Source organism: Trichomycterus rosablanca, chromosome 15, assembly GCF_030014385.1.
Source record: "Trichomycterus rosablanca isolate fTriRos1 chromosome 15, fTriRos1.hap1, whole genome shotgun sequence".
In the NCBI taxonomy this organism is placed as follows: Eukaryota; Metazoa; Chordata; class Actinopteri; order Siluriformes; family Trichomycteridae; genus Trichomycterus; species Trichomycterus rosablanca.
In genome coordinates, this window is record NC_086002.1 from 28,922,881 (window position 1) to 28,994,969 (window position 72,089).

Below are 72,089 nucleotides of genomic sequence, written 5' to 3' on the forward strand. Positions count from 1 at the left end.
GTACGGTGGCCGAGAAGTGCAAAACAAATTAACATTTTAGAAAACAAAATTACAAAAAAACTAATTTACAAGAGCTGAAACACTTTTACCAATGCCGAGAAAAATTTACAAATGGCCGATCTGACGGAAATGGTAAGTACAATACACAGGAAGTTACCTGCTGGCAATCAAATTGTTTCTCGGGGGTAAAGTGAACGGAGTTTGTGATGGTAACGCTAAACAATGTTTTGTCTATTTTGTGGAAATAATTTTATCCAGTTGACCCACTTTTGTTTTTCTTGTAGGAAGATTGTTTGTGCAGACGTTTAGACATGGCCTGTGCATCTCTATCTACCGTCCGCTTCTCTAAACATCTAAGGAATTCACACAAGAAAAACAAAAGTGGCCAACTGGCTGAAATAATTAACACAAAATAGACAGAACATTGTTTATTAGGGATGGAACATTTGATACCGAGGCTTTGAAGCTTGTTTCACTTTTGTAACACTCGACTCAGTGTATCGGAGCTTGTATTAAACCAGCAGGAATGTGAGGGGACTAATTCAAAGCTTTGGTGCTTTTATCTCACTGACTATATAAGAGACAGTCAAACAGTGGCGGCTCCTGCCAAATCTCTCAGGGGGGGCAATTGTTGCGATGATGGCCAAGGTGACCTGTTGAAGGGGTAAATTAATGCTTAAATAATTAACATCTTAAGTCATCTGTCAGTTTGCCCTCACAAATAACTTTGAACATGGAGAGAGACCAGCTTTACCATTAATCATAAAATTAAGTAAAGCCTTCACACTAGCAATTTAATTCAGTCTTCATCAGCATTTTATTTTAGGTGCTAGCTGCTCCAACTAGAGTTGCCAACTTTCAGAACTGTGCAACCCAAAATATAACGGGTCATACACAGTTTTATTTAGGCTGTTTAACATTTATTATTTTCATTCTTTATAATAATAAATCAAAACCATATTTTAGGTAAAACAACATGCATAAAGAACATCATGTAACATTTTTTCTCAATAGTGTAAACAACGTTTTTACATGATCCATCACACAGACATGCAGCCCTGTTCTGGACTGCGTTGCTTAGGGGGGCAGTGAGAAAAGTACTGACCCTGTTACTTTACTTTCGCCCTACACACGGCATTACTATAACTAAAAGTGAACACTACTTACAATAATAACCGAACCCCTTTTAATTCCCGCGGTAGCAGCTGTTTTCTTCTGTTTCATACATATCACCTCGTCTCAGTCTAATCTGCAGCGTTTCTCTCCCATTGATAAAAATGCGGAACATCATCTTTAGTTTCCAAATAAGGAACGATTACGTGTGATGCAGGCACGTATGTGCGAGCCCCTCCGGAGATCATTCAAAATGCATTATAGCTCCTGTAATACGAAAAAAAAGAGCTTTAACATGAGTCTATGAGAGCATTCTGGGGCGATTCTGCCCCTGCAGTCAAACTAGGGTTACCAACCACCCCGTAAAATACAGAATCGTTCTTTATTTGGAGACAAAACGCCGCGTTCAGTATTGAAATGATACAGGACAAGCTTCGTTCCGTATTTTTATCAATGGGAGACAAAGCGATATGTATTAACAGAAGGATACTGCTGCTATCGTGGGAATTAGAAAGTGTTCTTAGTAACGGTGTGTGCGCGCAGGTTTATCAGCATAACAACCTGTTTAATACACCGCTGTATGAGTAGCACAGTGGGCAGAGTGCGTTGTTTTGTCTAAAATATGGTTCTGACTTATTATTATAAAGAATTAAAATAATATATGTTAAACACCCTAAATAAAACATTTTGATAATGTTCTCATGACTGTGTAAGACACCTTATATTTTTTATAGGTGCAACCCTAACCACCCTCCTCCTCCCCCACTCAGCTCTTTTCAGCACAATCAGGAAAAGCTTCAAAAGCTTTAATGAGGCTTCATCTGCACATCACTATTGTTTAGTGTTACCATCACAAACTCTGTTCACTTCATCCTTGCAAAACAGTTTGACTGGCAGCAGGTAAGCAACGAGCACTTCCTGTGAATTGTACTTACCCTTTCCATCAGATCGGCCGTTTGTAAATTTGTTTCGGCATTGGTAAAAGTGTTTCAGCTCTTGTAAATTTGTTTTTGTTTTTGTAATTTTGTTTTCTAAATTGTTAATTTGTTTTGCAATTCTTAGCCACTGTAGTTTTGCCTCAGTAAATTAATCCACAATCGATTTGATGTATTACACATATTTTCTGTAACTAAAGTTTAATTTTAATAATTTTGCAGTTTTAAACATGCTAAAAAAAGAAATTCAACAGGGCTTCCATGCAACCCTAAACCCTATTACAATGTACTAAAATCGCCATATTTGTCGCATTTTTTAATATTGTACAATTAGGTGGGACAAATAGCCATTAGAGACATGACAATGTTGCCCAAAAAATAACCCATACTAGGATATGAGACAGAGTGGGAGAATAGAGCAGTGTATGATAAAAAAAATTCATATTAGGTCAAATCAGTCAAATTGTAGTGAAATTGAAATAAAACAAACAAATAGCTTTAGAAACCTTTTAGTGCTTGTGAAAGTAGCATTAGAGACACGTTAGGATAAAAAAATACATCTAAAACACCTGCAGCGGTGTAGGACGAGGTGTAGGGTGAATAAAACATGAGAGTAAAATTGTGTTTAGGAATGTGTAATATATAAATGGACAACGCTTGTGTTTGTTGCTAGCTTTTGTGTGTGTGTGTGTGTGTGTGTGTGAGTGAGAGAGAGAGAGAGAGAGAGAGAGAGAGAGAGAGAGAGAGAGAGAGAGAGAGAGAGAGAGAGAGAGAGAGAGTAAAAAATGTAAGTAAAATAGGTGGATATGTCTCACCTGGACTGTAAGAGCCATTAATGTTTTGTTAAATTGGGTGTTAGGGTCATGAATGAGTGATTAACTAAATAAACAATGAATACATTAAACAAATAAATACATAAAAATTGAGTAAATATCACGGCAGTGATAGCTCAGTGGTTAAGGTACTGGACTAGTAAACAGAAGGTTGCTGGTTCAAGCCCTGCCACCACCAAGTTGCCACTGTTGGGTCCCTGAGTAAGGCCCTTAACCCTCAATTGCTCATTGTGTTCTGCTCACTGTGTAAGTCGCTTTGGATAAAAGCGTCTGCTGTAAATGTAAATGAGTTTTCAGATTCTTCGGTGCTGAACAATACTGACTTATAAAGTCTTTATAAGTGACATCTGTGTTAAAAATGTGTTTGTATATTTCACTATATTGTGAGAAATGGGACGTTATAAGTCATATTCTGCTAAAGCATAACGTTTCATAAACATATTTCAAAGTCAGACACATCTTGGTTAAAGTGAAAGTGATCTCAGCTGTGTATCAATAAAAGCCAAATAAGTGAAATAAGACATTGTATGTGTCGGTGTTAGCTGTGTTAAAGCTATTTCTGAGTTAAACATTAAAAAGTGCATCTTTATAAAAGAGATGTATCAGATAAATAACTAAAATAGACTTGAATCTGTTTTGTGAGTGTTAGAAACATCAGTAGAATGTGAATGTTGGAGCCATGTGTTGTTTTAGAAATGTGTCAGTATATGTGAACTTAAAGCTGACACGGGGATGTTCTGTAGATCTTACAGCACAAATATGTAGGAATAACTGAAATGAATGTTAGTGTATTAAAATATTCTTATTATTATTATCATTATTATTCTAAATTGTTATATTTACTTTTTTCTTCCATTTGTTCTTTCAGCTACATGACAGTTAAGCACCCTGGACTCGACCTAGTCCTGCTTGGTAACTGTGTTTTACTTCGCACTAAACAGCCTATTTTTCTAGTAGAAAAGGAAGCTCACATCCGCTTATAAATGCATGTAGAAAACACCAAGGCTTTGTTTATCCTTTTCAGCCTGTGTCTACAAGAAGATCGGGTTTCCTCAGCATATTTTTACGTGTAATAAGATGTGAAATGTGCGCTGCGTCGCTTTACGCATCAGGAGCGGTGTGCTGTTTTAGCAGAACACAAGGAAACAGAGCATCGTTAGGTTCCCTTTGCGGGCTTTTACATGAACGAGAGAGCTTATGTTCGGCCGACGTGCACTTTATTACCTCGTATTTTATATCAGGACTTGTATTTTAATCATTATTTGCCATGAGAAAACACAAGTGCGCATGTGTCACGGAAGCACACAGACGCTGCGCTGGTCGAGTTGAGTCTACACAGTTCTCATGTGTGCTATAAAGCCCCGCCCCCTCTCGTAAGAGGGAGGAATCTCTGTACAACAGAGCACAGCGCTTCACTCGCTCTTTCTTAGCGCCGTTTTAGCTCCAACAACGATGGTAGAAGAAGCTCCAGCACCGGCCAGCTCGGCCCCCGCCAAGGCTCCTAAAAAGAAGACCACGGCCAAACCCAAGAAAGCGGGTCCCAGCGTCGGCGAGCTGATCGTCAAAGCTGTTTCCGCTTCCAAGGAGAGGAGCGGCGTGTCCCTGGCCGCCCTGAAGAAAGCTCTGTCTGCAGGTGGATACGACGTGGAGAAGAACAACTCCCGCGTCAAACTCGCCGTCAAAAGCCTGGTGACCAAGGGCACCCTGGTGCAGACCAAGGGCACCGGCGCCTCAGGCTCTTTCAAGCTCAACAAGAAGCAGACCGAGGCGAAGAAGCCCGCGGCCAAAAAAGCCGCCGCTCCTAAAGTGAAAAAGGCCGCAAAGAAGCCCAAGAAGGTAACAGCCAAGAAGCCCGCCGCTAAGAAGTCCCCCAAGAAGGTCAAGAAACCCGCTGCTGCCGCTAAGAAAGTCACCAAGAGCCCCAAGAAGGCTAAGAAGCCGGCGACCCCCAAGAAGGCAGCCAAGAGTCCTAAAAAAGCCAAGGCAGCCAAACCCAAGACCGCTAAGCCCAAAGCGGCCAAGGCCAAAAAAGCTGCCCCCAAGAAGAAGTAAACATGTTTATGTTTTATTACTTTTGTTTTCTTAAAACGGCTCTTTTAAGAGCCACCTAAATCTTCCCATAAAGAGTCGTTTCCTTAACACATACATACATATAAGCATGCATGCAAACATACAACTATTCATACATGCATCCATACATATTTTGTGGAGAGTGTAATAAGCAAGGAGTTAAAAACACTAAGTATGACTGGTCCTGTTTTATGTGTAATAATGATTTTGTCACACATCCTCATAAAACTGTCCGTATAAATGTGTATATGTATGTGCACTCACGTATATGAGCTCCTTACATAATGTAATTGTTAGTGTAAATGTTATTGTGACATAATATAATGTAATTGTTGCTTAAGAGAAGCTTTTCTGTATCATACATTACACGGGCGGGAGAACGGAGGAGAAGAGAGGGGAGGAGGAGGGGGGGGGGCAGTATGTGAGGGGGCGTGTATGTGTTTCCCTGAGACATGACGGCGCGTTTAGGATTGGCTCAGCTGAGCCTTCGCTCTAAGCCAATAGGAGAGAGGCCAGTTTGCCTATATCATACCGCTTCGAGCTCTCTCCGGTTTACTTCAGTTTTGTTCCGCTAACGCATCTGATCATCAAAATTTTGTTCCACGAACACATCTGATTATCAAAATGAGTGGACGAGGGAAGACCGGTGGTACCTGGTAACTGAGTTATTAAACAACTTGCCCTATGTCTCCCAGTGTTGCCTCCTCACCTCCGGTGGGGAGGCACTGGGCTCGGCTTAGATATGTGGGCGACGAGGAAGCTCCAAACCGCTCGGAAGTGGGTTTTCACCTTCTCCAAAGCGAATGGATTAACGCCACAGACATCTACTCCTTTATTGCTCTCCCAAACAGAAAGGACTTTGAAATATGTTTTTTCCGCTCACAGACTTTGGCAAAATTCACCAATATATTTAGTAATGGTGCAGGAAGTGGTTTCTGGAAACACTGGGAACTGGTTTCTTCAATTCCAAATGACGTAAAGTTCATCGTTGTAAAGTTCTGGACTGGAAGAGTTGCGGATGAGGATGTCGATCAGTACATTATGAGGTTTGCACATATACTACAACCTGTTCAAAAACCAGTAGACCAGTTTGGAATATGGTATGGTGTACGGAGGTACAAAATAAAAGTCAAGAGGGACGATGGTGGAAACCTAATGCAAATCCCAAACTCCATCTCGATGGGGCCGTACAACGGGAACATCACCTTTCCTGGACAACAACAACGGTGCTACATTTGTACATCTTCAAGTCATCAAGCTAAAGAATGCGACACGATTAAATGCTGGAAATGCGGTCAACTGGGACACAAAGCCAAACTATGTGACAATTCTGAGATCTGCAATTTATGCAGACAAGAAGGACATTCATACTTTTCCTGCCCACAATCGTATAGTAATAGAACTAAAATTCTGCAAAGTCCTTGTACAGTATCCGTCGTAAATGTTGCAAACACGCAGCTGCCTGCACAGACGCCTTCAACTCAACAGCAAATAGAAGAGGTACTTCCGACTCAAGAGCAAAAGAAAGATCAACAAGAAGAGAGTTCAGATTCTGATGGATCCACCACTACCTCCTCCGATACAGACAGCGACACCGAGGACTCAACATCTTCAAACGCTACATCTGATGAAGAACCTCCCCCGATACCCAAAGTTGATTCAGGTGAAAGACAAACTGACACCACAACAATGAATGATGAAAATTCTGTTCAAACAGTAATAAAAAAAGCTAACTCACCTAACACAGTTAACATAGTGGCTGAAAAAAAAGGCATCTCAAAAAAGAGACGTAAAAAAATTTCATCTATAGCGGACACGAGTAAACGAGTAAAAGATGCAGACTAAATATTGTTAGTTGACATCTTACCTGAATGATCTCATTAGGTATTAAACGTAACACTTAAATTATTTTAAAATGACATTGAATATAATATCAATAAATGTAAGAGGGATGAAATCTGATAAAAATATGAATATAAAAATAGCTAAATTTATGAATAAACGCTGTGATATAATATGTTCCCAAGAATTAAGATTGACAACTTTAGAAGATGTAAAAAAAATGTCTTCACTATGGACAATAGGTGAATGTATTATATCAATAGGTAAAGATAGAGCCGACGGAATTGGAATCTTTTTAAAAAAAAAAACAGTAAGAATAATTAAGACTAGACATCTTGTGCCGGGTCGTCTACTTTTGGTCGACTGTTTTTTTAATAATAAAAAAATAAGAATCATAAATGTTTATGCACCCACAGATCGTTCAGGTAAGATGAAAATACTACATAAACTTCTCGAGATACTATATGTTGGTTTCCCCGTAATAATGTGTGGAGATTTTAATATAATTTCTGACTTAAAAGATAGAATACCGTATAGGGATATACCTTTATCTAGGGATGGTAAATTTTTAAACAAAATATGTGAAATGTCAGAGCTAAAAGACGCGTTTAGACAGATTTACCCGATCGATATTGGCTTTACTAGAATGGACAAATCAGTTAAAACAAGGATTGATAAAATATATGTATCACAAAATATACATGTCAAATCGTATAAAACTGAGCTGTTAGTTGATTCTGATCACCTAGCTTTAAATGTAAAACTATTATTATATAGATATGAACAAAAAGGTTATTGGAAATTAAATACTCGTTGTTTAAAAGAAGAAATAATTATCTCAGACACTAAAAATGAAATTAATAGGATAAAACAACTAAAAGTATTAACAAGATCAAATATTGAATTATGGCAAGTTTTAAAAGAACAAATTAGAATGTTTTTTAAACGAAAATGTAGGGAATTGCATCAACAAAATAACGACATTTATGATAAACTGTTGGATGAATATATTGAATTATTTACAAAATCTGGGTTGACCTCTGAAGAAGAGAATAGATTAAATGACATTAAAATAAAATTAACTGAAATTAATGATGAACTAACTATAAGCCCTCAAATGCAAGCAGGTCATGACATAAATCAACCAGCAAATATTACAAATATAATTAAACAATTAAGAGAAGGAAAATCAAATAAATATATTGCCGGGATACGAAATGATAAGGGAAAAATAATTGAGGATGAAAGTGAAAAATGTATATTAATAAGAAATATCTGTGAAAAGATGTATAAAAAAATAGAAGTAGACATTACAAAAGTGCGGTCCTTTTTGAGTACATGCACAAAAGATACTGTTTATTGTTCAGAAGACCTAGGAAGACCTATATCATGTGATGAAACTCTTATTGCCATTAAACAACTAAATAAAGGTAAATCTCCCGGCACAGATGGCATACCCACCGAATTCTATCAGTTATTTAAACAAGATGTGGGGGAATTATTGGCATCCGCTTTTAATGATGGAATAAATAACTGCAAAATGCATGAATCTTTTTATCAAAGTGTAATTAACTTAATTTTTAAAAAAGGAGATTCACATGATTTTGATAATTGGCGACAAATTACAATAATGAACGTAGATTATAAAATATTTGCTAAGATTTTAATGAATAGAATAAATGAACATTTAGACAATTTGATAGAATTGGAACAGACATGTGCAATAAAAGGCAGATATATGTGGGACAACTTGAATTCTTTAAGAGAGATAATGACAAATAAAAACATTAACGATTATTTTATTATTGCTCTTGACCAAAAGAAGGCTTTTGATTTAATATCTAGAGAGTATCTTTGGTTGGTGTTGGAACACTATGGGTTTCCTCCTGAATTTATACATATGGTTAAGCTATTATATAAAACATCTGTGACACAAGTAAAAGTAAACAGTGTTTTGACAGATTCCTTCTTAGTGGAACGGGGAGTTAAACAAGGCTGCCCCTTAAGTGCAGCCCTTTATGTACTAGCTATTAGCCCTCTTCTAAATAAAATCAAGAATGACCCAAGAATACAAGGTATAAAACTTTCTAAGAACAACATAATTAAAATCTCAGCTTACGCTGATGATATAACAGTTTTTATTAAAAATCAATTCGAATACAATATATTAAAAGACTATTTTAATGAATATGAAATAATAGCAGGTGCAAAACTTAACCAAATGAAAACAGAAGGTATTTGGATAGGAGGAAATACACAACCCTATCTAGAAGTTAATATAAAAGAAGAAATAAAAGTACTGGGTATATATGTATCTAAAGACAGAGCACGTGAACTAAACTGGGAAAAGAAAGAAGAGTCAGTGAAACATGAACTGGACAAATTCAAAGGCTCTAACTATAAAACTCGCATACATATTATTAAAACCTTTATTTTATCTAAATTATTATTTCTTGCTACTGTTTTTCCACCAGATGAAAAATGTATTAATCGCCTGAACAAATTGTGTATTAAATTTATATGGAATACAAATAGGGAGGTAACAAAACGAACCCTTCTGTTTAAACCAAAGTTACAAGGAGGGTTAGGAGTAATCGACTTAGGCATTAAATTAAAAATTGCATTTTGTAAAAACATAGCACAAGCAATGGAAAGGAAGGCTAAGTGGATACTAAAGGAATCTGAATGGTTGAAACAAAAAGGAAAGAAAAGAAAAGATGTATTTTATTATAAACTTATTTATGGTGATTTCACATTTAAGCATACAAACTTAAATATTGACTGGATTAACTTATCAAATAAAGAAATTTATAAATTAATTAATACATTTTATCATGGAGAAACCTTACAGTATAGACAGACAGATTTAAATGAAAGTAAGATAATAATAAAGAACATACTCTCTAAAAATATTTCTGAAAATATAAGAGACACAATGTGGCTAATAATAAATTATAGACTACCTGTTAGAACAATTGTGAAATGGAGTTGCTATGTCACCACCACTAAATGTCCTATACATGGTTGTCTGGAAGAAGAAACAATTGAACATCTTTTGTTGAACTGTACAAGAACCACCAACATTTGGAATAAAGTAAAAACATTAAATTTGGATTTTGATATAAATATGAGAACAATAATGTATGGTATTTTTGATAATGTACATACAAATATTGAAGAATTTTACTGGCTAATTATTTGTGTGGTGAATACAAAGATTTGGAAAACAAGATGCAAAATAATTATAGACCAAATTAATATAAGTGCTGACATTGTTTTTAAACAGATTGTTTGTCACTTAAGACGGTTGCGAACTGAAGATCTTAAAGCTAAGAAAAAATTTCCATGGTCGATACTTAAGTTGTAAAAATTTGTATGTAATAGATTTTATGTTTTGTATGTGTTATTGCTGTGTTCTTTATCTGGTTCGGATTGTAATGTAATGATAATAACTTTGTTCTGAAAATCATGTCTTAATAAAGATCATATTTAAAAAGGAAGACCGGTGGTAAGGTTAGAGCTAAGGCCAAGACTCGTTCATCTCGTGCCGGACTTCAGTTCCCCGTGGGCCGTGTTCACAGATTGCTACGTAAGGGTAATTACGCCGACCGTGTGGGAGCTGGAGCTCCTGTCTACTTGGCTGCCGTGCTGGAGTATCTGACCGCTGAGATCCTCGAGTTGGCTGGTAACGCCGCCAGAGATAACAAGAAGTCTCGTATCATCCCTCGTCATCTGCAGTTGGCCGTGCGTAACGACGAGGAGCTGAACAGACTGCTTGGAGGTGTAACCATCGCTCAGGGCGGTGTGCTGCCTAACATCCAGGCTGTTCTGTTGCCCAAGAAGACCGAGAAACCATCCAAGGCCAAGTAAAGTCGCTCTCGTGTTATAACCAAAAGGCTCTTTTAAGAGCCACCCATTTCCACAGAAAAAGTGCAATTTCTTCAGCTAATGTGTAAACAAAACAAATGTAATATCGTTTCATAGACTCACACGGCATAAAACACGTGATTTATCACGTTAAAATTAACAAATCAATATGTACGATTTATTTTTTCCCTATCTATCTTATCTTTACATATATCCCTATATATGTATACATTAGCCAAGTTATAGGTCACTTGCAGTAACAAAACCAACAATATAGACGATTAAAAGTGGTGCAACAAACGTGTTTGTGTAATACACATGAAACAAAAATAATAATAATGCTAATAATAACTAACAACAAGCAAAATGAACGAAATATTCAATAATATATTTTTTAAAAAGGTATATACTTTAAATGCGATTGTAAGCTGTGTTCTAAAAGCACAAAGAAAGAAAGGAAAGTATTATAAATCCCGCCAACAGCATAGAGGAAATATTATGTTTTTTGAAACGAGGCAGCGGCAGAACGCCGACCAGTAAGCGACATTTAACGTAAGCACGATCGTCCAATGAGAAAAGAGCGTAATCAAGACGCCCAATGAGCGCGGAGCGGCTCTGGTACTTAAATAGAGCGTGTTGGGCGAGCTAACATATTCTGTCCTACAGTTCGTGAAGTACGGAGTTCCAGACTCGATGGCAAGAACCAAGCAGACCGCTCGTAAATCCACCGGTGGTAAAGCGCCGAGGAAGCAGCTCGCCACTAAGGCTGCCCGCAAGAGCGCCCCGGCTACTGGCGGTGTGAAGAAACCTCACCGTTACAGGCCAGGTACCGTGGCTCTGCGTGAAATCCGCCGTTATCAGAAGTCCACTGAGCTGCTCATCCGCAAGCTGCCCTTCCAGCGCCTGGTTAGAGAGATCGCTCAGGACTTTAAGACCGATCTGCGCTTCCAGAGTTCTGCCGTCATGGCTCTGCAGGAGGCCAGTGAGGCTTACCTGGTCGGTCTGTTCGAGGACACCAACCTGTGCGCCATCCATGCCAAGAGGGTGACCATCATGCCTAAGGACATCCAGCTGGCCCGCCGTATTCGCGGAGAGCGAGCTTAAACGAACCCACTCCATCCAGTTATCCACAAAGGCTCTTTTAAGAGCCACTTACATGCTTCCACTGAAATGGGCACTTTTCATAACATTTTTTTATTTATTTTTTATTCCATCGTGTGTGCGTGTTCCGAGTTATAATGTAGTTATATTTATCAGTTATAAATATTAGGAAAAACTGTTTAATATGTTTTGGTGTGTGTAGAGATGTACTTTACATGTTCTTACAACAATTATAAACAAGGTTACATAAGTACAGCTGATTAAAGATTGACAGGTGTCTTATAACACATGATTAATAATGTTTATAGTGGTGTATGTTTATGGGGTTCTATAAAGCATATAGAATATTATATTATATTTTATGTAATATAAAAAATTGTTAGGAGGATTTAGTGGCGTTGGTGTTGCACGGTGTACACAGTCTGTATTTTACACAGAGATGGTATTAACTGATTGTAGTGTAATCTACAGTATGGCTGTACATTGGTAGAATGCAAACACGCTGGATGAAGGCATAAGGAATGAGCAGAATATTGAATGTAGGGCAGTGGTAGCTCAGTGGTTAAGGCACTGGACTAGTAAACAGAAGGTTGCCGGTTCAAGTTGCCACTGTTGGGTCCCTGAGCAAGGCCCTTAACCCTCAATTGCTCATCGTGTTCAGCTCATTGTGTAAGTCGCTTTGGAAAAAAGCGCATGCTGAAAATGTAAATGAATGTTAACCATAAGACTGGTTATTGTAATAATGGTAATAAAACAACCGTATTCACAATTATGCCTTTTCTAATTTGGTAATTCATGTGTTTCAGTCGCCACTGTGTGTGTGTGTGTGTGTGTAACTTTAACCTTTGCCCCCTGAGTCCCGCAGCACCGACTCCCATTTCTGACGGGTTTTTGTCTCCGTTTGCAGGTTCTCCGGCTGGTACTCACACTCAGGCTGGAACTCATTGTTCTCGCTACCTGATCTGAAGGCATGAGGACCCAGGTGTGGTTCATCACCTCCAGGTGCGCCTTGTGTTCCTAGGCAGCACAGATGATATCTGTTGAGCTCAATTTAAGCCCAACCTCCTTCTAACCCAAACTAATATAACCCCATGTTTCACTTCAGTAAAAAAATAGACGCCCATGGCAGTTTTTATCTATTGCACTCACAGTTCTATTCGCGAACACATTACGGTGAAGCTGGATACACTCACACACACCTAAATCATAACTCATGTGAACTGAGAGGGAAATAAAAAAAAACCAGTCCAACCCCCCCATAAAAAAATAAAAGAAATAAATTAATTAATTAATTTGAGTTCACATACACTGACACATTTCTAAAACAACACATGGCTCCTACACTTACACAACAGATTCAAATCTATTTTTTTTTTTTTATAATTCTTTTTAAAACTCAGAAATGGCTTTAACACAGCTAACACTGAAACATAAAATATCTTCTTTCACTTATTTGGATTTTATTGATACACAGCTTTGACCACTTTCACTTTAATCAAGATGTGTCTGACTTTGAAATATGTTTATGAAACGTTATGCTTTAGCAGAATATGACTTATAACGTCCCATTTCTCACAATACAGTGAAATATACAAACACATTTTTAACACAGATGTCACTTATAAAGACTTTAATCAGTATTGTTCAGCACAGACAAATCCAAACACTGCTTTACACATTTTTTATGTGTTTAATGTATTCATTGTTTATGTATTTTTTTAGTTATTCACTCATTTATGACCCTAACACCCACTTTAACAAAACATCTATGGCTCTAGCAGTCCAGGTGACACATATTCAGGGCCAGCTGTAGCCTAGTGGTTAAGGTACTAGGCCAGTAACCAGAGGGTCACTGGTTCAAGCCCCACCACTGCTAGGTTATCACTGTTGGGCCCTTGAGCAAGGCTCTTAACCCTCAACTGCTCAGACTGTACACTGTAATATTAGTCGCTTTGGATAAAGGCGTCTGCTGAAAATGTAAATATTCACCTATTTTACTTTTTTCTTAAACTCTCTCTCTCTCTCTCTCTCTCTCTCTCACACACACACACACACACACACACACACACACACACACACACACACACATCCGCAAAAGCTAGCAACAAACACTGGTGTTGTCAATTTATATATTACACATTCCAACACAATTTTACCCCCATGTTTTATTTACCCTACACCTCCTCCTACACTGCTGCAATTGTTTTAGATCTTTGTTTTTATCATAACGTGTCTCTAATGCTACTTTTACAAGCACTGAAAGGTTTTTAAAGCTATTTGTTTGTTTCAAATTCAATATTCACTACAACTGTACTGATTTGAACTAAAATGAATTTTTGATTATACACTGCTGTATTCTCCCACACTGTCTTTCCATATTCCTAATATGTTTTTTTGCTACACTGTCATGTCTCTAATGGCTGTTTGTCCCACCTAATTGTACAATTTTTAAAAAAATGCGACAAACATGGCGATTATAGTAAATTGTAATAGGGTTTAGGATTGTTTCTTTGTTTGTCTTTCTTTGTTCTGGCACAACATGTTTAAAAAAAAATTCTTAACATTAAACATTAGTTACATATTAGTTCTTTTATATTCGGTTTTTAAAACATGTATCGACCTCAGATTAAGCGGGAACAGACATCAAAGAACAGATTCTAGTGAATGGGGCAGAAGGGGGCGTGGAACGGTATGTCTCCTGTCCAATAGAAACCCAGGACCTTGGACCAATCAGAGTTACGTGTTCCAACTTGGCTTACTCAGCATGCAGGGTTAATAAAGCGGGCGTGTAGAGCGTCTACATTCACTTGCAGTTTGTTCTAGAAGAAACAGCAGCATCATGCCCGAACCAGCGAAGGCCGCGCCCAAGAAGGGCTCCAAGAAAACCGTCACCAAGACCGCCGGCAAAGGAGGCAAGAAGCGCAGAAAGGCCAGGAAGGAGAGCTACGCTATCTACGTGTACAAGGTCCTGAAACAGGTCCACCCTGATACCGGGATCTCCTCCAAGGCTATGGGCATCATGAACTCCTTCGTCAACGACATTTTCGAGCGTATCGCTGGTGAGTCCTCTCGTCTGGCTCACTACAACAAGCGCTCCACCATTACCTCCAGGGAGATCCAGACCGCCGTGCGCCTGCTGCTTCCCGGTGAGCTGGCCAAGCACGCCGTGTCCGAGGGTACCAAGGCCGTCACCAAGTACACCAGCTCCAAGTAAAGCGCCTTAGTCGCTCTGGCAAACCAACGGCTCTTTTAAGAGCCACCCATCTTATCAAGTTAAGAGAATTTTCCTCTTTTTAAATATTAGATCTGAATATATCATACACACTATCTAGATAGCCTCACATGTTTATAATACTTGATTTTTATTTATTTATTAATATATTACTATTTTTGGTCACTGTTGTTTTTCACGGTTTGTCCACGACTGTCACTATGTGGTGAGTTTAGGAGCTTACACACTAAAATATCACTACTCTTAAAAAAGATATTATAATACACTCAGAGCCGTAGAGAGAGAGTTGCTACACTCCTTGATCTCGCCAAACAAACCCGGTGCTGTTAAAATAAAATAAAAAAACGATAACTAACTGTAACTGTATTAGGCGTTTACAAAACTAACGAGAACGTACTAAAATTATAGATAGAATAGCCTTCGTTTTCGTGTTCATCATTTTATTTATGAGCATTGTGAACTGATATGAAATCGATGTTTTCCACTCGAGCAGTTTTAGGTGAGCTGCCGGCACCGTACGGTACCTCATGCGGTCTTTCCCAATCCGCTCCCTCCTCACTAACACTCCACTACAGAGGGACCCTCCACGTGAACGCGCAAACGGAGGCGGAGTGGAGAGGGGGAGTGAGTAGGGAGCGGATTGAGATTGGGGGGATTGGGCTCCCTGACGGCACTTCATGTTTACATTCCGTTTCTGCTCACCACGCTAGCCTGCAAAATGACCACAGCAAAAGTTAAGTTGATGTTTTTCTGATGTGTCATGAATTAGTTTATATTATTATTAGGGCTGTCGTTAATCGCGGAGATTTTTTTAATCAAACTATTTTTATTGAGCTGTTGGTGTCACGTAAATTTGCGTCTCTGTGGTAATTTTTGTTTCTTAAAAGTGCATGAAGCAGAACTCTGATGAACAGAACTTCTGATAGCTTCCCTACACACTCGCTCCCTGCGCCCCTATAGTACACTTAACATTCTTAAAGGGCCAGACACTAGATGTGTAATTCACATTACATGACAGGTGAGAGGAAACATTTTTAAGGAAAAATAGTTCTTGTGTGAATTACAAGGGCAGGAAAAACTACCGCCGATACAGAAGGTGCACCGGGGCCCATGGCAGGTGGGCCTCCACAACATTAACCTCTCACCTCACTACCACTGGCTGCACTCGCCATGGTCCTTATTATTATATTACAATATTTTTGTTAAGTAAAATTAAAATAACTAAAACTGTGCATTAAAAATACCAGAGGCAGAAATTTGGACTTGAATTGTAACTTCTGAGTGACTTTTAATTCATTCTGATCAGCTATCAGCAGATGCAATTTGTTGAGGGGGCCCAACATTTTTTTTTTTTGCACTGGGGCCCATGAGCTCCTAGTTACACCACTGGTGTTGCATCTAGATATGGTTCATATTATGAACACCTGTTTTCAGTGGCAGAGAAAAAAGTCACAACGAAATAAAACTAAACTATAATGAAAAATCCAAAACTGTTATAACCTTGATTCCTACATGTAATACATTAATGAATTCATTGTGAATATGCACAAGTTCATTTTGTCTAATGTAAGTGCTGGAGAAGGTACAGAATGTAGTCGAGTTAAAGTAGAGATATCCAAAGTAAAATATTACTCCAGTAAAATTAGTAAAAAAAAAACCATTACAACGGTTCTCTACAGGAGTGTCGTCACTCTGTTCTCTCTACCGCTCTGGATACACTTAAAATATCGTCTCGTTATTATTGTTAGGATTGAAGTTTTGTTTAAGCTGAGAGTGTAATGGTCAACTATTATCATTAAACAGCATTAAGTGGCTCCATTTATATGCATTCTGACACACACACACACCCACCACACACCACACACACACAAAATTCAACAGGGCTTCTATGCAACCCTAAACCCTATTACAATGTACTATAATCGCCATATTTGTCGCATTTTTTAATATTGTACAATTAGGTGTGACAAATAGCCATTAGAGACATGACAATGTAGCCAAAAAATAACCCATACTAGGATATGAGACAGAGTGGGAGAATAGAGCAGTGTATAATAAAGAATTCATATTAGGTAAAAGTAGTGAAATTGAAATAAAACAAACAAATAGCTTTAAAAACCTGTCAGTGCTTGTGAAAGTAGCATTAGAGACACGTTAGGATAAAAAAAACAAAAAACATCTAAAACACCTGCAGTGGTGTAGGAGGAGGTGTAGGGTGAATAAAACATGAGGGTAAAATTGTGTTTAGGAATGTGTAATATATAAATTGACAACGCTTGTGTTTGTTGCTAGCTTTTGCAGAAGTGTGTTTGTGAGAGAGAGAAGTTGTGAAAAAATGTGTTTGTATATTTCACTGTATTGTGAGAAATGGGAAGTTATAAGTCATATTCTGCTAAAGCATAACGTTTCATGAACACACTTCAAAGTCAGACACATCTTGGTTAAAGTGAAAGTGATCTCAGCTGTGTATCAATAAAAGCCAAATAAGTGAAATAAGACATTGTATGATCTATTAATTAATCTATATGACCAATTAGCCATTACTTATTCAGGAAAGTTTAGCTTTACTTAAAAATATTGTCCTACACAGGTTCAGTATTTATATTGTAGAATTAATCATGTTTTAATAAAATAAAGACATGAAGCACAAAAGATCCTCTGTACTTTGTATAGTTTATTAAACAATTCAAATTCAAATTAGTCTGTGACCGTGTTTGATATTAAACTTCCTCTTGAGACTGTAAACCTTCTTGTACAGCTTTTCCTCCATCAAGTTCCAGATTAAGTTTCTGGAATCTTTCAAATGTATATTTCAGCTTCACAGGAAACTCAAGGTTCAAGGTACTCGAGGCCATTGATCAATCCCATTACCAGCATGCATGCCCGGGCTTGGTTTCCACATCCGGGTTGTCCTCTATCAGAATAGACACGTCTACCAACTCATTCTCAGCAATGGGATTATGGATCACAAGCACCTTCATGGTTTGGTCCACGTGGAGCTCACATTCATTCTTCATGTTGAAAAGTAAAAAAGCAAAGGAATTTTAAATATAAAACAAGTATGTGTGTAATCCTGTAAGTATCTTCTTGAAAAAGCTCTTCTTGATGTTTCCCAAGGTACTCGATAAGGTAACAGATAACTGCATCCCTTTTCACTCAACACACTGCAATGGTAAAGGAGACGTTAATAATTCAGCCTTTATTCATCACATCTACATTACAGCATAGTGAAATTTGTCTTTGCACTCTGTCTTTGTTGGAAAGTTGGGTTCAGAGCATGAGGGCAGTTATAGCACAGCTCCCCTCTCAAGATCAGGAACTCAGGGTGTTACAGGATACTCGATGTGATGGAAAAACTGAGTCAGAATCAGGATCTTAGGATGCAGTTGTGTTGATTTATTTCTCCCAATCCCAAAAAAAAAAAACAGGTGCAAAATATTAAACATAAACATTTATTTCACCAAGATATTCATACACTCAAACCTGGCCTAAACTAATAACAAACTTTAAACTAAACTTCAGTGCATCTCAATTATTACACCACCATTACATCTCCCACATGCCCAACCACACAAACTCCTTTTTTCCCCTTAAATACTCATGAGGGATTGGACCAAACCAACTATAGGTAACATAGCATTTCCTAAGTTCACCACTATCAAAAAGTCATTGGTCTATGACAAACAAAGACATGGTATCATTATACCGTTACAACAATTTATATTAATTACATTGAGACAATCACAATTATATAAATCCCATCAACAATCAGTGCTCGGGTCCTTTGACTCCCAGCACAGCTGCCTGCATGCCTGGTGCAAACCTGTAAGTACACCAAACCTTTTTTGGTTAAAAATTAACACTACTAACCCTACAAACATTTATCCCACGTTTTACCCTTATTCCCCTTCAATTAAATAATCAGTAAATGATTTAATAAGTAAATTATTGTGGTGTTTGTACATTACAGTCCATATAACCCTTGAAACAACATTAGCTTTGTTACACAGGGACTTAACACCTCGAGCTAATTACACCCATTGTAAAAAAAAGTCAAATTAAAAAGTACCTCATTTACAGTGGATAGGAGAGGACGCATCTCAGCACCAGCAGCTCCTCCTCTGGCACGCATTAGCTGCAGAAGACGTGATGTGTACCCATCTAGATTAAGCATGAACGTCTCTTCCAGGGCAATTGTCGTAATACGACGGAACTCCTCTTTGATCTAGTAAATAAGTTTGATTTGATAGGAGTTGACAAGGAAAGCAGCAGCAGTTTACCTACCAGTCCTGCAGGTCGTGTTCTAATATCACAAAGAAAGCCTACTATAATAAATCAGATATTGATTTATGACATTTTGCATCACACTGGAGTCACTCATACATCAATCCTAAATCAGGTTAAGTTCTGTATATACAATACAACATTTAAAATGATTTAAAAAAGCCATTCAAGCAGATAACTAGGACACAAACAGGTTTCTTTTTACTTAAAGAACTTCGAGTCCAGAATACAACTGAATAAGAATATGACATGGTCATGGTCATATTCATGTAAAAAAGGGACTGTGCCAGTTTAAAACATTATTGCGCTGTAATATGAACTGCTCATTTAAACATGGAAAAAGACTATATTATTCAACACTGCTGTAGGCTATTTCACTTGGTGAACAACTATTACACAGTTAAACTTCACAGATATGTATAATTACTACAGCCTGGTTTTACCTGCACCTGAAAGTAAAACTTGCTGATAAACACAAGTGAATAATTGGTGTGATCATGCAAGCTCACTTTGTCTAGTCAAATACACCAAGCAACATGTACGTAATTCCACTGCAAACACACCTATTAGCTGTTCTGATTATTATTAATTAATTATTGTGAAATTAATTGCCTTCTCTGAAGTTCTTCCTAGTTTTACTCATTATGCTTTAACAGTGAAAATGGCGCCCTTCGCGTTCCTTCCACTTACTGCTGTCGGCAGGTTAAACTTGAGCTGAACACAACCATTAGTGCATAGAGCATCTTGGCATCTGTGTGCATTTGTTGCTTTCTTAAGCTGAGCTTAGTAAACCCTGTTTTACGGTACTGGTCATATTGTGTACACAAACCTGTTTAGCTCATCGGTAGGGAGGCACTGTTGGATGAAGAGGTTTGATGGGGTGGCCAATAACTTGTGAGAGTTTGGATGCCCTTCCACATATGCCGGGGGTCAGAGTTGTGGAAGTTTTCCTCAACAGACGGTTTGTAGGTGTGTTTGGCTGTTCTGGTGCTCTGTTTCAGATTTGCCCTGGCTAAGCTGTAGGCCTCAGTGTCACCCGATCTGAACGCAGCGTCTCGTGCTTTCAGCAGGGGACAAACCTCTGCATTCATCCAGGGCTTCTGATTGGGGAAGGTTTTCACATGCTTCACAGAGGTGACATCTAGTTTATATAGTATATTACAAATGAAGTGTACATGTCCAAGTCTTTGTCCATGGAAGCTTGAGACAAAAACATGCTCCAATCAGTGTTATGAAACTGATGCTGTAGGGAGGAGATGGCTCAGTCTGGCCAGACTTTAACTGTCCTTGTTTTTACAAGTTTGATTAGACACATACTTGGGGAGCAGGAACAGTGAAAGGTGATCAGACTGTCCCAGATGAGGGAGGCTTTGTATGCCTCTGCAGTGTTTGAATACACATGGTCCAAGGTCTTCTTTCCTCTAGTAGAAAAAGAGACATTTCTATGAAATTTGGTGCAATCTGGGTGCACAGTTTGTTGCTTGCTGACTGCTGTACTCAGCTCTTCCAAAGCTAACTTGGAATTAGCATCAGGAGGAATGTAAACCGCAGTAACAACAACAGCTGAAAACTCTCTCGGTAAATAAAAGCATCAGCACTTAATCATCAGATACTCCACATTCTCAGAGCAATGACTTTCAGTTACAGTGGACCTTCTCCTTTACTCTTACTAAAGTTAACTGCCACTCTGAACGTGCTTCGTCCGTCCAGCTTATATATTAAATATAGTATGTTATATTTTCCTCCAACATGGTCACAAGATATTTTGATCCAGACTCAAATTTTCTGTTCTATTGTTAAATCTTTGTGGCACTCTTGAAGCAAAGTAATATGATATGGAAATATAAAATCTTGTGCCCATGTTAAAAGTGCTTGTGATGTCGCCCTCTTGTGGCACTTTTGGAGAATTGTAAAATATCAATATGAAATGATAATATAAAATCTTGGTAAAAAAAAAAGAATCTTTGTGCACGTATGGGTTTATTTTATTGTTAAATGTTTATGCTCCATGGTGATTAACACTCTCTCTGTCCAAATGCATGAGCCGCTTTTAGAGATTGTCATGCCTGATGATCCGCAAAGCAGGACAACGCTGAGGCGGGAACTGATAAATTGTTTGTCATATAAGCGACGTGAGGATTAGTCGAAAAAGATTTTCAGTCGAAAACAAATACTCATCCTGGTAGCAATCTCCATTGACGTGGTGACAATCAAGTCACTTGTTTTGTTGTATATTGTGCGAGTGCCGATTATCACCGGTGGTGAGAATTTTCAGGTTTTTTTTTTTACTTTGTGTTAATTTAGCTGAAGTACATTTGGATTGTTTTGTGTTTCCCCATGCCGTCACTAGAAATTGTAAAGAAAGTCTAACCCTTGTATTTGTGTGTGTATGTGTTTATGCCTCCTGCTCAGTGTTTCAGCTAAATTAAATGTACCGTCACTATGTACAGTCAGGTGGCTGTATTTCAGGGTCTGGGCAGGTAAGTAAGGGCGCGCCCATATATATTGCTACAGGTAGGAAGCCATCTGTCTAAATACATTAAGTTGTACATGTATTTTTGTTAAGACAGGTAATCCTAGTGTAGCTAGGTTTTGTTTTGTCTTTTGTTTGTTAGGGAATTTGTTATGTTTTATTATTTTCTTTGCTTTAGCACCACCTAAGCCCAGAGCCTCATGTTTTTCTTTTCTTTATTATGTAAATTTATATTGTATATATTTTATTTATAGATTGTACCATAAATATCTGTTTTGTGAATTGTTTTTCTCATTTTTTCCAGTAAAAAGTCAGTACAATCCAGAGTTTGTGTCTGGGTCTGTTCGCTCTCTGCTACTCTGGTACTTCACAAAAGGTTATTTTTTTAGATACTGACCCCATCAATACCCCTATACCATCAAAAGGAATCGTAACAGGGCCGGCGCTAGGAGGGGGCTGAGGGGGGCATTGCCCCCCCAAATTGTGTCTTTGCCCCCCCAAGCAAAGCAGTCCAGAACCGGGGCTAGGGGGGGCTGAGGGGGGCATTGCCCCCCCAAATTGTGTCTTTGCCCCCCCAAGCAAAGCAGTCCAGAACCGGGGCTGAATCGTAACATTATAGTAAAATGAGATCTTGTAACCTATGTTTAAATTTTTTTTGTGTTGCCGCCCTCTGGTGGCACTTTTGAAGAATTGTAAAAAATAATATGATATGGTAAAATTACCAGATTTGACCAATTCTTCCCTGTCTCAGGTCCGCAATCTTGGTGTCATTCTAGACTCCACTCTTTCTTTTAAATCTCATAAAAAAATGTTGCAAAAACTGCTGATTTTTATCTTAAGAACATCTCTAGACTGCTCTCCTCTCTTTTCTACTATGTAACAGAAACTCTCATTTATGCACTAATCACTTCCCGACTGGACTATTGTAATGCTGTTCTTTATGGGCTCCCTGTCTCCGGGCTGAAAAGGCTACAGAATGTACAAAATTCAGCCGCGATGGTCCTAACACATACAAGATCATGTGATCACATAACTCCTTCACTTAAACAGCTCCACTGGCTACCCATCCAATACCACATTCAATAAATAAGTTTTTTTGTTGGTTTTTAAGGCTTTGCATGGCTAAGCACCTACATATCTCACTGTACAGCATATTGATGATCCATTGATCTCATTAATCACACTTCCCTGCTCTTCCCTCCATAAAAATAAATAAGCTACTTTGTAAGTAAAAAGTATCGGTATCGGATTGATATCGGCGATACTGGCCCTGTATTTACTTGGTATCGGATCGATACTGAACTGAAAGAGAGAGTAAAAAATGTAAGTAAAATAGGTGGAAATGACTGGACTGCAAGAGCCATTAATGTTTTGTCAAATTGGGTATTAGGGTCATGAATGTGTAAAGCAGTGTTTGGATTCTACTTATAAGTCGGTGTTAGCTGTGTTAAAGGCATTTCTGAGTTTTAAAAACATTTTACAAAAGTGCATCTTTATTAGTGAGATGTATCAGATAAAAAAACTTAAAATAGACTTGAATCTGTTTTGTGATTAAGATCAGTAGAATGACGGATGTTGGAGCCATGTGTTGTTTTAGAAATGTGTCAGTATATGTGAACTTAAAGCTGATACGGGGATGTTCTGTAGATCTTACAGCACAAATATGTAGGAATAACTGAAATGAATGTTAGTGTATTAAAATATTCCTCTTATTATTATCATTATTATTCTAAACTGTTATATTTACTTTTTTCTTACATTTGTTCTTTCAGCTACATGACAGTTAAGCACCCTGGACTCGACCTAGTCCTGCTTGGTAGCTGTGTTTTACTTCGCACTAAACAGCCTATATTTCTAGTAGAAAAGGAAGCTCACATCCGCTTATAAATACATGTGGAAAACACCAAGGTCTGGTTTGCTCTTTTCAGCCTGTGTCTACAAGAAGATCGGGTTTCCTCAGCATATTTTTACGTGTAATAAGATGTGAAATGTGCGCTGCGTCGCTTTACGCATCAGGAGCGGTGTGCTGTTTTAGCAGAACACAAGGAAACAGAGCATCGTTAGGTTCCCTTTGCGGGCTTTTACATGAACGAGAGAACTTATGTTCGGCCGACGTGCACTTTATTACCTCGTATTTTATATCAGGACTTGTATTTTAATCATTATTTGCCATGAGAAAACACAAGTGCGCATGTGTCACGGAAGCTCACAGACGCTGCGCTGGCCGAGTTGAGTCTACACAGTTCTCATGTGTGCTATAAAGCCCCGCCCCCTCTCGTAAGAGGGAGGAGTCTCTGTACAACAGAGCACAGCGCTTCACTCGCTCTTTCTTAGCGCCGTTTTAGCTCCAACAACGATGGTAGAAGAAGCTCCAGCACCGGCCAGCTCGGCCCCCGCCAAGGCTCCTAAAAAGAAGACCGCGGCCAAACCCAAGAAAGCGGGTCCCAGCGTCGGCGAGCTGATCGTCAAAGCTGTTTCCGCTTCCAAGGAGAGGAGCGGCGTGTCCCTGGCCGCCCTGAAGAAAGCTCTGTCTGCAGGTGGATACGACGTGGAGAAGAACAACTCCCGCGTCAAACTCGCCGTCAAAAGCCTGGTGACCAAGGGCACCCTGGTGCAGACCAAGGGCACCGGCGCCTCAGGCTCTTTCAAGCTCAACAAGAAGCAGACCGAGGCGAAGAAACCCGCGGCCAAAAAAGCCGCCGCTCCTAAAGTGAAAAAGGCCGCAAAGAAACCCGCCGCTGCAAAGAAGCCCAAGAAGGTAACAGCCAAGAAGCCCGCCGCTAAGAAGTCCCCCAAGAAGGTCAAGAAACCCGCTGCTGCCGCTAAGAAAGCCACCAAGAGCCCCAAGAAGGCTAAGAAGCCGGCGACCCCCAAGAAGGCAGCCAAGAGTCCTAAAAAAGCCAAGGCAGCCAAACCCAAGACCGCTAAGCCCAAAGCGACCAAGGCCAAAAGAGCTGCACCCAAGAAGAAGTAAACATGTTTATGTTTTATTATTTTTGTTTCCTTAAAACGGCTCTTTTAAGAGCCACCTATATCTTCCCATAAAGAATCGCGTTTCCTAAACTCATACATACATATAAGCATGCATGCAAACATACAACTGTTCATACATGCAACCATCTATTCATACATATTTTATGGAGAGTGATAAGCAAGGAGATAAAAACACTAAGTATGTCTGGTCCTGTTTTATGTGTAATAATGCTTTTGTCACACATCCCCATAAAACTGTCCGTATAAATTTGTATATGTATGTGCACTCACGTATATGAGCACCTTACAAAATGTAATTATTAGTGTAAATGTTATTGTGACATAATATAATGTAATTGTTGCTTAAGAGAAGCTTTTCTGTATCATACATTACACGGGCGGGAGAACGGAGGAGAAGAGAGGGGGGGAGGAGGGGGGGGGGGCAGTATGTGAGGGGGCGTGTATGTGTTTCTCCGGGACATGACGGCGCGTTTAGGATTGGCTCAGCTGTGCCGTCGCTCTAAGCCAATAGGAGAGAGGCCAGTTTGCCTATATCATACCGTTTCGAGCTCTCTCCCAGTTTATTTCAGTTTTGTTCCACGAACTGATCTGATCATCAAAATGAGTGGCCGAGGGAAGACCAGTGGTAAGGTTTTATGTAATATAAAAAATTGTTAGGAGGATTTAGTGGCGTTGGTGTTGCACGGTGTACACAGTCTGTATTTTACACAGAGATCGTATTAACTGATTGTAGTGTAATCTACAGTATGGCTGTATATTGGTAGAATGTAAACACGCTGGATGAAGGCATAAGGAATGAGCAGAATATTGAATGTTAACCATAAGACTGGTTATTGTAATAATGGTAATAAAACAACGGAATTCACAATGATGCCTTTTCTAATTTGGAAATTCATGTGTTTCAGCCGCCACCTTAGCTAACAAGTGTTAACAAGTGTTATAAGCGAGTGAGATAAAGACCATGACTGAATTAGATTAAAGGGGAAGACCCTGTCCTGTTCCAGCAGGACTAAACCTCTGTGCACAAAGCAAAATCCACAAACATAAAGAGAAGCTCGGCTTCAAGAAACTCCAGTGTCCTGCACAGAGGCCTGACCGAAGCCCCACTGCACAGCTGAGGAATTAAAGTTTTTGGTGGCACTCGCACTCAGGCTGGAACTCATTGTGCTCGCTACCTGATCTGAAGGCATGAGGCTACTTTCACAAGCACTGAAAGGTTTCTAAAGCTATTTGTTTGTTTCAAATTCAATATTCACTACAACTGTACTGATATGAACTAATATAAATTTTTGATTATACACTGCTGTATTCTCCCACACTGTCTTTCCGTATTACTAGTATGTTTTATTTATTATTTTTTGGCTACATTGTCATGCATCTAATGGCTGTTTGTCCCACTTAATTGAACAATATTAAAACATGCGACAAACATGGCGATTATAGTACATTGTAATAAGGTTTAAGGTTGCATAGGGTTTAGGGTTGTTTCTTTGTTTGTATTTCTTTCTTTTGGCACAACATGTTTAGAAAAAAATTCTTAACATTAAACATTAGTTACAGAAAAATATGTCATGTGGAATACATCACATCGATTGTGGACCGATTTACTGTGAGGATAAAACAGTGGAGGTTCTAAGTTACGCGCTTTACATGAGGCCTACTCCGAGCAGCTGCGGTCACAGTGGGCGGTCGCTGCTTAACTCCGCCCCATTGTCTTCAACTAGGTCCGGTAGAGGGAAATAACAGGCTTTCTGTGAACGCTCGTCCTGCATTGACTCGCTTCATCTCGACGAGCGCAGTAACGATGTCCGGAAGAGAGAATGTTTATAAAAATATAAGAACTGAACTGAAAAGAATACGAACAATGAATATTTTATTTAAGGACTCTGAATTGTGGAAGATTTTAAAATTGTAAATGATTGTCTTGATAATGTAATGTAATTTCCATGTACTCTGATGAAGTTTAAATAAAATATTAAAAAGAAAAAAAGAAAAGGCGGCAAAGGTCTTGGAAAAGGAGGCGCTAAGCGTCACCGCAAAGTTCTCCGTGATAACATCCAGGGTATTACTAAACCCGCCATCCGCCGTTTGGCTCGCCGTGGCGGTGTGAAGCGTATTTCCGGCTTGATCTACGAGGAGACCCGCGGTGTGCTCAAGGTTTTCCTTGAGAACGTCATCCGTGATGCCGTCACCTACACCGAGCACGCCAAGAGAAAGACCGTCACCGCAATGGACGTGGTGTACGCTCTGAAACGCCAGGGACGCACCCTGTACGGATTCGGGGGTTAAACGTTCAGACCTCCACGCTAACACAACGGCTCTTTTAAGAGCCACCCATATTTTCTACAAAAGAGAAAATTCTTTCTGGTTTATTATTAATATTGTTATTATTAGTAGTAATACGTTCACTGATGCGTAGATTTACAAATCCCTCGTTTAGCCCCAAAAGCTTGAAAGCATCATTATAAGTAAAAATAACACATTCGCTGATGCATTTTTTTTTTCAGTTCACTTGTGTAGCCCTAAAAGCTTTGAATTATCATTAGTAATTTTACGTTTACTATCAGATCTCTCGTTTAGCCGTCATACGGCGTGTTTGCATACTACCAATGTACAGCCTACTGTAGATTACACTACAATCATTAACACGATCTTTATCTATCTATATATATAACATTTAATAAAATATTGCTATTGAATCTTTTATATTCGGTTTTAAAACATGTGTCGACCTCAGATTAAGCGGGAACAGACAACAAATAACAGATTCTAGTGAACGGGGCAGAAGGGGGCGTGGAACGGTATGTTCTCTGTCCAATAGAAACCCAGGACTTTGAACCAATCAGAGTTACGTGTTCCAACTTGGCTTACTCAGCATGCAGGGTTAATAAAGCGGGCGTGTAGAGCGTCTACATTCACTTGCAGTTTGTTCTAGAAGAAACAGCAGCATCATGCCCGAACCAGCGAAGGCCGCGCCCAAGAAGGGCTCCAAGAAAACCGTCCCCAAGACCGCCGTCAAAGGAGGTAAGAAGCGCAGAAAGTCCAGGAAGGAGAGCTACGCTATCTACGTGTACAAGGTCCTGAAACAGGTCCACCCTGATACCGGGATCTCCTCCAAGGCTATGGGCATCATGAACTCCTTCGTCAACGACATTTTCGAGCGTATCGCTGGTGAGTCCTCTCGTCTGGCTCACTACAACAAGCGCTCCACCATTACCTCCAGGGAGATCCAGACCGCCGTGCGCCTGCTGCTTCCCGGTGAGCTGGCCAAGCACGCCGTGTCCGAGGGTACCAAGGCCGTCACCAAGTACACCAGCTCCAAGTAAAGCGCCTTAGTAGCTCTGGCAAACCAACGGCTCTTTTAAGAGCCACCCATCTTATCAAGTTAAGAGAATTTTCCTCTTTTTAAATATTAGATCTGATTATGTCATACACATTATCTAGATAGCCTCACATGTTTATAATACTTGATTTTTTATTTATTTATATATATATATTACTATTTTTGGGCCCTGCTGTTTTTCACGAGTTGTCCACGACTTTCACTATGTGGTGAGTTTAGGAGATTACATAATAAAATATCACTGTACTCTTAAAAAAGTTAATATAATACACTCAGAGCCGTAGAGAGAGAGAGTTGCTACACTCCTTGATTTCGCCAAACAAACCCGGTGCTGTTAAAATAAAAAAAACGATAACTAACTGTAACTGTATTAGGCGTTTACAAAACTAACGAGAACGTACTAAAATTATAGATAGAATAAACTTCGTTTTCGTGTTCATCATTTTATTCATGAGCATTGTGAACTGATATGAAATCGATGTTTTCCACTCGAGCAGTTTTACGTTAGCTGCCGGCACCGTACGGTACCTCATGCGGTCTTTCCCAATCCGCTCCCTCCTCACTAACACTCCACTACAGAGGGACCCTCCACGTGCCCGCGCAAACAGAGGCGGAGTGGAGAGGGGGAGTGAGTAAGGAGCGGATTGAGATTGGGGGGATTGGGCTCCCTGACGGCACTTCATGTTTACATTCCGTTTCTGCTCTCCACGCTAGCCTGCAAAATGACCACAGCAAAAGTTAAGTTGATGTTTTTCTGATGTGTGTCTCATGAATTAGTTTATATTATTATTAGGGCTGTCGTTAATCGCGGTAATTAACGCGATTAAGGCCTTAAATTTTTAATCAAACTATTTTATGTGTTAGTAAACATCCATTCTTGCATTTCAGGGCTGCAGCACCTTCCAGAAAAGCTGGGATAGTAAAGCATTTACCACTTTGTAATGTTGCCATTCCGTCTCAACACAAATATGTTTTGGCACCTTGAATACCTAGCAATGAAGTGTTCTGGTGTATTTTGTGCCATTGTTCCTGAAAACTGAAGTCTTAAGGTGTGCAACAGTACACGGTTGTTGTCATAGTCACTTCTTACAAAATTCTCCACACGTTCTCTCTGGTAGGCCGGTCCAATACTTGGCCCTCTTCTTCCACAGCCATGCCTTTGTAATGTCTGCCGGCTGGGATAACTGAGGTTTAGCACATAGGTCAAGCCAAGGAAGGCAGCACAAGCTATAGCATTATCTTTTAGTCCTGTGATGACATGCGATCCCTTAATAATAATCATGATGTCCTTTAGTGTGTCACCTGCAGAAGCTCTCATGTTCATCATCACAACTACTACCAATGAGGGCTGGTCCACTTCTAAACCTTCAGGTTCCTGCAACATCAATTATTATGGTATGAAAAGGGTCAAAAGTAATTTGTTAATACTTTAATTTGTCTTGTCAAAACATGCAGTTAATAAACATTACATTTTTGGACTAATTGTCACATTAACAAGTTTCATTTTAATTACATTTTTATAGTTTTATCCTTATTAGGATGAAATGCACCAAATTGGAATCATTAAAATATGTCTCACAAATGACTGAATATTAAGATAATTGAGGTTTGCAAAAAAAATGACTCGTTATGTTGTGGTTAACCAAGTTAACTAACCTGACATGAGGTTTAAATTAAGTTAACTATGTTTTCTCTAACAAGCTTAGCATGTTTACAGATAAATGCAAAACTTTTTTCCAGCTTCAGATAAAACTTCATTCAGCTAACCATCTGTGTTATCGAGTTTTAACTTTGCTCTCAACACTGGGTTAAAGTTGTTTCCTCAATGCATTAAAATGAGAAAAGTTTTTATTAGCTAGCTAACTTTCCTCAGCCAAAAGAAATATTTGCCAAGTTACAAAAAAAGGTTGAAAAATGAACCACCTAACTACCTCAGTTAACAAAATGGCAAGCCTGAAGAACAGTTCAACCTATTTTCAAATGAGAAAAGTGAGACGTTGCAATAAATCAAACTACAAGACTCATTACAGCATCTCTCACATATAATGTTGTTGATTTAAAGTAAGTGTAATAACGACATGCATTCCGACACATTCTAACACACTAATTCTAAGTTTACAGTAATAAACTGTGGTAACTATACAGATTAATAGAACAGAATTACTTACCTTAGTTAATTTGCTCACAAACTGTGCAATCTGGATTCCATTGTGGAGGCTCTTCAGAACCGTTGCGGGTTAGAAGGTGTATTAAAAAAAAAAAAAAAAACGCACGCGCACAGACTGGAAGTGCTTGTAAATTGAAAGCAACTTATTTATATAACTTATTATTTTTATATTCACACAAATTAAATAAGTAGATTTTATAGCATTTTTAATAAGTACAATTTACTCAAATAATAACCATAAATTCAAGAACTTAATTCCATTAAATAAATTTAACACAAAACATTTGTAAAAAATCTACGGGACCACTGATTCATTTTTTTACAGTGTATGCAATTTGTTGAGGGGGCCCAACATTTTTTTTTTGCACTGGGGCCCATGAGCTCCCAGTTACACCACTGGTGTTGCATCTAGAAATGGTTCATATTATGAGCGCCTGTTTTCAGTGGCAGGGTTATGAACAGGTAAAGATCCTCACTTTTACCAGTTCATGTTTTACCAGCTCATTTAAAAAAACTGGCTGAAAGATGGTAACTGTCAACAACTACATTTCAGCAGCAGTATTATACACATTTTGCACTTACGGCTGCTATCTTGTGGACTGTTACAGTTTTTGTGGACAGTTGGTTGTTCAACAGTATTTGAAAAACATTTTTAAATGGTATATTTTAACTAAGACTTAGCATTAAAAAAATAATAAAAATTAAAAAGAACTAGCAAACCCACTATAAAAACTTATTAAAACTAACTAAATTAGAGAGAAAAAAGTCACAATGAAATAAAACTAAACTATAATGAAAAATCCAAAACTATTATAACCTTGATTCCTACATGTAATACATTAATGAATTCATTGTGAATATGCACAAGTTCATTTTGTCTAATGTAAGTGCTGGAGAAGGTACAGAATGTAGTAGAGTTAAAGTAGAGATATCCACGGTAAAATATTACTCCAGTAAAAGTAGTAAAAAAACAAAAAAAAACATTACAACGGTTCTCTACGGGAGTGTCGCCACTCTGTTCTCTCTACCGCTCTGGATACACTTAAAATATCGTCTCGTTATTATTGTTAGGATTGAAGTTTTGTTTAAGCTGAGAGTGTAATGGTCAACTATTATCATTAAACAGCATTAAGTGGCTCCATTTATATGCATTCTGACACACACACACACACACACACACACAAAATTCAACAGGGCTTCTATGCAACCCTAAACCCTATTACAATGTACTATAATCGCCATATTTGTCGCATTTTTTAATACTGTACAATTAGGTGGGACAAATAGCCATTAGAGACATGACAATGTAGCCCAAAAAATAACCCATACTAGGATATGAGACAGTGTGGGAGAATAGAGCAGTGTATGATAAAAAATTCATATTAGGTAAAATTGTAGTGAAATTGAAATAAAACAAACAAATAGCTTTAGAAACCTTTCAGTGCTTGTGAAAGTAGCATTAGAGACACGTTAGGATAAAAAAAAAAAAACATCTAAAACACCTGCAGCGGTGTAGGAGGAGGTGTAGGGTGAATAAAACATGAGGGTAAAATTGTGTTTAGGAATGTGTATTATATAAATTGACAACGCTTGTGTTTGTTGCTAGCTTTTGCAGAAGTGTGTGAGAGAGAGTAAAAAATGTAAGTAAAATAGGTGGATATGTCTCACCTGGACTGCTAGAGTCATTAATGGGTGTTAGGGTCATGAATGAGTGATTATAAGTGACATCTGTGTTAAAAATGTGTTTGTATATTTCACTGTATTGTGAGAAATGGGACGTTATAAGTCATATTCTGCTAAAGCATAACGTTTCATAAACACACTTCAAAGTCAGACTCATCTTGGTTAAAGTGAAAGTGATCTCAGCTGTGTATCAATAAAAGCCAAATAAGTGAAATAAGACATTGTATGATCTATTAATTAATCTATATGACCAATTAGCCATTACTTATTCAGGAAAGTTTAGCTTTACTGAAAAATATTGTCCTACACAGGTTCAGTATTTATATTGTAGAATTAATCATGTTTTAATAAAATAAAGACATGAAGCACAAAAGATCCTCTGTACTTTGTATAGTTTATTAAACAATTCAAATTCAAATTAGTCCGTGATTGTGTTTGATATTAAACTTCCTCTTGAGACTGTAAACCTTCTTGTACAGCTTTTCCTCCATCAAGTTCAAGATTAAGTTTCTGGAATCTTTCAAATGTATATTTCAGCTTCATAGGAAACTCAAGGTTCAAGGTACTCGAGGCCATTGATCAATCCCATTACCAGCATGCATGCCCGGGCTTGGTTTCCACATCCGGGTTGTCCTCTATCAGAATAGACACGTCTACCAACTCATTCTCAGCAATGGGATTATGGATCACAAGCACCTTCATGGTTTGGTCCACGTGGAGCTCACATTCATTCTTCATGTTGAAAAGTAAAAAAGCAAATGAATTTTAAATACAAAACAAGTATGTGTGTAATCCTGTAAGTACCTTCTTGAAAAAGCTCTTCTTCATGTTCCCCAAGGTACTCGATAAGGTAACAGATAACTGCATCCCTTTTTACTCAACACACTGCAATGGTAAGGAGACGTTAATAATTCAGCCTTTATTCATCACATCTACATTAAAGCATAGTGAAATTTGTCTTTGCACTCTGTCTTTGTTGGAAAGTTGGGCTCAGAGCATGAGGGCAGTTATAGCACAGCTCCTCTCTCAAGATCAGGAACTCAGGGTGTTATTTCTCCCAATCCCCCCCAAAAAAAACAGGTGCAAAATATTAAACATAAAAATGTATTTCACCAAGATATTCATACACTCAAACCTGGCCTAAACTAATAAACAAACTTTAAACTAAACTTCAGTGCATCTCAATTATTACACCACCATTACAACTCCCACATGCCCAACCAAACAAACTCCTTTTTTCCCCTTAAATACTCATGAGGGTTTGGACCAAACCAACTATAGGTAACATAGCATTTCCTAAGTTCACCACTATCAAAAAAGTCATTGGCCTATGACAAACAAAGACATGGTATCATTATACCGTTACAACAATTTATATTAATTACATTGAGACAGTGTCACAATCACAATTATATAAATCCCATTAACCATTAGTTCTCGGGTCCTTTGACTCCCAGCACAGCTGCCTGCATGCCTGGTGCAAACCTGTAAGTAAACCAAACCTTTTTTGGTTAAAAATGTACAGTACTAACCCTACAAACATTTATCCCACGTTTTACCCTTATTCCCCTTCAATTAAATAATCAGTAAATGATTTAATAAGTAAATGATTGTGGTGTTTGTACATTACAGTCCATATAACCCTTGAAACAACATTAGCTTTGTTACACAGGGACTTAACACCTCGAGCTAATTACACCCATTGTAAAAAAGTCAAATTAAAAAGTACCTCATTTACAGTGGATAGGAGAGGACGCATCTCAGCACCAGCAGCTCCTCCTCTGGCACGCATTAGCTGCAGAAGACGTGATGTGTACCCATCGAGATTAAGCATGAACGTCTCTTTCCAGGGCAATTGTCGTAATATGACGGAACTCCTCTTTGATCTAGTAAATAAGTTTGATTTGATACATTTGATAGGAGTTGACGAGGAAAGCAGCAGCAGTTTACCTACCAGTCCTGCAGGTCGTGTTCTAATATCACAAAGAAAGCCTACTATAATAAATCAGATATTGATTTATGACATTATGCATCACACTGGAGTCACTCATACATCAATCCTAAATCAGGTTAAGTTCTGTATATGCAATACAACATTTAGAATGATTAAAAAGCAGATTAAAAATCTGCAATTAAAGCAGATAACTAGGACACAGACAGGTTATTTTTACTTAAATAACAAATATTAGATTAGATTCAACTTTACTGCAATTTAATAAAGTCCAAAATAAAACTGAATAAGAATATGACTCAGTCATGGTCATATTCATGTAAAAAAGATTATGTTGGGACTGTAATATGAACTGCTCATTTAAACATGGAAAAATACTATATTATTCAACACTGCTGTAGGCTATTTCACTTGGTGAACAACTATTACACAGTTAAACTTCACAGATATGTATAATTACTACAGACTGGTTTTACTTGCACCTGAAAGTAAAACTTGCTGATAAACCCAAGTGAATAATTGGTGTGATCATGCAAAAACAGTGCAAGCTCACTTCGACTAGTCAAATACACCAAGCAACATGTACGTAATTCCACTGCAAACACACCTATTAGCTGTTCTGATTATTATTAATTAATTATTGTGAAATTAATTGCCTTCTCTGAAGTTCTTCCTAGTTTTACTCATTATGCTTTAACAGTGAAAATGGCACCCGTCGCGTTCCTTCCACTTACTGCTGTCGGCAGGTTACACTTGAGCTGAACACAAACATTAGTGCATAGAGCATCTTGGCATCTGTGTGCATTTGTTGCTTTCTTAAGCTGAGCTCAGTAAACCCTGTTTTACGGTACTGGTCATATTGTGTTCACAAACCTGTTTAGCTCATCGGTAGGGAGGCACTGTTGGATGAAGAGGTTGGATGGGGTGGCCCATAACTTGTGAGAGTTTGGATGCCCTTCCACATATGCCAGGGGTCAGAGTTGTGGAAGTTTTCCTCAACAGACGGTTTGTAGGTGTGTTTGGCTGTTCTGGTACTCTGTTTCAGATTTGCCCTGGCTAAGCTGTAGGCCTCAGTGTCACCCGATCTGAACGCAGCGTCTCGTGCTTTCAGCAGAGGACAAACCTCTGCATTCATCCAGGGCTTCTGATTGGGGAAGGTTTTCACATGCTTCACAGAGGTGACATTATCAGTACATGTGTTTATATAGTATATTACAAATGAAGTGTACATGTCCAAGTCTTTGTCCATGGAGGCTTGAGACAAAAACATCAGTGTGATGCTGTAGGGAGGAGATGGCTCAGTCTGGCCACACTTTAACTGTCCTTGTTTTTACAAGTTTGATTAGACACATACTTGGTGAGCAGGAACAGTGAAAGGTGATCAGACTGTCCCAGATGAGGGAGGCTTTGTATGCCTCTGCAGTGTTTGAATACACATGGTCCAAGGTCTTCTTTCCTCTAGTAGAAAAAGGGACATTTCTATGAAATTTTGGTAGAACAGTCCTCAAGCTGGTGCGATTAAAATCCCCCGCAATGATAAAAACTCCATCTGGGTGCACAGTTTGTTGTTTGCTGACTGCTGTACTCAGCTCTTCCAAAGCTAACTTGGAATTAGCATCAGGAGGAATGTAAACCGCAGTAACAACAACAGCTGAAAACTCTCTCGGTAAATAAAAGCATCTGCACTTAATCATCAGATACTCCACATTCGCAGAGCAATGACTTTGTCACAGTGGACCTTCTCCTTTACTCTTACTAAAGTTAACTGCCACTCTGAACGTGCTTCGTCCGTCCAGCTTATATATTAAATGTAGTATGTTATATTTTTATCCAACATGTTCACAAGATCTTTTGATCCAGACTCAAATTTACTGTTCTATTGTTAAATCTTTGTGGCACTCTTGAAGCAAAGTAATATGATATGGAAATATAAAATCTTGTGACCATGTTAAAAGTGCTTGTGATGTCGCGCTGTTGTGGCACTTTTGGAGAATTGTAAAATATCAATATGAAATGATAATATAAAATCTTGGTAAAAAAAAAAGAATCTTTGTGCACGTATGGGTTTATTTTATTGTTAAATGTTTATGCTCCATGTTGATTAACACTCTCTCTGTCCAAATACATGAGCCGCTTTTAGAGATTGTCATGCCTGATGATCCGCAAAGCAGGACAACGCTGAGCGGGAACTGATAAATTGTTTAAGTCATATAAGTGACGTGAGGATTAGTCGAAAAAGATTTTCAGTCGAAAACAAATACTCATCCTGGTAGCAATCTCCATTGACGTGGTGACAATCAAGTAACTTGTTTTGTTGTATATTGTGCGAGTGCCGATTATCACCGGTGGTGAGAATTTTCAGTTTTTTTTGTAACTTTGTGTTAATTTAGCTGAAGTACTCACGGATTGTTTTGTGTTTCCTCATGCCGTCACTAGAAATTGTAAAGGAAGTCTAACCCTTGTATTTGTGTGTGTATGTGTCTGTGCCTCCTGCTCAGTGTTTCAGCTAAATTAAATGTACCGTCACTACGTACAGTCAGGTGGCTGTATTTCAGGACCTGGGCAGGTAAGTTAGGGCGCGCCCATACATATTGCTACAGGTAAGAAGCCATCTGTCTAAATACATTAGGTAAGAGGTGTGTGCCACCCCATGTATTTATGTTAAGACAGGTAATCCTAGTGTAGCTAGGTATTGTTTTGCCTTTTGTTTGTTAGGGGATTTGTTATGTTTTATTATTTTCTTTGCTTTAGCACCACCTAAGCCCAGAGCCTCATTTATTTTTTCTTTATTATGTAAATTTATATTGTATATATTTTATTTATAGATTGTACCATAAATATCTGTTTTGTGAATTGTTTTTCTCATTTTTTCCAGTAAAAAGTCAGTACAATCCAGAGTTTGTGTCTGGGTCTGTTTGCTCTCTGCTACTCTGGTACTTCACAAAAGGTTATTTTTTTAGATACTGACCCCATCAATACCCCTATACCATCAAAAGGAATCGTAACATTACAGTAAAACGAGATCTTGTAACCCATGTTTAAATTTTTTTTTTGTGTTGCCGCCCTCTGGTGGCACTTTTGGAGAATTGTAAAAAGTAATATGATATGTTGAAATTCCCATATTTTACCAATTCTTCCCTGTCTCAGGTCCGCAATCTTGGTGTCATTCTAGACTCCACTCTTTCTTTTGAATCTCATAAAAAATTTTGCAAAAACTGCTGATTTTTATCTTAAGAACATCTCTAGACTGCTCTCCTTTCTTTTCTACTATGTAACAGAAACTCTCATTCATGCACTAATCACTTCCCGACTGGACTATTGTAATGCTGTTCTTTATGGGCTCCCTGCCTTCAAGCTTAAGAGACTACAGAATGTACAAAATTCAGCCGCGATGGTCCTAACACATACAAGATCACGTGATCACATAACTCCTACACTTAAACAGCTCCACTGGCTTTCCATCCAATACCACATTCAATAAATACGTTTTTTTGTTGGTTTTTAAGGCTTTGCATGGCCAAACACCTACATATCTCACTGTACAGCATATTGATGATCCATTCATCTCATAAATCACACTTCCCTGCTCTTCCCTCCATAAAAATAAATAAGCTACTTTATTTTTAACAATGTACAATTAGACATGACAATGTAGCCAAAAACCCATACTAGGAGATGAGGCAGTGTATGATCCAAAATTAGTCTAAATTAATAAAATTAAAGTAAAATTGGAATAAAACAAACAAAATGCTTTAGAAACCTTTCAGTGCATGTGAAAGTAGCATTAGAGACAAGTTAAAGGAAAATGTACAACTAAAACACCTGCAGCGGTGTACGAGTTTTTATTGAAGGTAATTAAAATGTGAAAGTTAAATAGTGTTTACAAATGTGTAATATATACATGGACAACGCTTGTGTTTGTTGCTATATAGTTTTTGCAGGTTTGTGTGTGTGTGTGTGTGTGTGTGTGTGTGTGTGTGTGTGTGTGTGTGTGTGTGTGTGTGTGTGTGTGTGTGTGTGTGTGTGTGTGTGTGTGTGTGTGTGTGTGTGTGTGTGTGTGTGTGTGTGTGTGTGTGTGTGTGTGAGTGTAAGAGTGAGAGAAATCTTATTTTCTCATTTCTATTCACTGTTTATTGTTTACTGCTTTGGCAATAGTGTATCTAATTACATTCATGCCAATAAAGCACCACTAAACTGAACTGAACTGAAAGAGAGAGTAAAAAATGTAAGTAAAATAGGTGGAAATGACTGGACTGCAAGAGCCATTAATGTTTTGTCAAATTGGGTGTTAGGGTCATGAATGTGTAAAGCAGTGTTTGGATTCCACTTATAAGTCGGTGTTAGCTGTGTTAAAGGCATTTCTGAGTTTTAAAAACATTTTACAAAAGTGCATCTTTATTAGTGAGATGTATCAGATAAAAAAACTTAAAATAGACTTGAATCTGTTTTGTAAGTGTTAGAAAGATCAGTAGAATGTGAATGTTGGAGCCATGTGTTGTTTTAGAAATGTGTCAGTATATGTGAACTTAAAGCTGATACGGGGATGTTCTGTAGATCTTACAGCACAAATATGTAGGAATGACTGAAATGAATGTTAGTGTATTAAAATATTCCTCTTATTATTATCATTATTATTCTAAACTGTTATATTTACTTTTTTCTTACATTTGTTCTTTCAGCTACATGACAGTTAAGCACCCTGGACTCGACCTAGTCCTGCTTGGTAACTGTGTTTTACTTCGCACTAAACAGCCTATTTTTCTAGTAGAAAAGGAAGCTCACATCCGCTTATAAATACATGTGTAAAACACCAAGGTCTGGTTTATCCTTTTCAGTCTGTGTCTACAAGAAGATCGGGTTTCCTCAGCATATTTTTACGTGTAATAAGATGTGAAATGTGCGCTGCGTCGCTTTACGCATCAGGAGCGGTGTGCTGTTTTAGCAGAACACAAGGAAACAGAGCATCGTTAGGTTCCCATTGCGGGCTTTAACATGAACGAGAGAACTTATGTTCGGCCGACGTGCACTTTATTACCTCGCATTTTATATCAGGACTTGTATTTTAATCGTTATTTGCCATGAGAAAACACAAGTGCGCATGTGTCACGGAAGCACACAGACGCTGCGCTGGCCGAGTTGAGTCTACACAGTTCTCATGTGTGCTATAAAGCCCCGCCCCCTCTCGTAAGAGGGAGGAGTCTCTGTACAACAGAGCACAGCGCTTCACTCGCTCTTTCTTAGCGCCGTTTAAGCTCCAACAACGATGGTAGAAGAAGCTCCAGCACCGGCCAGCTCGGCCCCCGCCAAGGCTCCTAAAAAGAAGACCGCGGCCAAACCCAAGAAAGCGGGTCCCAGCGTCGGCGAGCTGATCGTCAAAGCTGTTTCCGCTTCCAAGGAGAGGAGCGGCGTGTCCCTGGCCGCCCTGAAGAAAGCTCTGTCTGCAGGTGGATACGACGTGGAGAAGAACAACTCCCGCGTCAAACTCGCCGTCAAAAGCCTGGTGACCAAGGGCACCCTGGTGCAGACCAAGGGCACCGGCGCCTCAGGATCTTTCAAGCTCAACAAGAAGCAGACCGAGGAGAAGAAACCCGCGGCCAAAAAAGCCGCAAAGAAACCCGCCGCTGCAAAGAAACCCAAGAAGGTAACAGCCAAGAAGCCCGCAGCTAAGAAGTCCCCCAAGAAGGTCAAGAAACCCGCTGCTGCCGCTAAGAAAACCACCAAGAGCCCCAAGAAGGCTAAGAAGCCGGCGACCCCCAAGAAGGCAGCCAAGAGTCCTAAAAAAAGCCAAGGCAGCCAAACCCAAGACCGCTAAGCCCAAAGCGGCCAAGGCCAAAAAAGCTGCACCCAAGAAGAAGTAAACATGTTCCTGTTTTATTACTTTTATTTTCTTAAAACGGCTCTTTTAAGAGCCACCTATATCCTCCCATAAAGAGTCGTTTCCTAAACACATACATATAAGCATGCATGCGAACATAAAACTATTCATACATACATATTTTGTGGAGAGTGATAAGCAAGGAGTTAAAAACACTAAGTATGACTGGTCCTGTTTTATGTGTAATAATGATTTTGTCACACATCCTCATAAATGTGTATATGTATGTGCACTCACGTATATGAGCTCCTTACATAATGTAATTGTTAGTGTAAATGTTATTGTGACATAATATAATGTAATTGTTGTTTAAGAGAAGCTTTTCTGTATCATACATTACACGGGCGGGAGAACGGAGGAGGAGGGGGGGGACAGTATGTGAGGGGGCGTGTATGTGTTTCCCTGAGACATGACGGCGCGTTTAGGATTGGCTCAGCTGTGCCTTCGCTCTAAGCCAATAGGAGAGAGCCAGTTTGCCTATATAATACCGCTTCGAGCTCTCTTCTAGGTTACTTCAGTTTAATCCGACGAAGACATCTGATCATCAAAATGAGTGGTCGAGGGAAGACCGGTGGTATCTGATAAAAATATGAATATAAAAATAGCTAAATTTATGAATAAACGCTGTGATATAATATGTTCCCAAGAATTAAGATTGACAACTTTAGAAGATGTAAAAAAAATGTCTTCACTATGGACAATAGGTGAATGTATTATATCAATAGGTAAAGATAGAGCCGACGGAATTGGAATCTTTTTAAAAAAAAAAACAGTAAGAATAATTAAGACTAGACATCTTGTGCCGGGTCGTCTACTTTTGGTCGACTGTTTTTTTAATAATAAAAAAATAAGAATCATAAATGTTTATGCACCCACAGATCGTTCAGGTAAGATGAAAATACTACATAAACTTCTCGAGATACTATATGTTGGTTTCCCCGTAATAATGTGTGGAGATTTTAATATAATTTCTGACTTAAAAGATAGAATACCGTATAGGGATATACCTTTATCTAGGGATGGTAAATTTTTAAACAAAATATGTGAAATGTCAGAGCTAAAAGACGCGTTTAGACAGATTTACCCGATCGATATTGGCTTTACTAGAATGGACAAATCAGTTAAAACAAGGATTGATAAAATATATGTATCACAAAATATACATGTCAAATCGTATAAAACTGAGCTGTTAGTTGATTCTGATCACCTAGCTCTAAATGTAAAACTATTATTATATAGATATGAACAAAAAGGTTATTGGAAATTAAATACTCGTTGTTTAAAAGAAGAAATAATTATCTCAGACACTAAAAATGAAATTAATAGGATAAAACAACTAAAAGTATTAACAAGATCAAATATTGAATTGTGGCAAGTTTTAAAAGAACAAATTAGAATGTTTTTTAAACGAAAATGTAGGGAATTGCATCAACAAAATAACGACATTTATGATAAACTGTTGGATGAATATATTGAATTATTTACAAAATCTGGGTTGACCTCTGAAGAAGAGAATAGATTAAATGACATTAAAATAAAATTAACTGAAATTAATGATGAACTAACTATAAGCCCTCAAATGCAAGCAGGTCATGACATAAATCAACCAGCAAATATTACAAATATAATTAAACAATTAAGAGAAGGAAAATCAAATAAATATATTGCCGGGATACGAAATGATAAGGGAAAAATAATTGAGGATGAAAGTGAAAAATGTATATTAATAAGAAATATCTGTGAAAAGATGTATAAAAAAATAGAAGTAGACATTACAAAAGTGCGGTCCTTTTTGAGTACATGCACAAAAGATACTGTTTATTGTTCAGAAGACCTAGGAAGACCTATATCATGTGATGAAACTCTTATTGCCATTAAACAACTAAATAAAGGTAAATCTCCCGGCACAGATGGCATACCCACCGAATTCTATCAGTTATTTAAACAAGATGTGGGGGAATTATTGGCATCCGCTTTTAATGATGGAATAAATAACTGCAAAATGCATGAATCCTTTTATCAAAGTGTAATTAACTTAATTTTTAAAAAAGGAGATCCACATGATTTTGATAATTGGCGACAAATTACAATAATGAACGTAGATTATAAAATATTTGCTAAGATTTTAATGAATAGAATAAATGAACATTTAGACAATTTGATAGAATTGGAACAGACATGTGCAATAAAAGGCAGATATATGTGGGACAACTTGAATTCTTTAAGAGAGATAATGACAAATAAAAACATTAACGATTATTTTATTATTGCTCTTGACCAAAAGAAGGCTTTTGATTTAATATCTATTGCTGTGTTCTTTATCTGGTTCGGATTGTAATGTAATGATAATAACTTTGTTCTGAAAATCATGTCTTAATAAAGATCATATTTAAAAAGGAAGACCGGTGGTCTTAGGAGCAATCGACTTAGGCATTAAATTAAAAATTGCATTTTGTAAAAACATAGCACAAGCAATGGAAAGGAAGGCTAAGTGGATACTAAAGGAATCTGAATGGTTGAAACAAAAAGGAAAGAAAAGAAAAGATGTATTTTATTATAAACTTATTTATGGTGATTTCACATTTAAGCATACAAACTTAAATATTGACTGGATTAACTTATCAAATAAAGAAATTTATAAATTAATTAATACATTTTATCATGGAGAAACCTTACAGTATAGACAGACAGATTTAAATGAAAGTAAGATAATAATAAAGAACATACTCTCTAAAAATATTTCTGAAAATATAAGAGACACAATGTGGCTAATAATAAATTATAGATTACCTGTTAGAACAATTGTGAAATGGAGTTGCTATGTCACCACCACTAAATGTCCTATACATGGTTGTCTGGAAGAAGAAACAATTGAACATCTTTTGTTGAACTGTACAAGAACCACCAACATTTGGAATAAAGTAAAAACATTAAATTTGGATTTTGATATAAATATGAGAACAATAATGTATGGTATTTTTGATAATGTACATACAAATATTGAAGAATTTTACTGGCTAATTATTTGTGTGGTGAATACAAAGATTTGGAAAACAAGATGCAAAATAATTATAGACCAAATTAATATAAGTGCTGACATTGTTTTTAAACAGATTGTTTGTCACTTAAGACGGCTGCGAACTGAAGATCTTAAAGCTAAGAAAAAATTTCCATGGTCGATACTTAAGTTGTAAAAATTTGTATGTAATAGATTTTATGTTTTGTATGTGTTATTGCTGTGTTCTTTATCTGGTTCGGATTGTAATGTAATGATAATAACTTTGTTCTGAAAATCATGTCTTAATAAAGATCATATTTAAAAAGGAAGACCGGTGGTAAAGCCAGAGCTAAGGCCAAGACTCGTTCATCTCGTGCCGGCCTTCAGTTCCCCGTGGGCCGTGTTCACAGACTGCTACGTAAGGGTAATTACGCCCACCGTGTGGGAGCTGGTGCTCCTGTCTACTTGGCTGCCGTGCTGGAGTATCTGACCGCTGAGATCCTCGAGTTGGCTGGTAACGCCGCCAGAGATAACAAGAAGTCTCGTATCATCCCTCGTCATCTGCAGTTGGCCGTGCGTAACGACGAGGAGTTGAACAGACTGCTTGGAGGTGTAACCATCGCTCAGGGCGGTGTGCTGCCTAACATCCAGGCTGTTCTGTTACCCAAGAAGACCGAGAAAGCAGCCAAGGCCAAGTAAAGTCGCTCTCGTGTTCTAACCAAAAGGTTCTTTTAAGAGCCACCCATTTCCACAGAAAAAGTGCAATTTCCCCAGATAATGTGTAAATAAATTTAATATCGTTTCATAGACTCACACAGCATGAAACTCACATGATTTATGACATGGTAAAATTAACAAATCAATATGTACGATTTATTTTTTCCCTTTCTATTTATCTTTATATATGTGTACACAAGTGAAGTTTTAGATCACTTGCAGTAGCAAAACCAACAATATAGACGATTAAAAGTGGTGCAACAAACGTGTTTGTGTAATACACATGGAACAAAAATAATAATAAGCAAAATGAACGAAATAATCAAAAATATATTTTTTTAAAAAGGTATATACTTTAAATGCGATTGTAGGCTTAAAAGCACAAAGAAACAAAGGAAAGTATTATAAATCCCGCCAACAGCATAGAGGAAATATTATGTTTTTTGAAACGAGGCAGCGGCAGAACGCCGACCAGTGATCGACATTTGACGTAAGCACGTTCGTCCAATGAGAAAAGTGCATCATCAAGACGCCCAATGAGCGCAGAGCGGCTCTGGTGCTTAAAAAGAGCGTGTTGGGCGGGTTAACATATTTTGTCCTACAGTTCGTGAAGTGCAGAGTTCCAGACGCGATGGCAAGAACCAAGCAGACCGCTCGTAAGTCCACCGGTGGTAAAGCGCCGAGGAAGCAGCTCGCCACTAAGGCTGCCCGCAAGAGCGCCCCGGCTACCGGCGGTGTGAAGAAACCTCACCGTTACAGGCCAGGTACCGTGGCTCTGCGTGAAATCCGCCGTTATCAGAAGTCCACTGAGCTGCTCATCCGCAAGCTGCCCTTCCAGCGCCTGGTTAGAGAGATCGCTCAGGACTTTAAGACCGATCTGCGCTTCCAGAGTTCTGCCGTCATGGCTCTGCAGGAGGCCAGTGAGGCTTACCTGGTCGGCCTGTTCGAGGACACCAACCTGTGCGCCATCCATGCCAAGAGGGTGACCATCATGCCTAAGGACATCCAGCTGGCCCGCCGTATTCGCGGAGAGCGTGCTTAAACGAACCCACTCCATCCAGTTATCCCCAAAGGCTCTTTTAAGAGCCACTTACATGCTTCCACTGAAATGGGCACTTTTTATAACTTTTTATTTATTTATTTATTTATTATTCCATTGTGTGTGCGTGTTCCGAGTTATAATTTAGTTATATTTATCAATTATAAATATTAGGAAAAACTGGTTGTGTGTTTGTGTGTGTGTGTAGAGATGTACTTTACATGTTCTTACAACAATTATAAACATACATAAGTACAGCTGATTAAAGATTGGCAGGTGGTGTCTTATAACACATAAGAGTAATATAGTCGTTATGAGTAGTAACAACAAAAACATGACAGTAAAGAAGAGGGAGTGGTAAATTGCAGCAGTAATGCAAAAAAAAAGATGAATAATCAGTAATTATTATTCAGAATAATAAATCAATAATAAAATACTATTCTAGGTACTCAACACAGGGTAATTAGAGGCATTTTAGAACAGATATACTGTATAATATTAAGTGTAAATAATCATAATTACTCATAATAATGATTTTATTTCTATTATAGTTGTTGTAATAATAGTATTATTGGTGATGGTAGTAGTAGTAGTAACTGTAATTATAATGTTATGGAGAACCAATAGACGGTTAGTGGAGCGTTTCTTCCATCTTCCAACAAAATGTGAAAACACGAACTAAATCTGTGTGTATGTGTGTGTTTTCTTTTATGTATGTATACTTTTATGTATTTTTATGTAATATAAAAATTGTTAGGAGGATTTAGTGGCGTTGGTGTTGCACGGTGTACACAGTCTGTATTTTGTACTGTGTGTGTGTGTGTGTGTGTGTGTGTGTAACCCTAACCTTTGCCCTCTGAGTCCCGCAGCACCGACTCCCATTTCTGACGGGTTTTTGTCTCCGTTTGCAGGTTCTCCGGCTGGTACTCACACTCAGGCTGGAACTCATTGTTCTCGCTACCTGATCTGAAGGCATGAGGACCCAGGTGTGGTTCGTCAGCTCCGGCACCTGGAGCTAACCACACCTGGGTCCTCATGCCTGAGTGTGAGTACCAGCCGGAGAACCTGCAAACGGCGACAAAAACCTGTCAGAAATGGGAGTCGCCGATGTGGGACTCAGAGGACAAAGGTTAGGGTTACACACACACACACACAAGTCGCACCAACTTGTGTTCCTAGGCAGCACAGATGATATCTGTTGAGCCCAATTTAAGCCCAACCTCCTTCTAACCCAAACTATGATAACCCCAACATGTTTTTAACACTAATTAGGAAAACCCCAACATGTATCTAACCCAAATTAGAATGACCCCAAGCTAGTTCTAACCCTAAAATAATCCTTTTTTTACTATCAGGCAATGAGAATTAGAAGGAGGCAGAGTAAAAACATCAACATCATTTCACTATTTAATTTACTTTCACGAAAACAGGTGGGCATAAAAAGTGTAGGTTTTCACATTAACAATACACAAAATCTTATTTCTATAACTTTTGGAACTTAATGATTTCATTTGCTGTTTTTCAGTCCTTTGAAGCAAAGAGCAGCTTTGTGATTTCCAAAAAGTACATAAAGAGCTATAAAAAGACCTTGTTGCTTTTGTATTTGAGCTAGTAAAGCTTCACACATGAATGTTGTACATTGTTCACGTTCTTGTTTTTCTCTCTGTGTTTAGTACCGTAATGGGGATTTAAATTATAAACCTTAACCTTAATGACTTCAGTAAATAAATAGACACCCTTGTGAACAAATTGCAGTTTTTATCTATTGCACTCACAGTTCTATTTGCGAACACATTACGGTGAAGCTGGATACACACGCACACACCTAAATCATAAACTGAGAGGGAAATAAATGAATAAATAAATGAATAAATTACTTAATTTGAGTTCATATACACTGACACATTCCTAAAACAACACATGGCTCCTACACAACAGATTCAATTTTTTTTTTTTTAATAATTCTTTTTTAAACTCAGAAATGGCTTTAACACAGCTAACACTGAAACATAAAATATCTTATTTCACTTATTTGGATTTTATTGATACACAGCTTTGACAACTTTCACTTTAATCAAGATGTGTCTGACTGAAATATGTTTATGAAACGTTATGCTTTAGCAGAATATGACTTATAACTTCCCATTTCTCACAATACAGTGAAATATACAAACACATTTTTAACACAGATGTCACTTATAAAGACTTGCATCAGTATTGTTCAGCACAGACAAATCCAAACACTGCTTTACACATTTTTTATGTTTATGTGTTTAATGTGTTCATTGTTTATGTATTTATTTAGTTAATCACTCATTCATGACCCTAACACCCACTTTAACAAAACATCTATGGCTCTAGCAGGCTCTAGGTGACACATATCCAGGGCCAGCTGTAGCCTAGTGGTTAAGGTACTAGGCCAGTGACCAGAGGGTCACTGGTTCAAGCCCCACCACTGCTAGGTTATCACTGTTGGGCCCTTGAGCAAGGCTCCTAACCCTCAATTGCTCAGACTGTATACTGTCACTGTAATGTAAGTTGCTTTGGATAAAGGCGTCTGCTAAAGGCTGAAAATGTAAATATCCACCTATTTTACTTTAAAAAAAAAAAAACTCTCTCTCTCTCTCTCTCTCACAAGTACTTTCACAAGCACTGAAAGGTTTCTAAAGCTATTTGTTTGTTTCAAATTCAATATTCACTACATTGTATAGGGTTTAGGGTTGTTTGTTTGTTTGTCTTTCTTTCTTTTGGCACAACATGTTTAGAAAAAAAATCTGTCATGTGGAATACATCACATCGATTGTGGACCGATTTACTGTGAGGATAACACTTTACATGAGGCCTACTCCAAGCAGCTGCGGTCACAGTGGGCGGTCGCTGCTTAACTCCGCCCCATTGTCTTCAACTAGGTCCGGTAGATGGAAATAACAGGCTCGCTGTGAACGCTCGTCCTGCATTAACTCACTTCATCTCGACGAGAGCAGTAACGATATCCGGAAGAGGAAAAGGCGGCAAAGGTCTTGGAAAAGGAGGCGCTAAGCGTCACCGCAAAGTTGTCCGTGATAACATCCAGGGTATTACTAAACCCGCCATCCGCCGTTTGGCTCGCCGTGGCGGTGTGAAGCGTATTTCCGGCTTGATCTACGAGGAGACCCGCGGTGTGCTCAAGGTTTTCCTTGAGAACGTCATCCGTGATGCCGTCACCTACACCGAGCACGCCAAGAGAAAGACCGTCACCGCAATGGACGTGGTGTACGCTCTGAAACGCCAGGGACGCACCCTGTACGGATTCGGCGGTTAAACGTTCAGACCTCCACGCTAACACAACGGTTCTTTTAAGAGCCACACATATTTTCTACAAAAGAAAAAGTTCTCCTTTTTTTATTATTAATATTGTTATTATTAGTAGTAGCACGTTCACTGATGCGTACATTTGCAAATCAGTCGTTTAGCCCCAAAAGCTTGAAATCATTATTATAAGTAAAAATAACACATTCACTTTATGTAGCCCTAAAAGCTTGGAATTATCATTAGTAATTTTAGTATTATTGTTTAGCTGTCATACGGCGTGTTTGCATACTACCAATGTACATCCATACTGTAGATTACACTACAATCATTAACACGATCTCTGTGTAAAATACAGTAAAACATTGTGCCCAAATGCCTCGCTTAAAAAACAAACAAAAAATATACATCTATCCTATCTATATATTTATATATAAAATGTAATAAAATATTGCTATTGATTATTATATATTCGGTTTTAAAACATGTGTCTACCTCAGATTAAGCGGGAACAGACAACAAAGAACAGATTCTAGTGAATGGGGCAGAAGGGGGCGTGGAACGGTATGTTCTCTGTCCAATAGAAACCCAGGACCTTGGACCAATCAGAGTTACTTGTTTCATCTTGTCTTACTCAGCATGCAGGGTTAATAAAGCGGGCGTGTAGAGCGTCTACATTCACTTGCAGTTTGTTCTAGAGGAAACAGCAGCATCATGCCCGAACCAGCGAAGGCCTCGCCCAAGAAGGGCTCCAAGAAAACCGTCCCCAAGACCGCCGGCAAAGGAGGCAAGAAGCGCAGAAAGTCCAGGAAGGAGAGCTACGCTATCTACGTGTACAAGGTCATGAAACAGGTCCACCCTGATACCGGGATCTCCTCCAAGGCTATGGGCATCATGAACTCCTTCGTCAACGACATTTTCGAGCGTATCGCTGGTGAGTCCTCTCGTCTGGCTCACTACAACAAGCGCTCCACCATTACCTCCAGGGAGATCCAGACCGCCGTGCGCCTGCTGCTTCCCGGTGAGCTGGCCAAGCACGCCGTGTCCGAGGGTACCAAGGCCGTCACCAAGTACACCAGCTCCAAGTAAAGCGTCTTAGTCGCTCTGGCAAACCAACGGTTCTTTTAAGAGCCACCCATCTTATCAAGTTAAGAGAATTTTCTTCTTTTTAAATATTATATCTGAATATGTTATACACACTTTATCTAGCTAGCTTCCCTTGTTTGTAATACTTGATTTTTTTTTATTTATTAATATATTACTAGATTTGGGCACTTCTGTTTTTCACGAGTTGTCCACGACTGTCACTATGTGGTGAGTTTAGGAGATTACACAATAAAATATCACTGTACTCTTAAAAAAGATATTATAATACTAATAGCTGCTATTCTGTGGACTGTTACAGTTTTTGTGGACAGTTGGTTGTTCAACAGTATTTGAAAAAACATTTTTAAATGGTATCTTTTGTTGAGTTTTTATTACACAATATTTACTCTGACCTTTTTGAATCCTGCACCTGAAAAATGACCCAAAGTATAAAAAAAACTAAAACTAATACTAGAACTGATAAAAACTACACTAAAACTAAGCATTAAAAAAATAATAAAAATTTAAAAGAACTAGCAAACCCACTATAAAAACAAGAGAAAAAAGTCACAATGAAATAAAACTAAACTTTTATGAAAATTCCAAAACTATTATAACATTGATTCCTACATGTAATACATTAATGAATTCATTGTGAATATGCACAAGTTCATTTTGTCTAATGTAAGTGCTGGAGAAGGTACAGAATGTAGTCGAGTTAAAGTAGAGATGGGAGCGTCACCACTCTGTTCTCTCTACTGCTCTGGATACACTTAAAATATCGTCCCGTTATTAATGTTAGGATTGAAGTTTTGTTTAAGCTGACAGTGTAATGGTCAACTATTATCATTAAACAGCATTAAGTGGCTCCATTTATATGCATTCTGACATTTCAAAGTCAGACACATCTTGATTAAAGTGAAAGTGATCTTAGCTGTGTATCAATAAAATCCAAATAAGTAAAATAAGACATTTTATATGTCGGTGTTAGCTGTGTTAAAGCCATTTCTAAGTTAAACATTAGAAAGTGCAGCTTTATAAATAAGATGTATCAGATAAATAACTAAAATAGACTCTTTTTTGTGAGTGTTAGAAAGATCAGTAGAATGTGAATGTTGGAGCCATGTGTTGTTTTAGAAATGTGTCAGTATATGTGAACTTAAAGCTGACACGGGGATGTTCTGTAGATCTTACAGCACAAATATGTAGGAATGACTGAAATGAATGTCAGTGTGTTAAAATATTCTTCTTATTATTATCATTATTATTCTAAATTATGTTTTTTTTTTCTTCCATTTCAGCTGCATGACAGTTAAGCACCCTGGACTCGATCTAGTCCTGCTTGGTAGCTGTGTTTTACTCCGCACTAAACAGAGTAACAGAACAAAAACATGCCAGTAAAGAAGAGGGAGCAGTAAATTGCAGCGGTGGTTAAAATATAACGCTACTAATGCAAAAAAAAAAAAAGTCAGAAGAAATCAGTAATTATTATTCAGAATAATGTATCAATATCAATAATAAAATACTATTTTAGGTACTCAACACAGGGTAATTACAGGCATCTTAGGAAAGACATATTGTAAAATATTAACTGTAAATAATCATAATTACTCATAATAATCAATTTGTTTTTTTCTATTATAGTTGTTGTCGTAATAATAGTATTATTGGTGATGGTAGTAGTAACTTATAATATAACTAGTTACTTATAATGTTATGGAGAACCAATAGACAATTAGTGGAGCGTGGCTGTATGTATTTTTTTATGTATTTGTGTGTGTGTGTTTGTGTGTGTGTGTGTATACACACATTTTACTCAAACACACACAGATACTACTAATAAACAAAAGTGCTGTAAGAACTGGTGACAAACATACACAATACACAACACAGAATTGCAGGACTGCAGTCTGAGTCCAACACTGTTTAATATCTACATAAATGAATTAGTGTGCAGCCCCCGGACTCACTCTGCAGGACGGGGAAGTAAAATTTCTACTCTATGCAGCTGCACCTAGACCTGTTGGAGCAGTACAGCCAGAACTGGGCCCTAGCAGTACATCTAAAGAAAACAAAAATGATGGTGTTCCAAAAACAAACCTAGATGTCAGGAATACATGGCACCAGTTTACTTAATATTTTATTTAAACTTCATCAGAGTACATGGAAATTACATTACATTATCAAGACAATCATTTACAATTTTAAAATCTTCCACAATTCAGAGTCCTTAAATAAAACATTCATTGTTCTTATTTTTTTCAGTTCAGTTCTTATATTTTTATAAACATTCTCTGCTGAAACAAACTGTTGGTCAATAGTCATTCTGCATCTTGTTTTCCATAATTTAGACTTCACAATACACAGTACTAACCACAAGAAGTCATGTTTATCTTTAGGCATGATTTCATCAAAAATACCGAAACAGACGGACTTCATATGAATTTTAATCTCAAGACCTAAATTTTCCATTTTGCTCCATACTTCTTGGGAACGATAACACTCTAGAATAAAATGTTCTAAAGTTTCCTCTGTCTGGCATTTTGGCATAGGGCACATGTTTGTCTTCACAAAACAACTCCACTTCACTACAGATCTCACTGGAAGTCTCCTCACTGCTACCAACCATGTAATATCCCTTAACTTCTCAGATATTTTTTTACATAAGATATTATTTACACATTCTTTCTTTTCTTCCTCTCTAAGGCCTCTAAAATCCATTATATTACAATATTTCAAGTCTACTATTAGTTTGTAAATCTTTTTATTAGAATCTTTAATCCAATCTATATTCAAAACATTCAATTTATTTATAAAATCACCATAAATTAATTTATAATAAGGAACTAAAGCTCTAGAGCGGCCTTTTTTCTGTTTCCAATTTGTGATGTTTCCAATCCAATCAGCTTGTCTGTAAATGCCATTTGCAATAATTTTACATACAAAAATTTTTTGTTTTAATGGAAAGATCAATTGCTCCTAGACCACCCATTTTTTTCTGTTTATATAAAGTTCGCGCTTAGTTACTTCACGTGTTGAATTCCAAATAAAATTACAACATAATTTATTCATATTTTTAAGCCATTTATCTGTGGGAGGGAAAATACAGGATAAAAATATTATTTTTGATAAGATAAAGGTTTTAACTATATTTATTCTTGTTTTATAACTTAAATTACAATTTTTCCATTTACTAAATTCTTCTTTAATAATTTGTTCTTTTTCTTTCCAGTTATAATCTATACAGCCATTGTTATCAAAATATATACCTAGGACTTTAAGATGTTGAGTCTCAGGTACATCAATTTGAAATTTTTTATTAATGTCTTCAATCCACACACATTCTGATTTTAAAGCATTTAGGGTGGCTCCTGACATTTTCTCATATAAGGAGAAATGTTCATAAATAATGTCTAAATCTTTTCTTGTTTTAATGAACACAGTAATATCATCAGCATATGCAGAAATTATAAATTGGTTGTCACCTAATCTAACTCCTTGTAGTCGTTTATCATTTCGAATTTTAGTAATTAATGGACTTAAGCCAAGAACATATAGGGCAGCACTGAGGGGACAACCTTGTTTAACACCTCTCATAACTTGAAAACATTCTGTCAAATTACCATTAACATTAATCTGCACATTAGATTTTATATACATACACTTAATCATGTTATTCAAATTATCAGAAAAATTATACATTTTCAAAACTTCCCATAAATATTCTCTTGATACAAAATCAAAGGCTTTCTTCTGGTCCAAAGTGACCATATACAAACTTTCACCACTCTCAAACACCAATTCCCTCGAAATATTTAAATTATCCCACATTAGTCTTCCTTTGATAGCACAGGTTTGTTCTTTAATTATTATTGAATCTAATACATCTTCTAACCTATTCATTATTATTTTGGCAAAAATTTTATAATCGATGTTCATTAAGGTTAAGTGTCTCCAATTATTAATATCATTTATATCTCCCTTCTTATACAATAAAGATAAAACACCATCATAAAAAGTGTCATGCATATAACCTCTTTTTACACCTAAATTAAACACCCGTGTTAATAAATTTGAAAAAACAAGAATATCAAAGTGATAAAATTCAGATGGCAAACCATCTTTACCAGGAGATTTTTTAAGATTCAGTTGTTTAATAGCAGACACCACTTCACATTCTTTAATACTTTCGCCTAAATAGTCATAGTTTGTATTATGTTTAAAGTCTAAGAAGGATTTTAAAGATTTTTTATCAATTTCAATTTCCTTATACATATCTTCACACAAATCTTTAATAGTATTCATTATCTCTTTAGCATCTGTAACTACTGTACCATTTTTATCTTTGATAGAACTAATGTAAGCCTTTTGTCTTTTTTGGAAATATAAATGAGTCACTTGAGATGAATTTAAAGTTTCATCAGAATTATATCCTATTTGAATTTGCAATTTTGTCAAGGACTCATTATTTAAGGTATCTATTTCTTTTCTTAAATCTGATAATTCATTATCTTCATAGTCCGTTAAAAAACTTTTTTGTTTTAAATTAATGTATTTTTTCATAATATAGTTATACCTTTTATTTTTCTCCTGATTTACCATTTTACTTCCGTGTTTTAAAAAATATTTGATCTGAATTTTTAGAATTTCCCACAATTTACAATCATTTTTTATAAATATATTTAAAGACATGATTCTAAACAACTCTTCTTTTAATCCCATGATTACTTCTGGATGCTTTAAAATATTTATATTTAGTTTCCAATAATTTTTACTAATCTCTTTTTTAAAATCAATCTTGGATATCACTGTCAAATGATCGGATTCAATAATTAATTTTGTCTTATAAGATTTTACTTGAAAATATTTATTAACATAAATTCTATCAATTCTAGTTTGACATGAGCTATCAGATCTAGTAAAGTCAATTCGATCAGGACAAATTATTCTAAAAGTGTCTTGCATACAATACTCTTCCATAATTTGTTTTAAAACTTTTCCTTCCCTACTTAATTTAAATGGTTTATTTGAAATTCTATCTTTTTCATCGGTAATTGTGTTAAAATCACCACACACTATAATATAAAACCCTACACATAATAATGCTTTAACTTTATTAAAAAGTTGGATTTTCTTACTTTTGTCTTGAGCCGTGTATATATTTATTACTCTGATTTTTTTATCAAACCAAAACACATCAATAAACATTAATCTGCCTGGAATAATTTCACGTAATTGAATAACTTTTACGTTTTCTTTATAAAACATAATTCCGATACCGTCAGCTTTACTTTCCCCGATTGAAAGGAAACTCTTATTTTTAAACCACAAACTTTGTACATCTTTAACATCATTTACATTTGAAAGCCGAGTTTCTTGCACACATAAAATATCAAAATTCTCCCTTAACAATAATTGTATCTTTTTAAATCTATTAGAAGCTGACTGAATTCCTCTTACATTACAAGAAGCAACCAATAAACTATTAAAGGACATTTAGAAAGATCATTTTTGAATTTTCTTTTTAACCTTTTTAGTAACTAAAACTTCATTACCTTCAGTCTCTTCTGAATAATTCCATTTCCGTTTGTCGTTACTGTCTGTCAGATGTTCAGAAGTCTTTGTTCCTGTGTTTGTGTGCTCCATACTTCGACCCTTCTTGTTTCGGTGAAGTTCCTCTTTTCGCACATGAGGATTTAATGAAGAACTGCGTTTCTCTTTCAGTTCCTTGGAAGCAGACTTGTCGTCCTGGCGTATATCCTCAGTTCCTTCCTTAGAGATAAGTGAGATTTTAGTTGACTCCGATGCTGAACCTTTAGTTGACTCCTCTCCAGACTCAGTTGTAGATGAATCGTCACTGCTGGATGAACCACTGCTGCTGTCCTCTGTTGATGATGTTTCACTGCTGTCGTTATTACCAGTTTGCTTTAAATCTTCAACATTTTTACATTCTGTAACATTCCCATTTTCCTCCAAAGTTGTATTAATAAAAAGGCTTTCAGTTTGATCCATTTCATTTTGTTGTTTATCCTTTGTCTGTGATAATTCAGGTTCATTACTAGAATTGGCTTCAGGTGGAATATTTTTTTCCCCAGCCTCAGTCGTTGATAACGGTTGTACACTTTCAAAAAGGTTTTCCTTTACTTCTGTGCCAAAGCTTATCTTAGAACGGTTAGCATAAGAGTTAGGGCACATAAAGAAAGTGTGACCCACAGTTCCACATAAATTACAAATTGCAGAGTTGTTACAATCTTTAGCTTTATGTCCAAAACTGCTACATTGCCAACATTTCACCTCCTTACATTCTTTAGCAATGTGATCAGTCGCTTGACATGTATAACATCTGGAAATTTGGCCTTGGTAGATAATTTTCCCATTGTACGGACCCAGTGAGATGTTGTTTGGAATCCCTATGTCTTGGTTGTTGAAATCTTTCTTAATTCTCACTTGATATTTACTAATCCCATACCAAATGCCGAACCGATCCACAGGCTTTATAGCTGGTTTTACAATGTTACAGAAGCGACGTAAATACAGCTCCACATCTTCATCTGGAATTCTTCCTGTCCAAAATTTCACAATCACTGTTTTTATGTCAAACTGCAAAGGTGAGAATATTTCGAAATCTCTCCATTGTTCTTTGTTTGAATTGTAAATGTCCATGAAAACTCGTAATGATCTTTCGTTACGAAAACAAAGTTCAAAGTCTTTCCGGTTCGGAAGGCTGATGAAGGAGAAAATGTCTTCCCCACTCACCGACTGGGACATAAAAAGCTTTTCTGCCACCTCATCTCTGCTTGGAGCAGATCCAGATCCTATGAAGGAGATTTTCGCCCAGTATTTGAGAAAACGGTTATTATATGACTCTCGAAAAGACATACTGGAAGCCATACTTTCAAATGTTTGTACTTAGCGGCCGCAAACACCGTAAGGTGCTGCGGCCAAAACGTTCACGTGTTTGAAGAGGATTATTGATTAAAGCCGCCTTTTCTTATTTAATATTTTATTTAAACTTCATCAGAGTACATGGAAATTACATTACATTATCAAGACAATCATTTACAATTTTAAAATCTTCCACAATTCAGAGTCCTTAAATAAAACATTCATTGTTCTTATTCTTTTCAGTTCAGTTCTTATATTTTTATAAACATTCTTTCCTCTGCCAGACATGGTTACTGCTGTCGTCGAGATGAAGCGAGTCAATGCAGGACGAGCGTTCACAGCGAGCATGTTATTTCCCTCTACCGGACCTAGTTGAAGACAATGGGGCGGAGTTAAGCAGTGACCGCCCACTGTGACCGCAGCTGCTCGGAGTAGGCCTCATGAAAAGCGCATAACTTAGTACCTCCACTGTTTTTACCCCACAGTAAATCGGTCCACAATCGATGTGATGTATTCCACATGACATATTTTTCTGTAACTAATGTTTAATGTTAAGAATTTTTTTCTAAACATGTTGTGCCAGAACAAAGAAAGACAAACAAAGAAACAATCCTAAACCCTATTACAATTTACTATAATCGCCATGTTTGTCGCATTTTTTAAAAATTGTACAATTAGGTGGGACAAACAGCCATTAGAGACATGACAGTGTAGCCAAAAAAAAAACATATTAGGAATACAGAAAGACAGTGAGGGAGAATACAGCAGTGTATAATCAAAAATTCATTTTAGTTCAAATCAGTACAGTTGTAGTGAATATTGAATTTGAAACAAACAAATAGCTTTAGAAACCTTTCAGTGCTTGTGAAAGTAGCATTAGAGACACGTTATGATAAAAACAAAGATCTAAAACACCTGCAGCAGTGTTGGAGGAGGTGTAGGGTAAATAGAACATGAGGGTAAAATTGTGTTGGAATGTGTAATATATAAATGGACAACGACAGTGTTTGTTGCTAGCTTTTGCGGATGTGTGTGTGTGTGTGTGTGTGTGTGTGTGTGAGAGAGAGAGAGAGACAGAGAGAGAGAGAGTTTAAGAAAAAAGTAAAATAGGTGAATATTTACATTTTCAGCAGACGCCTTTATCCAAAGCGACTAATATTAGTTACATTATACAGTCTGAGCAGTTGAGGGTTAAGAGCCTTGCTCAAGGGCCCAACAGTGATAACATAGCAGTGGTGGGGCTTGAACCAGTGACCCTCTGGTCACTGGCCTAGTACCTTAACCACTAGGCTACAGCTGGCCCTGGATATGTGTCACCTGGACTGCTAGAGCCAGAGATGTTTTGTTAAAGTGGGTGTTAGGGTCATAAATGAGTGAATAACTAAATAAATACATAAACAATGAATACATTAAACACATAAAAAATGTGTAAAGCAGTGTTTGGATTTGTCTGTGCTGAACAATACTGATGCAAGTCTTTATAAGTGACATCTGTGTTAAAAATGTGTTTGTATATTTCACTGTATTGTGAGAAATGGGACGTTATAAGTCATATTCTGCTAAAGCATAACGTTTCATAAACATATTTCAAAGTCAGACACATCTTGATTAAAGTGAAAGTGGTCAAAGCTGTGTATCAATAAAATCCAAATAAGTGAAAGAAGATATTTTATGTTTCAGTGTTAGCTGTGTTAAAGCCATTTCTGAGTTTTAAAAAGAATTATTTAAAAAAAAATAGACTTGAATCTGTTGTGTAAGTGTAGGAGCCATGTGTTGTTTTAGAAATGTGTCAGTGTATGTGAACTCAAATTAGGTAATTAATTTATTGCTTTTCTTTTTTTATGGGGGGGGGGGGGTGGTGGTGGACTGTTTTTATTTTATTTCCCTCTCAGTTTATGATTTAGGTGTGTGCGAGTGTATCCAGCTTCACTGTTTGCGAACAGAACTGTGAGTGCAATAGATATAAACTGCAATTTCTTAACAAGACATGGGCGTCTTTTTATTTACTGAGGTCAGAAGTAAAACCGATTAAGATTTACAATTTAAATCCCCATTACGGTACTAAACACCGTGAAATACAAGAATGTGAACAATGCACAACATTCAGATGTGAAGCTTTGCTAGCTCAAATACAAAAGCAACAAGGTCTTTTTATAGCGCTTTATGTACTTTTTGGAAATCACAAAGCTGCTCTTGACTGCTTCAAAGGACTGAAAAACAGCAAATGAAGTCATTAAGTTCCAAAAGTTATAGAAATAAGATTTTGTGTATTGCTCACCTGTTTTCGTGAAAGTAAATTAAATAGTGAAATGATGTTGATATTTTTACTCTGCCTCCTTCTAATTGTCATTGCCTGATAGTAAAAATAGGATTATTATTAATATTATTACATGTTGGGGATATCTTAATTAGGGTTAGAACTAGCTTGGGGTTATCCTAATTTGGGTTAGATACATGTTGGAATTTTCCTAATTAGGTTTAAAAACCTGTTAGGGTTATCATAGTTTAGGTTAGAAATAACTTGGGGTTATCCTAATTAGGGTTAGAAACATTTTGGGGTTATCGAAGTTTGGGTTAGAAATAACTTGGGGTTATTGTAATTAGGGTTAGAAGGAAGTTGGGCTTAAATTGGACTCAACAGATATCATCTGTGCTGCCTAGGAACACAAGTCGCACCTGGAGATGATGAACCACACCTGGGTCCTCATGCCTTCAGATCAGGTAGCGAGCACAATGAGTTCCAGCCTGAGTGTGAGTACCAGCCGGAGAACCTGCAAACGGAGACAAAAACCCGTCAGAAATGGGAGTCGGTGCTGCGGGACTCAGAGGACAAAGGTTAAAGTTACACACACACACACACACAGTGGCGACTGAAACACATGAATTACCAAATTAGAAAAGGCATCATTGTGAATACGGTTGTTTTATTACCATTATTACAATAACCAGTCTTATGGTTAACATTCAATATTCTGCTCATTCCTTATGCCTTCATCCAGCGTGTTTACATTCTACCAATGTACAGCCATACTGTAGATTACACTACAATCAGTTAATACGATCTCTGTGTAAAATACAGACTGTGTACACCGTGCAACACCAACGCCACTAAATCCTCCTAACAATTTTTTATATTACATAAAAATATACATACATAAAAGAAAACACACACATAAACACACAGATTTAGTTCGTGTTTTCACATTTTGTTGGAAGATGGATGAAACGCTCCACTAACCGTCTATTGGTTCTCCATAACATTATAATTACAGTTACTACTACTACCATCACCAATAATACTATTATTACAACAACTATAATAGAAATAAAATCATTATTATGAGTAATTATGATTATTTACACTTAATATTGTACAGTGTGTGTTCCTAATTACCCTGTGTTGAGTACCTAGAATAGTATTTTATTATTGATATATTATTCTGAATAATAATTACTGATTATTAATCTTCTTTTTTTTTGCATTAGTAGCGTAATATTTTAACCACCGCTGCAATTTACCGTGTCCTCTTCTTTACCGTCATGTTTTTGTTCTGTTACTCTACTACTCATAACGACTATATTACTCTTACTAACTCAATGCTTTATGGAACCCCATAAACATACACCACTATAAACATTATTAATCATGTGCAAAAATGCTCTTAAAAGAGCCTTTGGGGATAATTGGATGGAGTGGGTTCGTTTAAGCCCGCTCTCCGCGAATACGGCGGGCCAGCTGGATGTCCTTAGGCATGATGGTCACTCTCTTGGCATGGATGGCGCACAGGTTGGTGTCCTCGAACAGGCCGACCAGGTAAGCTTCACTGGCCTCCTGCAGAGCCATGACGGCAGAACTCTGGAAGCGCAGATCGGTCTTAAAGTCCTGAGCGATCTCTCTAACCAGGCGCTGGAAGGGCAGCTTGCGGATGAGCAACTCAGTGGACTTCTGATAACGGCGGATTTCACGCAGAGCCACGGTACCTGGCCTGTAACGGTGAGGTTTCTTCACACCGCCAGTAGCCGGGGCGCTCTTGCGGGCAGCCTTAGTGGCGAGCTGCTTCCTCGGCGCCTTACCACCGGTGGATTTACGAGCGGTCTGCTTGGTTCTTGCCATCGCGTCTGGAACTCTGCACTTCACCAACTGTAGAACAGAATATGTTAGCCCGCCCAACACGCTCTATTTAAGCATTAGAGCCGCTCCGCGCTCATTGGGCGTCTTGATTACGCTCTTTTCTCATTGGACGATCGTGCTTACGTCAAATGTCGCTGATTGGTCGGCGTTCTGCCACTGCCTCGTTTAAAAAAAACAGTATTTCCTCTATGCTGTTGGCGGGATTTATAATACTTTTCTTGGTTTCTTTGTGCTTTTAGAACACAGCTTACAATCGCATTTAAAGTATATACCTTTTAAAAAAAATATATTATTGATTATTTCGTTCATTTTCCTTATTATTATTAGCATTATTCTTATTTTTGTTCCATGTGCATTACACAAACACGTTTGTTTCACCACTTTTAATCAAGTCAAGTCAAGTCAAGTTTATTTATATAGCGCTTTTTACAATATACATTGTCTCAAAGCAACTTTACAAAATCCAGGACCAACAGATACAAAAACCCCTGTTGAGCAAGCCGAGGGCGACTGTGGCAAGGAAAAACTCCCTGAAAATTACAGGAAGAAACCTTGAGAGGAACCAGACTCAACAGGGCCCATCCTTCTTTAATCGTCTATATTGTTGGTTTTGCTACTGCAAGTGATCTATAACTTGGCTAATGTATACATATATAGTGATATATGTAAAGATAGATAAATGGGGAAAAAATAAGTCATACATATCGATTTGTTAATTTTACCATGTAATAAATCATGTGGTTTATGCCGTGTGAGTCTATGAAACGATATTACATTTGTTTACACATTATCTGGGGAATTGCACTTTTTCTGTGGAAATGGGTGGCTCTTAAAAGAGCCTTTTGGTTAGAACACGAGAGCGACTTTACTTGGCCTTGGCTGCTTTCTCGGTCTTCTTGGGTAACAGAACAGCCTGGATGTTAGGCAGCACACCGCCCTGAGCGATGGTTACACCTCCAAGCAGTCTGTTCAACTCCTCGTCGTTACGCACGGCCAACTGCAGATGACGAGGGATACGAGACTTCTTGTTATCTCTGGCGGCGTTACCAGCCAACTCGAGGATCTCAGCGGTCAGATACTCCAGCACAGCAGCCAAGTAGACAGGAGCACCAGCTCCCACACGGTGGGCGTAATTACCCTTACGTAGCAGTCTGTGAACACGGCCCACGGGGAACTGAAGTCCGGCACGGGATGAACGAGTCTTGGCCTTAGCTCTAGTCTTACCACCGGTTTTCCCTCGGCCACTCATTTTGATAATCAGATGCGTTCGTCGAACAAAACTGAAGTAAACTAGAAGAGAGCTGGAAACGGTATGATATAGGCAAACTGGCTCTCTCCTATTGGCTTAGAGCGAAGGCACAGCTGAGCCAATCCTAAACGCGCCGTCATGTCCCAGGGAAACACATACACGCCCCCTCACATACTGCCCCCCCTCTCCTCCCCTCTCTTCTCCTCCGTTCTCCCGCCCGTGTAATGTATGATACAGAAAAGCTTCTCTTAAGCATCAATTACTTTATATTATGTTACAATAACATTTACACTAACAATTACATTATGTAAGGTGCTCATATACGTGAGTGCACATACATACACACATTTATACGGACAGTTTTATGGGGATGTGTAACAAAATTATTACACATAAAACGGGACCAGTCATACTTAGTGTTTTTAACTCCTTGCTTATTACACTCTCCACAAAATATGGATGCATGTATGAATAGTTGTATGTTTGCATGCATGCTTATATGTATGTATGTGTTTAGGAAACGCGATTCTTTATGGGAGGATATAGGTGGCTCTTAAAAGAGCCGTTTTAAGAAAACGAAGGTAATAAAACAGGAACATGTTTACTTCTTCTTGGGTGCAGCTTTTTTGGCCTTGGCCGCTTTGGGCTTAGCGGTCTTGGGTTTGGCTGCCTTGGCTTTTTTAGGACTCTTGGCTGCCTTCTTGGGGGTCGCCGGCTTCTTAGGGCTCTTGGTGGCTTTCTTAGCGGCAGCAGCGGGTTTCTTGGCCTTCTTGGGGGACTTCTTAGCGGCGGGCTTCTTGGCTGTTACCTTCTTGGGCTTCTTTGCAGCGGCGGGTTTCTTTGCGGCCTTTTTCACTTTAGGAGCGGCGGCTTTTTTGGCCGCGGGCTTCTTCGCCTCGGTCTGCTTCTTGTTGAGCTTGAAAGAGCCTGAGGCGCCGGTGCCCTTGGTCTGCACCAGGGTGCCCTTGGTCACCAGGCTTTTGACGGCGAGTTTGACGCGGGAGTTGTTCTTCTCCACGTCGTATCCACCTGCAGACAGAGCTTTCTTCAGGGCGGCCAGGGACACGCCGCTCCTCTCCTTGGAAGCGGAAACAGCTTTGACGATCAGCTCGCCGACGCTGGGACCCGCTTTCTTGGGTTTGGCCGCGGTCTTCTTTTTAGGAGCCTTGGCGGGGGCCGAGCTGGCCGGTGCTGGAGCTTCTTCTACCATTGTTGTTGGAGCTAAAACGGCGCTAAGAAAGAGCGAGTGAAGCGCTGTGCTCTGTTGTACAGAGACTCCTCCCTCTTACGAGAGGGGGCGGGGCTTTATAGCACACATGAGAACTGTGTAGACTCAACTCGGCCAGCGCAGCGTCTGTGTGCTTCTGTGACACATGCGCACTTGTGTTTTCTCATGGCAAATAATGATTAAAATACAAGTCCTGATATAAAATACGAGGTAATAAAGTGCACGTCGGCCGAACATAAGCTCTCTCGTTCATGTAAAAGCCCGCAAAGGGAACCTAACGATGCTCTGTTTCCTTGTGTTCTGCTAAAACAGCACACCGTTCCTGATGCGTAAAGCGACGCAGCGCACATTTCACATCTTATTACACGTAAAAATATGCTGAGGAAACCCGATCTTCTTGTAGACACAGACTGAAAAGAGCAAACCAGGCCTTGGTGTTTTCCACATGCATTTATAAGCGGATGTGAGCTTCCTTTTCTACTAGAAATATAGACTTTAGTGCGAAGTAAAACACAAATTATTAAACAAGTCACCTGAAAACTACAGTTACAGCATACAAGCTAAAATGTTTCCTTTACCAGAATAAAGTAAATCGGATGATGAATTTTGGAAGAGTTGTGCTTTACCCTAAATATATCCACCACTACCAGCTTTAATGCTAATAACAATAAGCAATGTTGCTAACGATTCGATTTAGAGAACCGATTATTCCGAACCGATTCTGCACTTCCGAACCGACTGCATTAGGGCCTCTTAAGCACTAATGAATCAATCGATTCAGTTTTTCGATTCGTTTAAACGGATGATTTAAACGAACCGATTCAGTAAAACGAACTGAGCTAAACTAAGCTAAAAAAATGTTAAAATGATTAAAATTCGCTTCTCATAATGAGATTTAACTTAAATAATGATACTACATAATCACATAGTCTCAAAAGGTCAGTTAAGTAAGTTTTTGAAGCACTGGTTTTTAAATCTCACTCTGTTCTTCCATTACTCTGTGCAGTAGTATACAGACCTCCAAAACCAAACAGCGACTTTATCACTGAGTTTGCTGAATTCCTTGCTCTGATTGTACCTGTGTCTGACAGCATTCTGCTTCTTGGTGATTTTAATATTCATGTCTGCTGCCCTGATAAATATCAGGTGAATGATTTTAATCAGCTACTGGACTCTTTTAGTTTTATTCAACATATTCATAAGCCCACCCATATGCAAGGTCACACACTTGATTTGGTGTTTTCATCTGGTTTTGATATTGACAAACTAGATATCTAGATTTAGTCTTTAGCTCAACTTTAACTGCGCATTTCCCTGCTCCTGTTTTAGGGTACTGGTCAAGGATTATCACATCGTCTTTTCTGACATGTTAAAATTGCCCAACTATGGTCAGACTCATGCTAATGTGGATGAGTTAGTTACTTCTTTTAATTATAACTGTTCAACTGTTCAGGATTCTCTTGCCCCTATGAAATTTAAACACTTAAAACCAAAAGTTCAGCCCTGGTTAAATGCAGCCACACAGGAAATTAGACAGGCTTGTAGAGGAGCGGAACGGAAATGGAGAAGTAAGTAAGTTTGGATATTTTTAAAGGTTGCCTGGAAGACTATCAGCTAGCTGTTAAGTCTGCTAGAGAGGCATACTTTTCAAGCATAATTGCCAAAAATTACAACAGACCTAAAGTACTGTTGAGTACAATAAATTCTTTACTTAAATCATCTCCCGAAGTTGGAAATGTTCCTTCTCCTAGAGTATGTGAAGAGTTTTTAAACTTTTTTGTGGAAAAAACTGAAACAATTAGGTCTGGCATTACTTACTTGGGTATAGATTCTCCACTTCCACTGACGTGCCCAGGTGTGTTTGAAAAGTTTGAGGCTGTTTCAATCTCCGAATTAACAGATTTGGTGCTGAAAACAAAGCCAACAACCTCCCCACTTGATGTGATTCCCCCACAGATAGTTAGCGAGACATTTGATATATTAGGACCTTTTGTCCTGGATATCATTAATACCTCCCTAGCCACTGGTACTGTTCCAGCATGCTTTAAACATGCTGTAGTTACACCTCTGCTCAAAAAGCATAATCTTGATGCTACAGTGGTTAGTAACTATAGGCTGATTTCTAAATTACCATTCTTGGCTAAATTGCTGGAAAAGGTTGTATATTCTCAGCTTTTACCATTTTTGAATAGAGATGGTATTTTTGAGATTTTTCAATCTGGCTTTAAGTCTATGCACAGCACTGAATCTGCTCTTCTGAAGGTGACAAATGACTTGCTACTTACTGTTGATGAGGGAAATTGTGCCATCCTCATTTTATTGGACCTTAGTTCTGCTTTTGATACTGTTGACCATGACATACTTGTTGGTCGCCTGGAAAAGTGGGTGGGGTTACAGGGAGAGGCCCTGAATTGGTTCATATCTTATTTTAAAAATAGAACCTTTTCAGTGAATATTAGCAGCTTTTTTCTCTTCTTCTGCTGATGTCTCTTGTGGTGTTCCACAAGGGTCCATACTAGGGCCCCTCCTTTTTTCTCTCTATATGCTGCCATTGTGTCAAATAATTAGGAAGCACAATGTCAGCTTTCACCTGTATGCTGATGACATACAGCTTTATCTTCCCATTAGACCGAATGAAAATGGCTCGTTAACATCTCTTAGCAGTTGTCTTGAGGACATAAAGAGGTGGATGGCTGACAATTTTCTTCAGCTGAATGAAAGCAAGTCAGAGGTTATCGTTTTTGGGGGTCCTCATCACATCAATAGTGTCTCCAATAACCTTGGCCACTTGTCTACATGTGTCAAAACATCTGAGAGAAATCTTGGTGTTATCTTTGACTCTAACCTCCGATTTGATAAACAAATCAACTCTGTGGTAAGGAATAGCTTCTTTCAGCTCAGAAATATTGCGAAGATTAAGCCTTTTCTCTGCTATTCTGACCTGGAAAAAGTTATTCATGCATTCATTTCTGCAAGAATTGACTACTGTAATTCTCTGTATATTGGGATTGGTCAGTCTCTGTTGCGGCGCTTACAGGGAGTCCAGAATGCAGCAGCAATGGTTACTGACTAATACCAAGAAAAGAAACCATATTACACCAGTCCTTGCCTCACTACATTGGCTGCCTGTTCAGCACAGAATTCAGTTTAAAGTGCTTTTATTTGTTTTTAAAGCGCTTAATGATCAAGCCCCGGCTTATCTCAGTGGTATGCTTTCTCCCGCAACCGCACAGCGATCTTTAAGATCAGCCACTCAGAATTTGTTGACTGTTCCTAGGGCTCGTTTGAAGCTAAAAGGTGATCGTGCATTTGCGGTTTATGCTCCGAGGCTATGGAACACTCTACCTCCTACTATTCGACAAGCACCTTCGGCCGCTGTTTTTAAATCACTCCTAAAAACATACCTTTATAAGCTGGCATTTGAACAGTGAGTTAATTTTAATTATTATTTTTATCTGTTTTATTTTGTCTCTTACTCTGTATTTTCATTTGGTTCTTACTTTTTTTTTAACATAATGTTGTGTTATGTATGCTTATTCAATGTACAGCACTTTGGTCAACGTAAGTTGTTTTAAATAAAATTTACTTACTTACTTACTTACTTACTTACTATAAACCTGCACACACGACGTCACCAAGATTAAAAGTGAACATTACTTAAAATAATAACTAAACACTTTCTAATTCCCACGGTAGCAGCAGTTTCCTTCTGTTTCATACACATCACCCTGCCTCAGTCTAATCTGCAGCATTTCTCTCCCACTGATAAAAATACGGAACAAAATGTGTCTTGTAATAGTTAAATTGCGACTATGACTGCAACGGTACAAGTAGGTTTGATGTCGACTTTTTTATTTTATTTTTTTTATTAATTAAAATATAGTGAATTACAAATCTTAATACAAAAAAAACTTAAGTAAAAGAAAAATTACAGGTTGCAAAATCAAAGTACACAAAAAACTACTCAATTATAGTAACATGAATAAATGTAATTTGTTACTTTCCACCTCTGTATAAACCAAACTATGAAAATGTGTGAAAAACAGGTAGAAGTAACATCTGTGCCAACATAAAAAAAAACCAATACATTTTATTTATGGGCACCTTTAAAAACACTCAATACAATACAATACAACACAATACAAAACATCGGTACATAATTAATTACACAGATTATGGGTAGGCAAGTTTAAAGAAATACATTGTAAGGCATGTTTTGAAACTAGGGATTGAATCAATGGTGCAAATGTCAGGAGGGAGAGAGTTCCAGAAATGTGAGGCAGATTAGCTAAAAGCTCTAGCTCCCATATGAGGTAGACCAAAAAGGAGAGAGTTACAATAATCAATTCGAGATGTGACCAGGGCATAAACAAGAACAGCAGCACTTCTAGGAGAAAGGAATGGACATAGACGATTTATGTTACGTAAATGGAAATAAGCGGATCGTTTATAGTTAATATGTTATGAAATGAGAGATTGTGAGTGGAAGGAGAGACGACTGAGTTCTTCATCATCACTGAGAATTTGTAAGATTTAGAGAGAGGAGATTTTGTATCATTTTTTTTATATTTCTGTATATTAAAACTCTTCTTACACTCTGAGCACTGATATGGTTTTACTCCAGTGTGAATGCGCTGGTGTATTATGAGAGTACTCTGTTGATTAAAACTCTTTCCACACTGTGAGCACTGATACGGTTTCTCTCCAGTGTGAATGCGCTGGTGTTCTTTGAGACCACTCTGGAACCTAAAACTCTTTCCACACTGTGAGCACTGATACGGTTTCTCTCCAGTGTGAATGCGCTGGTGTATTTTGAGATTACTCTGTTGATTAAAACTCTTTCCACACTGTGAGCACTGATACGGTTTCTCTCCAGTGTGAATGCGCTGGTGTATTTTCAAATGACTATGTTTATTAAAACTCTTACCACACTGTGAGCACTGATATGGTTTCTCTCCAGTGTGAATGTGCTGGTGTTTTTTTAGAGCACTTTGATGATTAAAACTCTTTCCACACTGTGAGCACTGATACGGTTTCTCTCCAGTGTGAATGCGCTGGTGTATTCTGAGATGACTCTGTCGATTAAAACACTTCCCACACTGTGAGCACTGGTATGGTTTCTCTCCAGTGTGAATGCGCTGGTGTATTTTGAGATCACTCTGTGTATTAAAACTCTTCCCACACTGTGAGCACTGATAAGGTTTTTCTCCAGTGTGAATGCGCTGGTGTATTTTGAGAGCACTTTGATAATTGAAACTCTTCCCACACTGTGAGCACTGATATGGTTTCTCTCCAGTGTGAATGTGCTGGTGTATTTTGAGAGCACTTTGATAATTAAAACTCTTCCCAAACTGTGAGCACTGATAAGGTTTTTCTCCAGTGTGAATGCGCTGGTGTATTATGAGAGTACTCTGTTGATTAAAACTCTTTCCACACTGTCAGCACTGATACAGTTTCTCTCCAGTGTGAATGCACTGGTGTTCTTTGAGACCACTCTGGAACCTAAAACTCTTTCCACACTGTGAGCACTGATACGGTTTCTCTCCAGTGTGAATGCGCTGGTGTATTTTGAGATTACTCTGTTGATTAAAACTCTTCCCACACTGTGAGCACTGATACGGTTTCTCTCCAGTGTGAATGCGCTGGTGTATTTTGAGATCACTCTGTTGATTAAAACTCTTTCCACACTGTGAGCACTGATACAGTGTCTCTCCAGTGTGAATGCGCTGGTGTATTTTCAAATGACTATGTTTATTAAAACTCTTACCACACTGTGAGCACTAATATGGTTTCTCTCCAGTGTGAATGTGCTGGTGTTTTTTGAGATCACTCTGATGATTAAAACTCTTTCCACACTGTGAGCACTGATACGGTTTCTCTCCAGTGTGAATGCGCTGGTGTATTTTGAGAGTACTCTGTCGATTAAAACTCTTACCACACTGTGAGCACTGATACGGTTTCTCTCCAGTGTGAATGCGCTGGTGTATTTTGAGAGTACTCTGTCGATTAAAACTCTTCCCACACTGTGAGCACTGATAAGGTTTTTCTCCAGTGTGAATGCGCTGGTGTATTTTGAGATCACTCTGTTGATTAAAACTCTTTCCACACTGTGAGCACTGATATGGTTTCTCTCCAGTGTGAATGTGCTGGTGTTTTTTGAGATCACTCTGATGATTAAAACTCTTTCCACACTGTGAGCACTGATATGGTTTCTCTCCAGTGTGAATGTGCTGGTGTTTTTTGAGAGCACTTTGATGATTAAAACTCTTTCCACACTGTAAGCACTGATACGGTTTCTCTCCAGTGTGAATGCGCTGGTGTATTTTGAGATGACTCTGTCGATTAAAACTCTTACCACACTGTGAGCACTGATACGGTTTCTCTCCAGTGTGAAAGCGCTGGTGTATTTTGAGATGACTCTGTTGTTTAAAACTCTTCCCACACTGTGAGCACTGATACGGTGTCTCTCCAGTGTGAATGCGCTGGTGTATTTTGAGAGTACTCTGTCGATTAAAACTCTTCCCACACTGTGAGCACTGATACGGTTTCTCTCCAGTGTGAATGCGCTGGTGTATTTTGAAAGTACTCTGTCGATTAAAACTCTTACCACACTGTGAGCACTGATATGGTTTCTCTCCAGTGTAAATGCGCTGGTGTATTTTGAGATTACTCTGTCGATTAAAACTCTTTCCACACTGTGAGCACTGATATGGTTTCTCTCCTGTGTGAATGCGCTGGTGTATTTTGAGAGCACCCCGGGTACTGAAGCTCCTCCCACACTGTGAGCAGACGTTTCCTGCTTCCTGTGTGGGACTGAGAGACGTGTTAATGCTGACAGTACCAGAGGACGTTTGCTGATTACTGGAGCTTCTGGTGGGCGTCAGATCCTCATGTTCAGTCTTAATCTTCACCAGAGTCTCATATTTAACATGGTTGCAGCTCTTGATGTGATTGTGGAGCTGATTTTGTGTTGTAGAGGAACGTGGACACGAGGAGCAGCAGAAATCCTTGTTCAGTTCTGAAGCAGAAAATAATCAAATACATTTATAACATAAATAATCAAATACATTTATAACATTATAAATCATCAAATACATTTATAATATTATAAATAATCAAATACATTTATAACATTATAAATAATCATATACATTTATAACATTATAAATAATCAAATACATTTATAACATTATAAATAATCAAATACATTTATAACATTATAAATAATCAAATACATTTATAACATTATAAAAAATCAAATACATTTATAACATAAATAATCAAATACATTTATAACATTATAAATAATCAAATACATTTATAACATTATAAATAATAAAATACATTTATAACATTATAAATAATAAAATACATTTAGAACATTATAAATAATAAAATACATTTATAACATTATAAATAATAAAATACATTTATAACATTATAAATCATCAAATACATTTATAACATTATAAATCATCAAATACATTTATAACATTATAAATAATCAAATACATTTATAACATTATAAAAAATCTAATACATTTATAACATTATAAATAATCAAATACATTTATAACATCATAAATAATAAAATACATTTATAACATCATAAATAATAAAATACATTTATAACATTATAAATAATAAAATACATTTATAACATTATAAATAATCAAATACATTTATAACATTATAAAAAATCAAATACATTTATAACATTATAAAAAATCAAATACATTTATAACATTATAAATAATAAAATACATTTATAACATTATAAATAATAAAATACATTTATAACATTATAAATAATAAAATACATTTATAACATTATAAATAATAAAATACATTTATAACATTATAAATAATAAAATACATTCATAACATAACTGTCAAACGATTACAATTTTTAATCGCGATTAATCTCAGAATTTCATGTAGTTAATCGCGATTAATCGCATTTAAAAAAAATCTGTGTAAATGTTATAGAAAAGAAGGATTTTTAAGTGAAATGTTACAATTAAAATGGTGAACACATTTTATGCTAAATGTACTTATGTTAAAAACTGCTGGGACAAGAGAAAACTGTAAGGGAGTTTTTGTAACAGACTTTTCTGTGGTTGTATTGTGACAATGGTTGGTTGGTTGGTTGGTTGGTTGGTTGGTTAGTTGGATGGTTGGATGGTTGGATGGATGGATGGATGGATGGATGGATGGATGGATGGATGGATGGATGCTTTATTGATCCTGAAGGAAATTAAAGCCCCAGTAGCATAATACAACAAATAATTAACAGTACAAAAACAAAACAAAAGCAAACAGAAAAAAATAGAACTGAGTCTTTCTTGTTATTTACATAAAATGAATAACTGTAATGATGCATAAGGTATATTGCTAGTGTAAAAATTGAATAGTAATTAAACTATCAGATTATTAAATAGTAAAGTGACGTGACAATATTGCACAATTAGGCCAATATAGCCACATATATACAGTACATGCACATATATAACCATATACAGTGTATCACAAAAATGAGTACACCCCTCACATTTCTGCAGATATTTAAGTATATCTTTTCATGGGACAACACTGACAAAATGACACTTTGACACAATGAAAAGTAGTCTGTGTGCAGCTTATATAACAGTGTAAATTTATTCTTCCCTCAAAATAACTCAATATACAGCCATTAATGTCTAAACCACCGGCAACAAAAGTGAGTACACCCCTAAGAGACTACACCCCTAAATGTCCAAATTGAGCACTGCTTGTCATTTTCCCTCCAAAATGTCATGTGATTTGTTAGTGTTACTAGGTCTCAGGTGTGCATAGGGAGCAGTTGTGTTCAATTTAGTAATACAGCTCTCACACTCTCTCATACTGGTCACTGAAAGTTCCAACATGGCACCTCATGGCAAAGAACTCTCTGAGGATCTTAAAAGACGAATTGTTGCGCTACATGAAGATGGCCAAGGCTACAAGAAGATTGCCAACACCCTGAAACTGAGCTGCAGCACAGTGGCCAAGATCATCCAGCGTTTTAAAAGAGCAGGTTCCACTCAGAACAGACCTTGCGTTGGTCGTCCAAAGAAGCTGAGTGCACGTGCTCAGCGTCACATCCAACTGCTGTCTTTGAAAGCTAGGCGCAGGAGTGCTGTCAGCATTGCTGCAGAGATTGAAAAGGTGGGGGGTCAGCCTGTCAGTGCTCAGACCATACGCCGCACACTACATCAAATCGGTCTGCATGGCTGTCACCCCAGAAGGAAGCCTCTTCTGAAGTCTCTACACAAGAAAGCCTGCAAACAGTTTGCTGAAGACATGTCAACAAAGGACATGGATTACTGGAACCATGTCCTATGGTCTGATGAGACCAAGATTAATTTGTTTGGTTCAGATGGTCTCAAGCATGTGTGGCGGCAATCAGGTGAGGAGTACAAAGATAAGTGTGTCATGCCTACAGTCAAGCATGGTGGTGGGAATGCCATGGTCTGGGGCTGCATGAGTGCAGCAGGTGTTGGGGAGTTACATTTCATTGAGGGACACATGAACTCCAATATGTACTGTGAAATACTGAAGCAAAGCATGATCCCCTCCCTCCGGAAACTGGGTCGCAGGGCAGTGTTCCAGCATGATAATGACCCCAAACACACCTCTAAGACGACCACTGCTTTATTGAAGAGGCTGAGGGTAAAGGTGATGGA

At 37.8% G+C, this 72,089-nt stretch overlaps 5 protein-coding genes and 1 pseudogene across 5 annotated transcripts; 4 read left to right on the forward strand and 2 right to left on the reverse strand.

The window, feature by feature from the left end:
* Positions 1–11,353: 11,353 nt before the first annotated feature.
* Positions 11,354–11,764, forward strand: LOC134328467 (histone H3). Its single transcript, XM_063009560.1, has one exon. The coding sequence runs from the start codon at positions 11,354–11,356 to the stop codon at positions 11,762–11,764; it is 411 nt and encodes a 136-aa protein (XP_062865630.1).
* Positions 11,765–14,600: 2,836 nt separating this feature from the next.
* On the forward strand, positions 14,601–17,900 carry LOC134329015 (histone H2B-like). Its single transcript, XM_063010257.1, has 2 exons — positions 14,601–15,033; positions 17,810–17,900. The coding sequence occupies exon 1, from the start codon at positions 14,601–14,603 to the stop codon at positions 14,973–14,975; it is 375 nt and encodes a 124-aa protein (XP_062866327.1). The 3' UTR covers positions 14,976–15,033; positions 17,810–17,900.
* Positions 17,901–24,106: 6,206 nt separating this feature from the next.
* On the forward strand, positions 24,107–24,724 carry LOC134328842 (histone H1-like). The gene has a single exon (XM_063010073.1). The coding sequence runs from the start codon at positions 24,107–24,109 to the stop codon at positions 24,722–24,724; it is 618 nt and encodes a 205-aa protein (XP_062866143.1).
* Positions 24,725–27,695: 2,971 nt separating this feature from the next.
* LOC134328468 (uncharacterized) lies at positions 27,696–54,907 on the forward strand. Its single transcript, XM_063009561.1, has 5 exons — positions 27,696–28,051; positions 37,830–37,833; positions 39,461–39,571; positions 48,550–48,952; positions 54,616–54,907. The coding sequence occupies exons 1-4, from the start codon at positions 27,696–27,698 to the stop codon at positions 48,892–48,894; spliced, it is 816 nt and encodes a 271-aa protein (XP_062865631.1). The 3' UTR covers positions 48,895–48,952; positions 54,616–54,907.
* Positions 54,908–59,479: 4,572 nt separating this feature from the next.
* LOC134328470 (histone H3) lies at positions 59,480–59,903 on the reverse strand. Its single transcript, XM_063009562.1, has one exon. It carries the CDS (start codon positions 59,888–59,890, stop codon positions 59,480–59,482), a length of 411 nt encoding a protein of 136 aa, XP_062865632.1. The 5' UTR covers positions 59,891–59,903.
* Positions 59,904–67,088: 7,185 nt separating this feature from the next.
* On the reverse strand, positions 67,089–69,167 carry LOC134328759 (zinc finger protein 658-like; annotated as a pseudogene).
* Positions 69,168–72,089: the final 2,922 nt, after the last annotated feature.

Bases quoted from the DNA above. Each gene is read 5' to 3' on its own strand.
- LOC134328467 (XM_063009560.1), top strand. From the start codon at position 11,354: ATGGCAAGAACCAAGCAGACCGCTCGTAAATCCACCGGTGGTAAAGCG.
- LOC134328468 (XM_063009561.1), top strand. From the start codon at position 27,696: ATGCCCGAACCAGCGAAGGCCGCGCCCAAGAAGGGCTCCAAGAAAACC. The intron at 39,572-48,549 runs GTCAAGAAACCC...GCCTCGCCCAAG, and splicing joins CTAAGAAGTCCCCCAAGAAG to AAGGGCTCCAAGAAAACCGT.
- LOC134328842 (XM_063010073.1), top strand. From the start codon at position 24,107: ATGGTAGAAGAAGCTCCAGCACCGGCCAGCTCGGCCCCCGCCAAGGCT.
- LOC134329015 (XM_063010257.1), top strand. From the start codon at position 14,601: ATGCCCGAACCAGCGAAGGCCGCGCCCAAGAAGGGCTCCAAGAAAACC.
- LOC134328470 (XM_063009562.1), bottom strand. From the start codon at position 59,890: ATGGCAAGAACCAAGCAGACCGCTCGTAAATCCACCGGTGGTAAGGCG.